The sequence below is a fragment of the Lepeophtheirus salmonis genome, chromosome 3 (assembly GCF_016086655.4).
Source record: "Lepeophtheirus salmonis chromosome 3, UVic_Lsal_1.4, whole genome shotgun sequence".
NCBI classification, from domain to species: Eukaryota; Metazoa; Arthropoda; class Copepoda; order Siphonostomatoida; family Caligidae; genus Lepeophtheirus; species Lepeophtheirus salmonis.
In genome coordinates this window covers 38,693,498-38,765,586 of record NC_052133.2, presented here as the reverse complement: position 1 = coordinate 38,765,586, position 72,089 = coordinate 38,693,498, and the positions used below count along the sequence as shown (strand labels likewise).

Sequence of the window (72,089 nt, the reverse complement as noted above, 5' to 3'; positions counted from 1 at the left end):
ATTGTTATGTGGTGAGTTAATACAAGATTAATCTTGCATAGAAATGAGATAAGAAGAAATGACAAATTTATTGATTAACATAATAGTTACAGTATATAGTCCAACATTTCATAGGCATATTTCGACCAAATAGAAGACTTCTAATTGAAACTTCTGGGATAAGTTGAGGTAATCAAGAATGTTTACTATACTTATGATTTACCAAAAAATTCAGAGCTATTCATAAAAAATTTCAGAAATTAAATTTCAAATATTTTATTTTTAGAATTTTTTTCAAATATTACATTTTCTAGTAAGAATAAAAAAATCCCTAATTTGGGGTGGGGTGAGGGCACCAATTCCTCCAGCCACCCCCTCTGCGGACGCCCCTGGTTACCAAAAATGTTAGGCAATTTATTTAACAGAAGTACTTTATGGCCAATTTGATTTACGAGTACTTCTCTAACACTCATACCTAGAATGTTACTCGTAATCCAAAAGTATTACTGTAATCTGTTTTTGATTGAATGTTTTTGCTCTTTTGTATAATATAATTTGAGTGAGGGCCTATTCCATTATATATTATAGTCAAGTCAACATAGATTTTGTTGTTAGTATATTTATATAATAATAAGAAACGTTTTCAAATTTCGTTATTTCTGACAATTAAATAAATAAAATATGTAGTTCAATTTGGAAAATACAACTTCCATTGTCTGATAAATGGGGAACAGATATAATCATTTAGGTAAAGGTAGAAATACCTTATTAAATGCATCGGACATTGAGCTCAAATTAAGCAATAGGATATTACATTTTGATTAGAATCTACATAAAGATTTTCTATCCCAAGAATTTTTTCATCTCATTTTTACCTAGATTCGGATATTCCTCATTATTAAAGGAAGAGAAAGTGTGAAGCAACCCAACATAGCTTAATAATATTTCTATGATTAAGATTTAAAGTTCACAGCCATCTATTGTCATCGTACTGCGTTGTAGGTGCAGGTTAGCTCATGGTATAAATTGTTTACATAACTATTTATACTGTATCGACTCGACACAAATGGTGAGTAGTGTTGGGTCAGTCCTACCACTGAATTTATAATCATTCTTTTCTCTTCCCATGTACTTACCTTTCTTGTATCACGCAACTTTTCCTCCAAAAAGAAACAGAAAAAAAGGCCAGAAATAGTAGTTAGCCAAATAAGTCAATCACATCCATTGCTATTTATCTCTTAACCCATGACAGGTGACAGGTTAATTAATTTACTACTACATTATAAATCATTAATTAATTTCTGCTTATCTGTAGGCTGGAGTACTTTGCTTACTAATAGGTTAAATAAAAAGTTCTGCGAGTTTTTTTGCTTTATTTTGTCAAAAAATGAACATAGTTAGGATTATCTGATTAAGATTGTTCCAAGAAGTTTTCCGGCTTATATTCAGTTCCTGGGCAATGTAATTAGTGCTCATATGCCGGTCCAAATAAACAATTTCCATTATTTTATCGACATCTTCGACGTTACCAAAACGGAATCATTGGAAACAACGCTTTGCTGTTGCATTCAATACTGTATTGGGTCCATAAACAGCACAACTTTTCGGCCGCCTACTCCGCATTTTCCCCTTAGTCGTAAAGGTACCTCCATAACTCCGTGTTCCCCCATTCATTCTTTATTTCTAATCCGTCCAATCTTTTTCTTCCATTCATAGGCCATAGAACGATAAGTCGGTCTTTCGGTTCTATCCATGATTGAAGAAAATAATGAATGATATCTAGATCATAAAATACTTGAGTAATATAGGGTTAGATCAGGGGTAATCAAACTTTTTTTAATGCGGTCCTGATTACTGAAAGAATGAAGAGTGCGGGCCGCATAATCATTTTGTTCAATACTTGCAAGTCAGAAAGAAAGCTCTGTGAAAAAAGATGAAAAACCAAGTTTAGCATTTCATGTTATTCATAGGTGAGTACTGTGCAATGAACAAAAGTCAAAAACAACCAATATGTTTATTTAGTAAAAAGTTATCAATGAAACGATGTTAGCAAAAATATTATCTTTGAAAGGCATCTATGATTGCTGGAAGTTCATCTCCCAATTTCAGATATCGAATAGGCTGATTAGTTTTTCTCTATATTGTAAAGACTATGGACGAATATATAACGATATCAGACACGCTTTTGTTTACTGTCCAGTTCTGAAAATTATAAAATATTTTATATAAATTAATTCCATGTATACTGTAGATTTTGAGGCAATATATTGGGAAGCATTTGTGCTATTTGGTATTCCGTCTAACATGAAGCAAAGATCAAATGAGGAAAAACCAATGTGCGGCTATCATTAACTCTAAAGCGTTCATTACTCAACAGTTGACAGAAGAAAGGATGATTGATGAAGAAGTCTAAAGACTATCTTAATATTGGCTGTAGATAGATGAAGCGTTATTAGATGTCTGGGCAGGGCTTATAAAAAAAGATTAAAAGAGTCTAAAAACATTATATTATTCTATTTCTTGTATTATATGTAATGAAGTGATGTGTGCAAAGAAAAGATAAATACATTTTATCACAAAGTTTCGTGTTTCATACGTTTTATCAATCAAATTCAAATAAATTCGGCGGGCCAGATGAACTAACGTCGTAGCGTTAACGTTTGTATCTGTCGTAGTCCCTGGGTATGACAGATACAAAGTTATTTCAAGACCTTATTATGAATCAATGTCTTTGTCATGAATGATCGTCGCTATGAGGAAACTTCAACAGTTGAAATGACGTAACACTAAAAGGCCATAAAAATTGGTTCTAGGACAAAAAAAAAAAATCAAGATTGGACGGATAGGACTACAGTCTTTATAGTTTTTTTCTAGGACGATCCAACCCTAAGGGTGAGTCAATTTTCAAATTCGAAAAAACATTATTCGACTTCATATTTTATTGTGTTGTCTTTATTTAGATCACGGAACCACACAAATGTTTTGAGTTTAATTAAGCTGTCCTTAAGGGATTTACTAAATTTATAATGAGGTTTCTTAATCTCTGAGGAAACAGACTAGACATATATCACGTTTTTGTACGGAAAAAAACATATAAAGAAAAATCTAACATTATCATGATTATTTTAATTTATTAAAACTCAATTCAATCCTCTACGACTTGGTTCCGTTCGACTCATGTTGACATAAATCTAATGTAATTTTTTTTCAGTGGTTAATTTTTGTACAACTCTTGGCTCTTATGGGTGTACTGAATGCCGATTGGTTGAACTCCAACGAGCTCTTGCTAAGTTCCAAACCTTTGTACTTTTGTTGAAGAATTATAATTATTGCACAGATATGAATAATTGGTTAACTACTTCCCACTGATTTTGGATCTTCTTATTTCTCTTTATGGTAGGGACGGGAGAATAAGTAAAATCTACGGACGAACCACTGCTCGGAATTGACGGCTTTACCTTTAACTTATAGTTAATATAAATGAAAGAGGTGTTTATTAAATTTTATTTAAAAGAAACAGAAAATAAATTTCCAATCTTTTTATAAAAGAAAATACCTTGGAATTTTTTTTTTTCGGAAAATACTTTTGTGTGGGTTCCTATATTTTATATTAAAGTGTGAGACTTTGGCCCAGCCGATTTTATTGTGTCTAAGAGAAAATGCAGGGACCTTTTTTTTGTCGAGTTTACATTAGTGTTTGTTTGTTTTTTGAATATTTTTGGTTAATATATAGAAAAGACAATTATTCTCCCAATAACTTTTTCGAAGAAAATACAAATCCAAAAAAATATCAATTTCATTTTTTTAAAAGGAAATATCAACAAGGTACACGGTGTCCCTATTTATTACAATCAAGCACGGAGTCTAAAGAAAGTGTCTCCAATTCCCATTTCCCATAAAAAAAAACCACTGAATTCAGGATATAGTACACATTCATAATTGATTTTCTAATTGGTGATTTTACAGGATTATGAAAATACTTGCATAGGATTTTGAACATCTATATTAATAACGGAAAGTGTGTCTGTATGTATATTAGTCTACGAAACGTAAAATAATTATTGAGTGTAGATACTTGATCTAAGAAATAACAATACAATTGAGCATGTGTGTCATATTTAAAAAAAAAAGTTATTATAGAGTTGTTTAAAAGTGATATGTAAAAATAAATAAAATCTCTCTGAATTCTTTTTCTACAGGTGTTATTATTATACTTTCATTCTTGAGTGTTCTCATGAAAAACGGAGATTTACACAGAGGATTTGTTGAAAGCTATCTTCCCTATTATTAAAACAAACTTTGTTGGTTCTTCGACGTCTAATAACTCCGTACAATGCCGGGTAATTCTGCTACAACTATTCCATATTTTTGTCCTATAGTAATCAACATGAAGTATAAAATATTATTTCTATATATAATGGAATTAATATTTCATTATAAAGGATGCAGTATACACACTGTGATGGTCCTACCATATCGAATCAAAGGTGTATACTCTACAATGTGTAGTCTCAATCAAGATCACATTTAATTTGGAAAATATTTCTAGAATATTTGACTAACTAAAAAATAAAGCAAATATTAAATTTACATGAAGGCGACACATAATTCTACTTGATAATGCATATGGTAAATGCATCACCAAAAATATTCAATTCTCAGTCAATGGATCTAGTTTCTGCTATTATGCTATCATATTTGAATTTCTAAAAAAAAAAAAAAGGACATGGATTGATAATTCCCAGATAAGTGGAGTTGTTTAAATATTGAAATAAGTACAATTTTAGACAAAAAATTAATAAATTGTACATCTATTCAATTTTTCAAATGGGGGAAAAATAAAAGAGGCTTGAGTATTTATGATTGCCCCAGGCTCATGCTCACGCCAAAACCAAATCTTGTGGTTTTTTGATAGGAATTTTTTTATTAGTGTTTTAAATTACATGGTCTTTTCTAAATTACATATAAAAACTGGATGTTACATGAATTTATAAAAAGTAGATATGGGACACTTCCAAAAAAAAAAAAAAACCCCAGTACCGATTTCGATTCTTTAATATTTTAAATAATAGTTAAAAAAAATCATTCAGTTATCACGGGCGTCCACAGGATTATATATATATTTTTTTTTTTTTTAGATTTTAAATAAAAATATTGAAAAATTAATTTCTATGGAAAAAAATTTAAAATATTTAATAAAAAAAATCAAATATTTAATTGTTTTGAGAAAAATTAAAAAAAAAAAAAAGAGTTATATATAGAAAATTATTTTTTTGGAAAAAAAATGGAAAAATTAAATTAAATGTCACATATTAAATTTTCTAGTAAAAAGAAAATTTTCTTTTATATGTCTTTATTTTTATTTTTGTATGACTAAATATTTATAAATAAAGAAATTTACAATGGAGAAAATAACAAAATCTTTAATCTTTTTTTTTTGGGGGGGGGGGCATTTTTTTTCATAACTTAAAAAAGTAATAAACAGTTAAATACCAGTAATAAATAAAAATCGGAATCGCAAATTAAACAAGATGTTCCCGATTCTATTTCCAGAAAAAAACACCCGATTCTCCGATCCAATTAATCGTCCCATTACTAATAAAAAGTACCCGTACGGTTGGTCACTCTATCTGCTATTTATTATATAATCACTGTTACTTCTTGACAGAAATATCTTTGTAATATCTTGTATCTGTGATATTTTGGCTACACTTTCTATGACGTAAATTCTCAATGTATTATATACTTCCGGTATACATTTTTTTGCAATGATACTTCATTAATTTCTGAGATATTCCCAATTTCAGAGAATTCATCATCAAAGTTTCAAAGAATGCTTATTAAGCATTCTTTGAAACTTTATCTACACCCAAAGTGTGAATATGAATAAAGAAGAACGGAAGGAAATGAAGATGTTTTATTTTGTATAGAACATATCTTACTTTGATATTAATTTGGAAATGATCTATCCCAATTATTAGACTTAGAAATTTTGAGCAAATTTTTTGACCAAAATGAGCAAAAAAAGAACGCTAAAATTTTGAAAAATGAGCACCGAAAAATCAAAATTGAGATGTCTGTATTTAAAGCCAAATACAGTTTTTAAGAATAATTTTAAGTAATATTATATTATATCGACAAAACAAGATTTTAGAAGGCGTTTTTTTCAGTTAATTTTTACATTACATCCATATTGGTGGTTTTAAATATTCTTAAAGGCCCCTCAACCTCTACATTACTAGTTGGAGCAAATTTAACATTACCAAGATCTTAAAGAGTCTTGTTGGACGAAGGAATCTCATCGTCATCACCACCGGTTAGCCGCTCAACCTTTTTACCTAAATTGAAGATCAGGACTTCTGTGAATAAAAGAAGGTGTTTTACTATGAAGTATTCAATCTTTTTTGTCTGGAAATTGCTTTTATCTAGTTTTCGGCTTCAGAAAGAGTATTCAGAGAATCATAAATGAGTATTCCTTCTGTTTCAAGATTTGTAATAGTTTCCAGTATAAATGAAAAAATAGTTATGATTAGAGACAAATGGCTTCCAAGGGCTGGATCTTCAAGAAATTGCCGGCAATTTTCAATTGAAGGGTGTCTTTTTGATTCAATTTCAATACCATTTTCTTAATTGCTTCAAAATAGGTTTTATAGTACATAGCAGCTTTGACTTATTACCCCTAACGGTGTCCAGTACTACCCTTATAACTATTTTGCCTCAAGACATTTTATCCATAAGCAAAATATGTAATGTTTAATTCTATGAAACTAATCAAAGAGTTGTTTTCTGTTGAAATAATAATTAAATTAAGCTCTTGCATCGTATTATGTTTGTTCTTCAAGCCATGAGACGGTTCTAACATGAATATTCCATCATTTCTAATGATAATTAATTGTTAACAGAGAAATGACCTGCACTTTTTTATGCGAATTCTTGTCATGGTTTTTTTTCTCTCTTATTATTCTAACTTTATTACCTATTTTGTCTCTGGTTCGAATTCATTAGATAGCGAGATTTCGATAGTATATATTCGTTCAAGTTTCTGGGAATAATTCTATAATTATTCCAACAGAAAAAAACGAGTTAAAGTTTTTTTAATTGTAATAAACATAACCTATTTTGATTGAGAAATTTATAGGGAATATCAACTTAATCAAAAATAAACAATAACAACGTATACACCTGATTTTTTTGTATATGACAGCAAAATAGTTTTAAGACAAAATAGTTGAAGGATGAATGTCTTGAGGCAAAAGGATATAGAGAGATTCAAGTTAAATTGTACAACATCCAATCAGAGTTAGGGAAAATTTGGTGCAATAGTATTTCTTCTTTGTTGCAAGATTCAAGGGGAATTATTCAACAGTAACTTCTTGCCAAATTTACCCTTCCTCTCATTAGTTGTTGTCAGAATCTGGCTCTCTCACATATCCGATCATGTAATTATAAGCCTGATTGTTTTCCCTCTTAATGAAGAAGGTTTTTTGCTATTAAATTTCCCTTAAAAATTATCAGTAAAGTTGTTGTGTAATCTAACTAGAATTCAAATTTTCTTTATTTATTTCATACCAAACTAGAAAAATGAGCAATTTTTTCTTCGTTCCACCTATTTTATTTCTGTGATCGAGTCAGACCTCTATTGTTGATGGTGGAGTGTATATTTACCAATAGGTTTAACATAACTCTAAAGGCGTCAGATTGGCTCATTGCTCTTACAATGTGAAGAAATAATGATTTTAAAGTCGAGGGAATAGTTACAGAGACACTCACAATTATTTATGCTTGTAGAACAAAAGGGACTCATGTTCCTGCATGTAAAACAAAAAAATCCCATGATATATTGGACTTTTAAACCAGACAAAGTTTTGTATTTTAGTTTATAAAGGGGACTGTTAGCCCATCTTTTATATAAATTTGGAATCATTGATGCTTTTTTAAATAACTTGTTTTTTATTGATTGGGTTTTATAATTTAAATTATTGATCTTTAGTGGAAATTTGTATATTTGAAAGGACAATAATAACAAAAAAAAAAAAATCACAAATCCTAAATCTAATTATCACTCTAAAAATTATATTATTTTCTCTTATTACTGTTTTAGATTATGAATATAAATATTCAATTTGTTTACCGATGCATGTAGAACCATATGTAGCAATCACTTTGACAAATAAAGTTAAACATTGGTAAAATATTCATGAATATGAACCTTGGGGTGACTAAATACCCCTGGTAAGTACTTGAGCTCTTTCTATAAATGGAGGAAATTGAGGTAATTTATTTACAAATTCAATCTTGTTGACCATCATACACTATTTAGTTCATGGAATCCAAGTAGAAAAATAACTTAACGTTTTTTCAATGTAAAATATCATAAACTGTATAAGTCTATTTTAATTAAATACAAATAGAGAAAAAAAGAGAAAGCTTGATGGTGGATTATAGTTTTCTATAAACAATATCACCATATAATAAAATTTCTACGTATACACATATTTCTTAATATCTGCGTGACCAATCTCCTTTAGAAGGAATGAATATATAATTAAATATTGAAATAACTTAATATAATATTGTTTTCAAAGAAAGTATTTCCCAACTCAGTGCATGTATTTTTCAGTGGAGTATTGATAGGAAATACAAAGTCGAAGGACTACACCACTATAAGATTTCAATAGCATAATTATTACCTAACCAAGTTTGGAAATTGAGTGAAAAATCATATTTTAGGTTTATTTTTGACAATATTAATGGAAAAAAAATATACGATTTACAGGAAAACATCTTTGTTCCTTTTTTAACAATCATTTATTTTTTAATTTTTCATAAGGATATTTTTTACACCATGATAAAAGTTAAAACGAAGCGGCGAAGATACTTTAGGGCATATAACTTCATATAGGAAGGAACAATATACAAAGTATGTACGCAAGATTTTGGCCTTTTTCGACCTCTCTTCCCCCTCTTTGCATTTGGTATTAAAAACCCCTCTTTTTATAAAGTAAATATTGTACCTTGTATTCGCTATTTCAAAACAATCTATCTTTTTTTTTTAACTTGAGTACGTCCAAAAAAAAATTCAATTTCTTCTTTTGTAGGGATTTTTTTTTCTTGGGGGGGGAGCTCTTTTTTAGAAAATATAAAAAGCAAGTAAATTTTAGATGGCCCAAGCCTGAATTTTAATAAATGACATATTTTTAGCGAAGAAAACATGAATTTTTCTTTCCTCGTTTCAACATTGAAATTTTTCCTCACAATGCGATAACTTTTTGTTGGTAACGACAATCTATTCTCGATTTGGGGGAGGAGCGCTCAAGCCCCTTCGGGCGCATCTGCCATGGGATATACTGACAAGGGGTTTAACTGCCAAAATAAATAAACAAATACATTAGCCGCCATAACAAAAATTGCCACCCAAACTAAATCAATCATATTTTTTTTTTAAATATTTTGAAGGTTTTTCTAGGATTGAGATTTATAATGTGGTGGATATTAATCCCTAAAAAAATAGAAAACAACTTTAATATGAATTATGTAATTAAATAATATTTTTCTTATCTATCATGTAACAAGAATTATTTACAATGTACCATTCAATTTAGCTATTTTCCTTTGATTAGTAGAACAATCAAAGTTGGTTTTTTTTGCCGAACATGATCATTTTTTTCCGTAACACAATTTTTCGTGAATATAGATAACCTTTTCCCAGCAATGATGTTTGCTTTTTACGGAAAAAATGGTCAAATTGGCATTAATTTACGTAATATTTATATTGTTAAATCTTCCACAGTCCATCTGTAGAGTTCAAAGGATATTATTTTATCAAATCCTTCATAAAAATTGCTGTCAAATACAACAACTATATTATATAACATTTATGATGTTGAATAGAAGCTTCCTCTTTACATATTTTAAGCAATTCAGCCTTTGTTTCATTAACCTCAAAGGCAAATAAGTATATACTTCTATACTGAAATGTTTCAGCTGAAATTCGAAATTGTTCTTCTGATAGAGATTTAATATCATCAGCTTTTTGTCTGGAACAAATCCTTTTTTTAATCGACGTCTTTGTACGACCTTAGATTTCTTAGTTCTTCTTTCGATTGTCTTTTGTTCTTAACGTTTAGACCCCTTCGGTGTGGGCGAGAATTATTATATAATATATGGTATACATATTTTTTGAATTGAAAAAAAAAAAAAAAAAAAAATGTTATAAACTTCAAATGACATACCAACTTATATGAGTGAAAAAAATTTCTAGATGAGAAGCCTATCTATTATTTTTGTAAATAATTGCCAAATCAAAGTTCACAACGAAAATTGCAACAAACTTTTTTGCACTCGTTTTTCAAAAAAAGTAGAAAAATCTTAATTGAAATTTCTAAAGAGGAACAGAAACCTACCAAGATTTTTTTCGTACATGCAAAAAACAAAAAGGTAATGAGAATAATGTTGTCGAAAAAATGAGACTCGATAACAACTTCATTTATTGCAAATATTGGAAAAATTATCTAATAAAATGTTATGGAAATTGAAAATATTTCATTTTAATTTTAGAGTTTAAAATTATATCTACAAAATGCATCATTCTGTGGCATTTCTTCTTAAAAAATTGAAAATTGACGTTCGGGGAAAAAAATAAAGAAAACTTATTCAGAAAAAGACATCAATTCATCAAAGAACATCAATTTTTATATGTCAAATTTATATACAAACGAATTGCTAGACAAATTCCTACAAACTTTATTTTGAATTTTGGTCAACTTTAAAAAATGTGAACACTCTAATACATAGTGATTAAGAATATATAAATATATATTCACAAAATATGCATCTCCAAGGATTTTTCTTACATTTTGTATTTATTTAAGTGATCCCATTTAAAAAAATTAAAATTATATACTCATCGTGAATGGATCGCTTTATTGTTTCAATCCTGATATCTCATTCCAAAGGAAGGGGTTCACTCTACTCCCTTATGAGGTCTAGTAGTTTTCTTCAGATGAATATTCTTCCCGTCGTCCCTCGTGGAATCGGGTATCCGGACATCTCTTGAGATGGATGATAATGTTAGAAGTATCTTCCTTCGATATCCTCGATCTTCCTTTTAAGAGGCATGACGTCATGAAATTAGAAATTTTTTTGATGTTGATGCTGATTATTTGCTAGTACACCCACCATAAAAAATGGAATCAATACAAAGTGGAATAAAAAGCCTTGGAGATATTTTTTTTAATTATACATTGAATATTTTTTCTATAATATAATATATGATATTCTTCATTACTATGTATGTACTAGTTTGAATTTGATAGATTTTAGAATATGGTTAATTTTAGGAAAAATGCTATACAAAAATCCCCATTCTAATTTGTATGCACTAAAAGCTTCCCTAATTAGTGAATGTGTCAACATTATCAAAGAAGTGGTTTCTGCATACTGTTGTTCCTTGCATAACAGATTCAAGGATATAAAAGTAATTATTTTTGTCACATGATATGATATTCAGTAGATTTTGTTCAAAATTTTAGGTTAATAATTATAGAAATAAAAAAAATATGCGATTATTCGTTTTACAGTATTATATTGCACTATAATAAAAATATCAATATTTTTTGCAATATATTTTCAAGGCTCTTAATAAATATCTCATATATATTATTTGGCTTAATAAACCATCGATTTTTAAAGAAAAAATCCAAAGACTGACAGTTAAGGACCAGGTTCAAGGACAAACAGTCCTAAGGACCAATATAACTGCTCCTAAGACTAGAAGGGGCCGACATAACACTAGTGGTATATCAATGTTTGACATACAATTGTGTGATGCATATTGAAATCTGAACACTTACTAATTAAATAATTAATGAAGGTTGAGTGACTGAAATTAATTCATACTTATATACGATATATTAAAGTATGAACATTTATTTTAAAAACAAATCAAACCTGAGCTCTGCAGCTTATGTACAAGTGGATAAAATGACACTTGAACATGATCCCATAATTTCCATTTGTGCACTCCAAGCATTTGGGCGTGCCCAGGACCACAGTCTACGCCGTTAGCAAGTCCGAAACGTTGGAGAGTAAGAAGGGATCTGTCAAAAAAAGAAAACTGGACCCGGACGAGCTAAAGAAAACCACCCAGTCCAATCCTCTCAAGTCCATAAGGGGCCATACAAGATATCTTAATGGACCACTCATTATATAGCGATAATTTTTTTTTTTTTCGTAGCCAAATAAATTTGAAGAAAAATTGATCACATGATCGTCGTTTTGTTTAAAAAAAAAGAAAATAATTAACGCTTAAAATGAGATGCTCAACGGATTTTTTTTGTGTCAAAAGAATGGATAAACTGAAAAAGTTTGACGCCTCCAAGGCCTTATCTAACTGAATGAATCAATATATCATTAGAAAATATTGCCGAAGGATATGAAGAGTAAATATCCTGAAGACATCACGGCTTAAGATGCAAAAAGTTGTTTTTTTAATTTCATGTGAATGAACATTAAAGACGGTTAGAAATATTGCATTCGATGTGAAAGATTAAGTGATCACTTTCTTATTTATAATGCAATAAAAAAGCCGTTTGTAACTCATCCATTTTCATGCCAAAGACCTGATAATATGCACAAGACTTCTTATTATATAAATTGCCACACTTTTTGCAAAAAGTGTTTTTCTTGTAAAACAATGCCATTAGATTAATCAGCGACAAAAAAGAAGGTTTTTGAAATATTTCATTTATTTAAGTTTTCATAATAAAATTTGAATAGTTTTGATAATATTTGGATTAATTCATCTCCGTATCATTCAATGAATGGACGGGAATGAAAAAATAACAGGTATCTTGAATGAAATTCTCTTCAGGTGGGTGATGTTTATCCCATTATTAGTAAAAATTAGTGTTGGGTCAGAGTCAAAATCTTCAAGTTCGGTGGAGTTTTTGAGTTCTTCGTCTAGTCGAGTTCGTGGTAGGACAATAAATCAATTTTTGAAATCGATGGAGTTGAGTTTTTGAGAATTTCCACATATGTGGCCCGTCAACAAAAAAACAACCTAGAATGATCTTTCTCAAAATTGACTGTTTGACGAATTATCGCCAATTTCTATCTACATATTAACCTTTAAGTGTCACAAATTGCATTTAAAGTAGCCAAAATAGATCATTTAATTAAAATAATGATAAATTGACAAATTATATCATTGAAAGGGGTGATATTGGGGCCGAATTAAGTCTCATAAATCAAATGAACGTTCTATACTATATCTAAAACTCTGTTGAAAATTAACTTATACCACTAATTTGAATACAAAATATATTATTGACTAGAATATTCCTATGAAATATTGGGCAGTATGGATATATGTAGTAAAAAAAAATATTTTGACTTCATCTTTTTCCTGTTTTCTGTTCAAGATTGTTTTTATGTTGACACAACACATATGCTATACAGTATCTCCTTTGTATTATAATATCAACTCTTCTTTTAATAAGAAACTAGTAGCGTCTTTAGAATTTGTTTACTGTCCTATTAAGTGCAGGGGCTTCCAAAGGGTTTGGGCTGGAGGGCCTCTAGCCCCCATTCCCCAAATGATGGAATTTTCGCTTTTTAAATTAAATATTTGAAATTTAAAGATAAAAAAATCAAAATCCACAGCTATTTACAACAAATTTCAAAAATTAAATTGTCGGGGAAAAAGTTCAAATCCACAGCTACTCACAAAAAAATAAAGATTTGGAAAAAAAATTCAAAAATTAATTGCTATTCTCAAAAAATCAGACTTTTTGGAACAAAGTTTTTTTAAAAATCCACAGCTGTAAAAAAAATTTACAAAAATCCATAGCTATACTCAAAAAATAAATTTTTTTGGAAAATAAATTCAAAAATTAAATTTTAAGTATAAAGTTTTTGGGAAAAAAATTTCAAAAATCCATAGCTATTCAAAAAAGTTAAATAATTTTTGAAAAAATTTAATATTTGAAAATTTAATAACAGAATTTTTTACCAAAAAATTTTAAAATTTCCAAAACCAAACCCCACCCCCCCTAAAATATAAGCCCTGCGAATGTCCTATAGTAATAATAGAAATTTGTCTAATCGTCATTAGTCGAATGCTTAAAGTTTAGATTATTCGAGTTTAAGGAAAGTTGAGTTGTCTAAAAGAATATAGAGTTTGAGTAATATTTGAACTCAGCCCTAGTAAATATTATGTATCTTTAGAAAGAAAATTATTATCAAACGAGTTTCTTTTTCTTTAAAAAAAAAACAAAAAAACAATAACTTGTTTTCATTCTATAATTTCTGTCCAGGGCTCATATAATTATCTAATGAATTCCATAATTGTTTATCCAATCAATTACAATATTTAAAGATTTGTTAATTATATCTATCAAATAATAATTATTGATTCGTAGCTAAGGATGGACCTCATTGATCTTATTTGCTTTAAAAATTAAGAGCATAATACTTTAAAATGTACAAATAATGAGTGTCCCTTACAATCTTCCTTTTCCATTTTAATTAAAAAGTCAAAAAGTTGAACGTAGATTTATAAATTAGTGAATAGTAAAATTTGAAATTGTGTATGTTAAACAACGATGTATTTCTCAAGTTTGATAAATGATGTCATATAAAGCAGCCAACTACTTTAAGTTCTAGGTGACAAAGGCTATCCCAAAGATCTACAAGATCCTTTAACAGTCCTGTAAGTTTAATTTGGCATTCGTATAAATATTTTTCTAGCATGAATGGGCAAAAATATGAACATTTGATTGAAAGAACTTTGGCTTCCACAGTGACTCGACGTTAACCCATTGGACATCTCTATATGCTCCCAAATATTGTCCAGAAGCTGACAAATTGACCATAGTAATCTTAAAGACCTGGAGTCATCTGTCAAAAAAAGGATGGAGAAAATTGTCAAGGACTATATTTATAAAGTTTCTATGACTTCTAACCTCACCTGGAGGTAATTATTGAGACCAAATGAACCAACTGATGTTTATGATTAAGGCTACTTTGCGTATGGCAAATATATTTCAATAAAAACTACATCAAGCTGAATTAGAGATAAAAATTAATACATGATATGCCACTCCTTTTGATATTGACGTTGTGTTAGGGATTATTTGTATAAAAATGTCGAAATCTTGGGATTTTATAACTGCAACAATATAATTGATTACTTTTATGTCATTATATTAATTATATCTTCAAACTTTGTTTATCTAAAGCGTTTAGAGTTTATTACTCGCCTCTGGTCGTTTTCAACTCCTTCTCGTTTCGACTCATTTTAATTGCAGCTTAACAATATATTAGAATTGGAACATGTTCGCAATAGCCGTATCCTATAGCCTTATAACGATACTAAAATAGGGGAATGCTCATCAACAATACAAAGATGAGATTAAAGCACATAAAGAAAATGGATTTTAAACACTTATCAGCAGATATTATTGAAGTTGAACAAGAATATGAAATAAAACTGAATCAAGGCGAGTGTCAAATTGTATTGATGCTCTGTAAACTGCTGTTATTTTATTGTCATTCTTGGGATTTTTCGGGGGAGTTTAAAGCGGTGTCTGCAGGTTGTTTTTTTTTTGGGGGGCTTGGTTTTTTGAATTTTTTTGGAAAAAATTTCAATAATCCACAGCTATTCTCAAAAAATTTCAAAAATCCAGAGCTGTTCACAAAAAATTAAATTTTTTGGAAAAAAATGTCTAAAATTAAATTCCAAATATAAAATATTTTTGGAAAAAAATTTCAAATATATAATTTTTCGGAGAAAAATTTCAAAAAATTAAATTTCAAATATTAAATTTTTTTGGAGAAATATTTCCAAAAATCCATATTTACTCACACACAATTACATTTTATGGAAAAAAATGTCTAAAATTAAATTCCAAATATAAAATATTTCGGAGAAAAATTTCAAAAATAGGTATTCCTAAAAAAATTAAATTTTTGGGAAAAAATTGGGAAAATCCACAGCTGTTTGCAAAAATTAAATTTTTGGAAAAAAAATTGGAAAATCCTCAGTTGTTTGCAAAAATTAATTTTTTGAAAAAAATTGGGAAAATCCACAGCTGTTTGCAAAAAATGAAATTTATTGGAAAAAAAATTCTAATATTAAATTTCAAATATTATTTTTATTTATATTAAATTTACTAGTAAGAATAAAAAAATTCCTTAATTTGGAGAAATGGGGGCTACAGACCCTCCAGTCCTCCCCCTGTGGACACCCATAGTCAAAGGATATTATTAAATTATTATGAGTGGTATCTCTGGTTAGAAGACTTTTTAAACGTTCCATACCCTTTCATTTTACTAATGTCATATTTTACTATTGTGTCTACTGCATAATATTCAATCTCAGCAAACACCACACTGTAATAGGTAAACTGATCCCACCTTGTCCTGCCTCACATGTGTGTATTTATTTTCAATATAATATTATTAGAAGGATTGCATAGTACTACGCATATAAAGTATTTTTAAGAAGAACAAACCTGAAATTATTTTGACTCATATGATTGAGTCATTTTCTTTACAGAACCACATCTCTACTTGGATCCCTTTTTTTTGTCTTATTTTTAAATATTAATAACTATTTATTTACACCTATCCTTGACATTCTTTGCTGGACATACACAGCACCTATGTATTTCCAATTGTTCCTTAAGAAATCATATATTTTTGTAAGAGGCCTTTTTTCTTAAGTAATTTTGGAATTTAATCCCATTAAGTACGTTTGACTAAAGGATTGGACATATATATATATATACAATATTAGTGTTGGACTCCAGTATTACTCGAACTAAAAAAACAAAAAAAAAAACTCGAAATCTCTAGTCGAGTTTTTTCTTAAAGTTACTCGACTCCCTCCCCACGAAATGTTATTTGAAACATTCGATTTTTTTTGTTCACATTGATTTTCTTATTAATAAGAAAATCAACTATGGCTGAGCTTTGTCAAAAAATCATTTCGAAGAATTTGACAGGAAATAACTTAATGGATGTCTTGCCCCGGTTGGGGATATCCTACAGTGGGGCAGCCGTCTACAGGGACATGCACATCTACAACGATCCTGGAGGTTATGCCAAACGTACTGCACAAGTAGGACAACCCAAATCCATTCGTTTTGAATGGTTTGTGCAAAATGTCCAACTAAATGGAGGAGAACCCAAGAATTTTGGTTCGGAAACGGGGTAGAAGGAGTGGATCTGGATCCAAGATGGGCTTCCTCTCGCACATGTAAAACTTTCCAAAGTTACACGAAGAGCAAGTTGGGGCCAACAGATTCTGGTCAAATAACTTCTGGCCGCCATTGAGCCCAAACCTGAACTATTTTGTATGGATTCATGAGGAGCAGAAGACCTGTGATATCCAACACCCAAATCTGGAGTCTCTAAAAACAACTGTTGACCTCCAATGTAACAACATGTCTTCCAACAGCCTGTATTCCACCTGCAAGTTGTTACGTTATCGTCTTAAGTCCTGCATCAGTGATAATGGTGGAATTTTTGGAAAATAAATAGATGATAATTGTCTTACATTTCACTATGTACATTATTTGATTGATAATATAATTGACTTCCTTATTGGGGGTAGTCAAATTAACTAAACTTATATAGATTTTATCAATTCAATGAAAACATATTTGACTTGATGTTTTTACTCAAACTGGATTTGACTCAATGCTCAAAAACTCGAATTCCATATTTATAAATCGAATCCAACACTAATCAACATTAAAATAATAATTTTCAGTAGGGGATTTCATTCCTTGATTTATTTCAGAAGCTACATATTATTTACGTCAATGCCTACTTCAATATAATATATACATATGTATGTAAAGTTAGAAAGTCAAGGCCTACTGGTTTTGCTCTTTTTTTTCTTCTATTTATTTTTGCTTCCAAGGACACTTATTTTAAAGACCTTCAACAAAAACGAAATGAAATGAAGAAAAAATCATTTCGATTTTAATTCTGAATTTTCGTAAATATTCATTAATTATTTAAAAAAATTGTCAATTGGATATTCATTTTTGTAAAAAATGACTTAACTCCCATTTTCTATGAGTAGAAATGAGAAAATAACTACTCATTGCAAATAATAAATATATAGATATTTTTGCAATTAATTTAGTTGGTCCAACTGCTGTTGACTTTCGATCATTATCAGACTATTAATACATATTGAGATATTTCTTTACAAAGGCGGTTATAAATTGACAATATTAAAGAATTTGAACATATGTTCTAAGCACTGCATGGATAAAAAGAGGAGGAGGGATTACTGTTGCAATAATAATAATAGAAATAAATATAAATGCAAAAAAATATATAATATTTGACTAACAGGGCTAAAAATAAATTAAATTGTCTACAAATTTGTATTTTTTAATTTCATTTATTGTATTTTTTCTACATATAATAACATTTATATATATATATTCATTTTGAATCAAAATGTGTTCTTGGTTCTCTCCTTGAAGAACGAAGCACATTAAGTCCAGTATATACTTCAAAATACTACGTGGTAGTATGTAAGTATTATACCTACTTATATCAATATAAGAAGGTTTGACAAGAAGTTGCGAGATTCACCATATCATTAATTGTTCCGTATTCTTTTTTTTGTTCTATCCATAACAAAACGGGTAGACGGGACTTTAATCAAAAACAGTCAAACAATTAATTGTGTAAATTATGTTATTGCAATTTGCATCCTAATATATTTACAAACATATATATTGTCCTTTTCTAATTTAAAAAGATGACATCTCTCAACGTTTCAACAGAAAGGGACAAAGAGTACTGCTTTATCTATATTTCATTGGAGTTGCTGAATTCTGACAGATTTTTCTTCATTTACTCCAAATAATCATTATTCATCATTGGTTTTAGGCTATTTGGCGATGTACATTGTACAAACAAAAGGCGGCAAAAACGATAAGTAAATCTATCTGAAATTGTGTATAATTTTAAATGTTTTAATCGCTTTGTTTAGATTCGATTTCATTCGTTTTGTTGACTTGTGAGTTACTTCGTTTGGTACTGATAGCCATTTCCGTAGTTTTGATACCTATCGAAGATATAAGCAAAATAGACAATGATTAATTATGAATATATAAGTATAAAATATGTATCTTATTCACACCAAAATCTTTTTTTATTATCATTAATTAGTGAAAGCAAGTAGTTATTTTAGGGGAGATTAAAATTTGCTTGGATTTTAATCAATAAAATATGTAAAATGTAAGTTGGATAAATAGTGTACATTGTATAATTTTGCCCACACGTCATACTTTTTCTTTCAATCTCGAAATTAGAAACAGCGACAGCGTATAGTTGAAATTCAATTATCGCAACCATAGAGAAATAAATCTCTATGATCTCAACCTCTTCATAATAGGTAAATAATTTCGCTAACCAAAGGATGGATCTCGACTCTATCGACCACAATTGCTCGAATAAGTTTCCATGTAGAATTTGACAATTATTTGAGTTTGTATTTTATATTTGTATATAAGTATGATTAAAGTAATTTTCTGTTTGAGGAGTTAATGGATTTGATGACATAGAATTTCCTCTCCATAATACCTATTACGATCATCCTGTCATTATACTGCAATGATTCATCGTAGATACAAGAAAAGTCGCAGTGCTATACTGAATGAGATCTAATCTTCACCTGTCTCATCCCTCAGCCCACGGATCGACTCCGAGTCCCCCTTCCCACCCCCTCGAAATACTTAATAAGAGACAAATTCACAACCTCCTCCACATCATCAGACCTTTTATTTAATTCCATTATCTTCCAAAGTGTTAATTGTCTGAATATCTTCAAAAAGTGGAGATCCCTCTTCTCCTAATGCAATAATATATTCTTCACTTTTCGAAGTTATTTCCTTATTATTAAAAGGTTGCAATAATTGAATTTCAACTATCCGCTGTCGCTGTCTCCAATTTCTAGAAAGAAAGAGAAAGTATAACCTGCAGCAAACTTATACAATGTACCCACTAATTCATCTACTGAACTTAATTACTTAATTTAATGTATCTGAAATGGTGTACCTTCACGTGGGAAATAACAGATTGCGTTTGAGACACACAGAGCTTTGACCTTTTCAATGAAAAAGTAAATATATGTTTAATTTGAAAGTTGAGGAAGATACAATTAATAACCTATCGTCCGTGTTGCATCTATGAAAACATACTCGTACATACAAATGAAATTTGTTTTTATTTATTTATTTTGTGGAGTTCTACTTGACCTTGGCAGGAATTAATCTTAAAATAATAATACAATTTTGATCATTATAATAATAAGTATTTATATTCATAGAATTAAGTCAGTTTTTTTTTTCATGGACGGAAATAACAAAAGATGTCTTTTATAGTAAAAAAGAAGACCTCAAAGCCTTGCCTTACGAATCTAATAAATATTTATTTAAATGATGGTTAACTTTTATTCTACTTATACCCTTAGTTTAGGTTGACCAACCGTTCCCTTTCCCCCATTACATGTTCTCTTTTTACATCCTGTCTTGTGCCTTTTTTATCCATTCATGAAATGCCCGGCTTTATGTGGGATAATAGGGATATCCTCAGGGAATTTTTGTCTTGAAGAAGGAAACGTTAATGCTTTGTTAAGAAATTTTTTAATGTGAATATAGGCGGATACTAATTTTGAAAGGATTTCTTTTACTAAAAAATAGGTCATTTAATCAAATTCAGGCCCTGGGGTGAAAATTAAACTTTCAAATTGTTTCCAAAAAACTAATCCCTCCTCCCCACAAATAATATAAGCCTGCAAACGCTCCTGGATAAATAGCACCACTGCTTGCTTTTTGAAATATACAAAGATTTTGTGTATTTTCCTCCCAATTGTTTGCATTAATTTTCATAAGTTGACTCTTGTAGGATTTAAAGCAGCTGACTCTACGTGTATTATGAACTCCAATAAGGTACTACATAAGATTTGAATTTTATATTAATTAATATTAATGAGGGACCTTCGTTTAGAATTCGTGTAATTTCATTTTCTGTCATTGATAAGATTAATTATCAATTCAATGTACATATGTTCGTATAATAATTAATAACTATTCTTTAAATAATTATTAACAGTTGGCAACGAGAAAAATACAGAAGACTAGCTACTCTAAGTTTTTCAAATTTTCTTTTCCCTTATGACACTTGAGGTTGAGAATCAATAAAAAAACTAGTCTTGCACATTTTAAAAATCGATGAAAGGAAAAAACAAAATGAGGAAAGATAAAATCATTTTTTTCTTTTAAAATCAAGACCCAAATTGTATATATTTTCTAAAATAGAAAAATCCTATAATTATTACTTAAATGGGCGACAGTACCTAGCATTGCTCGGAGTTATATATTAAACTAAGCCTTTGTTACCCACATTGAGTGAATTAGAAAAATTTCAATTTAATTTTAGCATGTATTTAAAAATTATAATTATTTTAAAGAAAGTTAAAGAAAATATTTGTACAAAAGGAATTCTTTTTAAACAATATTATTAGCACTTCCCCCTCGCATTGTGATAAATAAACACACTTTACTATCGACTCTTTAGCGTCCTTGATTTTTTTTTTTTAATATTTGCTGTTGTTGCTTTGGTTTTTGGACAAAAATGAGTCTTCCACAAAAAAAAAAAAAAATATAAACAGACTTTGCTCTATTAATATTATATTTATGAGTGTATAAATATTACATTTTTCCACTCAAAACTGACATTAAGTAGTGTCCTCTTTATTGAAAATCAAAGTATGATTACTGATTCTTCGTGAATGATTTATCTCTCGACATAATAAACAAAATGAAAGTTTTATTTCCGTCAATCAGGGGTGCCAGAATTCACTATATGCGGGGAAGGGCAGTTAGTTATATATAAATGACTTCACATATTGGTAATTCCATAATCACGACAATTTTTTATTGTTTCTATGAAAAAAAAGAACTGGTAGAGCAATGCCCCTCCAGGGGCGGTTTTAGGGGGGAATTTGACCCAGATCTGCGCTTAATTATAAAAAATTGGGCGAACAGAGGGTTGAATCATTTTAAATAAAGAAATATAAATTCTCAATGAAAGATAATTAAAATATTATGATAAATAAAAAAGGATCATATATTGAACAGTCACATTTATCTTTGGACAAAGCCTCACTCATATCAATACAGGCTCTTATCCCTGTTAAATAAAGAGAAAGCATTGTTTTTCCTCAATCGAATATTCAGGACTCTCATGTTTTGAAACTATTTTGGTGTGAGATTTTTGATCTTTCTACGTGACGTCATTCAACCGGGATCTCATGCATTATTATTAGAACAAGATTAAGTCATAAAAAAATTGTAGGGGAAACGCAGCAGATTTATTAAGTCTCTTTTTCTTTCTGGTGACGTCATTAGGCGCATTTGTTTCAGTAAATGTAAAACGTAAGAAATGTTGTAATTTAAACTTGTTTTTTTTTCTATTGATTTTTTATTAATTAATGCTATATTTTGGTTTTTCCATGATTCCCTATCGTTATATTCCTGTATTTGGGGTCTCAATGACGTCATCTGTTATGCTAGTAAATTTCCGATGAGGCCTGAAAATCGTTGTTGACTAACTTTGTTATTATAACATTGTTTTCATGTTTAAAAAAAAGTTATGACAAATGAATAATAACGTACGTAAACAAAAATATTTTATTGACTGCAGATAAAACAGTAAACGATATTTGTGGCTTGTTTTGAGGCCTTTGTAGCAGTGGTTTCTATTTGAAACGTGGTAGTCCTCAATTAACCATTTCTGCTATCATGATTAATAACAAAGTACAAATGCATAAGGAATGGCGTGAAATTATATGGAAATACTTTAGTTTTGATTGGATACTTTCAAAATATGTCGTCAAAAAATATTACTAAATCACGAAATGAATTTTTGAAATACAATTTAAACATCGTTATCTTTTTGTATCTCGTAATCTTTTCACAGATAATAGAAAGAAAATAGACTAAAAATTCTATTGTTTCGGCATATAACGGTGCCATATTGGTACCAGGATATTGATGTATTTAAAAGTATCCATAGTAAATTGGTATTACAGTAGGTACCATCAGTGTCATTATGTTATAAAAATATTGGTCTGCCAATGACAAAATTGTCATTTATAAAAACACAAAAATGAGAATGATCTTTCCTTAAAAAGCCACGCCCGCAGGATTTTTGTTTGGGGATATACTATTTATAAATTTTATTATATCCAAAAACTTACTTATATTATATAAATACAACTAATCTACATTCAAAACACTGATTTCTTAGAGAAAAAGTATCTTTCATTTACATTGATAGTGTTTGTCACTATTCTTAACTGAGGCTTAATTACAGTATTTATCATTGGATATTTATAGTTGCAAGATAGCCTAGGTATGTGGATTGATGATGACGTCACTGAATCATATCATACGTTATTTAGCAGGCGTACTTAAGATTTAGGATGGGACGGGACGTCAATATCTTTTGGAAAGATAAAAACCCATCTATTACATATTATGTACTTACTGTCCCAAAATTTTGACATCCCGTCCTAAATCCTAAAGGAAATGTCCGACAGAACAATCTTTGATAAGAGAAGTTATCATAAATATCAGCCATTGACGTCTTTATCAATCAATCTTGTACAGTTTTTATAATATATATATTCATTTAGCCTAAATTAAGAATAATTCCTAACTATTCTCGTGCATAAAAGAAACTCAGAATTTTACAAAACTAACTCAACTGGGAGTTCTAAATTTTGGAAATTTTTCAAGGACCAATAACCGGGACAGTAGGAATAGTAGAAAGGGGCCGATTTTAAGTCCCGTATTAAGGTCCAATATAACCCTAATTTATCATATTTCATATATGTTTAGTAATCATATTTAGACACGGTAGGTGGCACCCCTGATCGGAAGAGGGACCAGAGGGAGTGAGGAAGTTAATACATGGTGATCTATAATAACTAAGTGCGTTTACTTTAATTTCATATACTAAGTCTCGTAAAGGCCCGAGTACCACATATATATATATAATGTATATGTATAACTGACATGAAATCATGCGATAACAACGCCATCAAGTGAAACTTCTTCCCTTTAAAAATGATCTATGTTATGTTTATACGACGTACGTACATAAAGAAGAGTTTGCTTCAAAAAACAAAGGAAATTATTTTAAATCACTTTTACAAAGAGTTATTTTAAAATAAATGAAATCTCATTTCAAGTCACGCTTCCATAGTTATATAGAATACGGTCATACTTTCATATAAATACTAGTGATGAAAATGAACCCTTCCATTACATTTCCAGATTCTATGGGTTTCTGTGCTCTTAGAGTTTCCGGCTCTTAATGAAGCATCAGCTAAATTTGAGCAGTTCCGATCCTGTTCCTAGATTGGCCTTTAAATCCAATTCTATCTTACTCTATTTTCTTTAAAAAAGATAGTACATATGTAAGAAAGGGTTGATGGCAGGCCCGTCTCCGTTGATGAAAACGATAGTAGGACCGGCCTTAGCTATTGCAAGGCCGTAAGCAAAACCGATTGCACGAAGCAAAAATCCCAATCTGTAAAAGAAGCCACGCTTAGTTTTGATTTGAGTGAGGCCTGTAGCAATATTTTAAATGTCTTTTTTTAATCAAGTGCCAGGGCCGAATGGAGGTGTCGGACATATTGCAACTCCTAAGGCCGACCCTACAGGATATGATTACATCAATCCCAACGAAGGAGATCACGCAATATATGAATGATGACGCTTCATCCTTTTTGGTTAGTTAATCATTCATAAATTTACCTGCACACTTATAAATATGTGTATATTTCTAAGAATATAAGAAAACACCTACGCACCTAATAGTAGAAGAAACAGTTCAATGATTGTATCATTACAATATTATGTATACTTCATGTTCTTGATGAAACACAGGGAATGATGAATATGTATATCCATTTAATGTGTATTAAGTATAAATTGATTTCTTAAAGAGTAATTGTTAATTCTATTCAATAGAAATATGGATACAAGTAAGCCCGATGATCGGATTTTTCTTTTTATTTGGGGGTCTTTCGAAATTTTATACAAGTTTTCAGACTCTTTTTTAGATACTTTTAAGACACATTTATATTAATTCACGAAATGACCGGTTTTTATGGACAAACGGTTAAGGATCGGATTAGAACAAAAATATATTTATAACTGATTTTTAAATAAAGATTCAAAATATATTGTCCGAATAAAAAACAATATTTGATCCTTCATTTAAAAAAATATATATATATAACACCCCTTAAAACTGAAACCGATCAGATTTCACGTGTAACTCAAAATATGGAACATTTTCAAAGAGAGACGTGTCCGATTTTAAGTCTCATATAAACGATCTATACTACTTTTGTAGTAGTATCTGGTACATTATTGAAAAACAATCTTGAACAGAAATCAAGAATATGAGAAAATCCATTTTTTTTACTTATTATATCCACACAGCTCCCTATTTCTTATAATATTTGAGTCGTCAATTATAAGCTTCATATTTAAATTTGTGGGATGAGTTCAGATAATTAATAAATAGAGCAATACTTTGAGCCTTTTATTTGATTTAGGGTACATATTGGCCTCGGCATGACCACTTTGAAATCCATCAAATCTATCTATTTTTCATTATTTTATTGTGACGATTCAACTTTCACTACTTCAAGTGTAATTTGGAGGACACCCAAATGGTTAATAAGAATAATTAGTTGACATAAATTGACAAATATTTCTAGAAAGAATACAAATACAATCCACCGTCCATTTTGAATAATATAGATCTTGCTTTTGTGTTGAGAGGCCACACATGTTAAACGAATTTGTTGATTATATTTAACGAAAGGTTATAAATATAAGTAAACATTTCCTATAATAATATAATAATCCTTTTGCATAAATACGACATCTAACGACATAATTAAGTACTTTAGAGTTATTCCTCCATTTTGTTTACTGACAATAAAAGAAAATATTTTTTATTTATTTGAGTTTTTATAAAAACTTTCACTCTTTTTCAATCACTCGGACAGTCATACTATACAAAGAGCGTTGAGCATATATATATATATTTTTTTTTATTATTGGGGGGGGGGGAAGAGGCTTGATTTGGGGATTTTTTTTCAAAAATCTATTGCTATTCACAAAAAATTAATTTTTTATGAAAGATATTTCAAATATTAATTTTTTTGGATAACAGTTACAAATATTAAATTTTTTGGAAAGCAACTTCAAAAATTAAATTTTTCAAATAAAAAAACAATTTCTTAAAAAATTTTAAAAATGAAATTTCAAATATTGAATTTTTTGGAAAAAAATTTCTAAAACCCATAGCTATTGAGAGAAAATTATTTTTTTTTTTTGCAAAACAGTTCAAATGTTAAATTTTTTGGATAATAATTTCAAATATTAAATTTTTGTAACAACAATTTCAAAAATACGTGAATATTTAGAGAAAATTAACATTTTTTTGGAAAAAATTACAAAAAAAAAAAAAAAAAAAAATTATTAACAAATTTCTAAAATTAAATTTTTTTGGAAAAAAAATTCTAAAACCCATAGTTATTGAGAGAAAATTAATTTTTTTTGTAAAAAAATTTCAAAAATCCATAACTATTCCCAAAAATATAATTTTTGGGAAAAACAATTCAAATATTAAATTTTTTGCTTTGCTGAATAATTTGACTAAATGACGAAAACGAATTCAAATATAAAGTAAAAATTCGTTAATTTTTAGAGGGAAGGGGGTTCATCCCCTCCAGCCCAAACTCTGCAGACGCCCTTGTATACTTAAAAAACAAAAAAAAAAGTAAAAAAATGAAACAAGTCATAATTTTTCAAGCTTCAATAAAGCCACACATTCTTAAAACTCAATAATAGTACTACTTCTAATAAAAATGATTCAAAGATCCGTCTTCATTTAACCACATGAAAATACATATTTGTACAACAAGGAAGCGGCTTTTTCCTCTATCTTCAAGGTCATTCATATATTTTGAGGAGAAAATTGTGTGTACAACGTACACAATTAATAACAATTGTTTGTGACTTCTTGAATAACCTTAAATATCTGACATTAAGAATAAAAGGACTTGGCTTATAGCACTAAACATAATAATTAATTACACTATGATATACCTGGCAATATAATACCATACATAATGTATTTTAAAACAGGGGTGTACTTAAGGTGTTGTTTGGAGGGGCTGGCTGACATCCCCTCAAAAAAAAAAAAAATGGACGGTACATAGGACGGGGCCGATTTTATTTCGCATATAAAGGACCGATACAACGGTAACATGAATCAAGCATGTCGTTTGTTTAGATTATAAAAGGTTTAAGAGCACAATGTTTAACCTTATAACGTTCTTCGTATCATACAATTGAAATATATAATCAATTTCTTCTTTTTTTTTTTTAAAGTTATGACCACCTTTCAGAGTTCGAAAAAGTGATAAAAATACGGGTTTTTTTAAAATTGCTAATCTAATTTTAGTGGTCTTATATATAAGAAAACATACTTTTACTAATATAAGTAAAAACAGTCAATCAATTACTTTGAAAAAAAAAGTTTTTAAAATTAGAAAGGAAAAATCTAACCCCGTGTTAAATTTTATGTTGATGTAGACGCCTCCTAGCGGAAAAAAGTATTATTGTATTTAACTAAATTTAGAAAGATAAAAAAGATCACGTTATCACCGTTGTGCAACTGGCTTTGTAGCTTTTGATGTCTACAAAAAATAATATCGGAAGTGTGCAATATTGAGAAAATATTTTGTTGCTCCTTGATATATGATGTATCTAATAGTGTTGGGAATCGGTCCGTGACCGTTTTTTTTTGTTGGGATTTTTCTTTTGATAAAAATCATTATAACAGTCACAGTCCGGTCTAAGTATTTCCAGATCGAAACTCAACACTAGTATATTTCTACATACTTTAGGCCTCTACCCTATCAATGTAAGTATGTACGTATAAGGAGTTTTTTTTTTTTAGGAAGAAAAAGTTTTGCAATGACAAACATTACAATTGTTATGAATACAGGCCTCTTGAGAGGTGGATTTTTTATGTACTCAAACTCGAACCTGTTTACAAATAGTTTGAAATTCCTTCCGATCCAACACTTTTTTTAAATAGCAAGACGGATGTTGGGAAATATCTTCCTACAAATTAATAGGCAAAGTAAAAAGTTCGAAGTGTTTTTTCAATGTATTTTGACCATAAAATTAACTTAGTTAGGATTATTATTAGGATGGTTCCAAACGGTTTTCTGGCTAATTTTCAGTTCGTAAGCAATAGTTAAGTGCTCATATGCCGGTTCAACTCGACGATTTCCATTATTTTATTTAAATTTTCGACGTTTATATTACCAGATTGGAGTTGTTGGAACCCCCACTTTGCTATTACCTTCGGTACTGTATTGGATCCATAAACATCACTTTTTTTTGTCATTTAATTAGCCCTTTCACCTTGGTCGTAGTGATACTGAAAAATTGATCGACTTTACTCTTTTTTTACTTCCATTTTGGAACGTAGTAACACACAACTGGTTTCACCAAACACAAAACTGTCAATGACATTTTTTAAGTGTACACTTAACCTTTCAGCTTACTTGAAGCTTTATATATAATGAATTAATCGTGAGATATAGCTCACTAAAGACAACCAGCGAAAAACGCTTCGAACTTTTTAATTCAACTAATATAACAAAATAGACACAGCCGGTGCATTACTTAAAAAATAATTGCTCCGACTGTTATTAGCGGACATTGGGGTAAGGTCTGGGTATTATTCGTTATCTGGAAAATACCCGCATATAACTCACAAAAATTGCAGATTACTGAAGCAGTTTATATTTTCTTTGGCGTCATCGTATGTCTTGAAATCTATTCAAATGTGATTAAGATGGTTCTAGGATACTTTGCACACTGACCACTTTGTCGAAGGAACACATTGCCGAAAAAAATAATAAATTTATTTGATGATGATTCATGCTTTAATATTGTTAAATATATTTTTCTAGTTTTAAAAGATATTTAATTATTTGTCATAAATTGATTTCATCAAGTGTTCAATATAAATTATGGGAGCTACCTAAACTAAAACAATAATATAATGTGTATTTTTTTCTCAGTTGTCGATGTTTTGGAGTTATTGGGCGAATATAATTTTGTATTACTTTTTGCAAGGACTCGTACTCCTTTCTCGTACAATGACATAACCATCTCGTGAATTAATTAATGAACACTTAACCATTGCATTTCGTTGCAAATACCTAAACATCTTATCCGTTAAAATTGGAATAACATGCGCGGAAATAATAATTACAGTATGAATCATCAAACAATATCATTTCCCGCGCTCTCAAAAATGACCTATTCATATTGATGACAACATAATCCGTCATTGTTATTATTTTTTAAAAATTGTGACCCCTTGGCCTCTCTGTTTCAGCATCTATATTCATTAATCATCAGTAGAGATGGTTTTTTTTTTTTTTGTAAGAATACAAGGAGTAGGCGGGAGCTAGACATATAATGTCCTTAAATTAATATTTTTGTAAATATCAGCACCCTGTTTTATTATTTTGGAAGAAGAAAATGAATTACTGCTATTCCGAGGAGATCCTTCTACATTCAAAATAGCATTCGTGTAGGGAAAATATCACAATTATATTTAAATTCATATATATTTATTTAATTGTGCATTTTTAAATCAATTTACACCAAAGATAGGCGATAATTCTCCTTTTTGAGAGCGATACTAACATCCCTATTACTCATTAAATTATGAACAAAAAAGAAGAAAGAGCACACACAACAAGTGTTTTTCCTTTTCTAATCGCTTTGCTTAGTTTTTTCTTTACACACATCCCTTCTTTACTCATGAGTAACATAATTGCATTAGGGCATTAAGTAGTACTTTTGAATTTCTCTGTAGTTAAGTCCATATAGTTACAAATTCCTTTTAGATATAAATATAATAGGATCTACCTTAGTTCAAAGTTAAATCACCTGTCTCTTCTCAGTTAAATAAATAAATAATTCTACGAAACCTATCTCTAGACGAGGGATTACTTAGTGGATTTCTGTCAATACATCTACGACTCACATGTACGACTAAATAACAGAAAGCAAATTATAGGCCATGCTATATTTATAAATATTTATTATAAGGGTTCACCGTTTACAAATATTTACCATCGGCATTAGTAGCCCATTTAAAATGAATATTAGTAAAAAGTAAAAGAAATTAATGTGAATACCTAAATAGCAGGGGCATCTGCAGGGGCGGTTGGAGGGGGGATGTAACCCCCCTCAAAATTAAGGAATTTTATCCTTTTTACTAGAAAATTTAATCGTTTATATTTTTTGTATAAAAAATTCAATATTTCAAATTCAATTTCATTTTGCTAATTTTTTTTCCCAAAAATTAAATTTTTCAATTTTTTTCCAAAAAATATAATTCCATTTTTGTTTACAAAAAAAATATTTTTTGTAAACAATTGTTGATTTTTGAAATTTTCTTACAAAAATTTAATTTTTTTGTGAGTAGTTGAGAATTTTTAATAAACATTTGTTGGCATTTGGATTTTTGAATTTTTCTTCGGAATTTTTTACTTTTAGTGTTTAGTTGTAGATTTTTGAAATTTAAAAATTTGAAATTTTTTTCCAAAAATTTAATTTAATTTTTTTGCACAAAATTCTCCCCCCTAATATAATCCTGTGGACGCCCTTAAATAGGTAACCTCAAGTATTCCTAAAAAACATGCAAATTTGACTTGAAAGATTTCACGTTGCAAGATAAAAATATAGTAATTTGAAAGGAAAGAAAAAAATAGTTACAAATGAGTCAATTTTGCTAATGAATTATGAGTTTGTTAGAATTGGATAAAGTACACATAGTATTATGGCAACGTCATTCCCATACACAATTGTACAGATATTTTAATTGTTAATTCTTATAAATTTTCACTTCACTTGTTATCAACTAAATAAATAAAAAATCAACTTTTTTTTTAGAAAGTAACATTGAAAGAGGCCCTTGACACCCCTACAAAGGGCCTCCTCACCTCACTACATTTGTACATACTAGAGGCCAGGATTAATGAAATATAGATGACGCAATATAAATGATTTACAACCGTATATACGAATACCCCTTTCTTCAATAACGATAATAAAAAAGGGCCCTTAAGTATAAATTTCTAAAAAAAAAAATTTCAATGGTCACAGAGTTCAATGATTTTTGAGAATAATATATGAAGTACATTCATTTATGTAACAGTATCCCTTATGTAATTTATTACAACCTGTTACAGGAAAAAAGAAAAAAAAAAGAAAATATTATTATATATCATACTTATATGTACTAGGTTTTTTTAAATGTTTAAAGTGAAAGTATTTATTTACTTTTTGCGTAGTTATTCCTACAAAAGGCTTTTGTCCATCTTTATATAAAAATAAGTGTAATTCAGCGGGTAAAATCTTACATCAAGCTTATTATTATTGACAACTAGTGCCTATATAATAATATATTTTCACTGTTGTTGTCAAGTTTATTTATAATGCGATACCCGTAATGAAAAAAGAATGAAAATTAACTGGAAGGCCTCACGCTTTTCTTGGGAAATATTTTAATTTTATTAGTCGTAGTAATAAAACGCACAATTAAATTGCATTAATAATAAGTAGATACAAGTAATCTCTATTCAATTGCTCTTTCAGTAAAGAGAGTGTAAAACATCAACGATCAAGATATACGAGTATAATCTACCACATCATTGATATTGATTATTCCAAAAAATAAGTTATAAAATATGTACTTACAGACTCCCAATATCCAATGCTCACGATCCCTGTTCTTGAGTCAAATAGAATCCCATTCCCCTGCGGTTCATCTTTATTCCAATGTCCTAAATAAGCATCTCCATTATGATATTGCATTAGTCCATAGCCATTCCTCCTTAGTTTATAGTCTAATTCTCCATGATATGATCCTCTCAACCCCTCCTTCCATACTCGATCATCACATAGATGGAAAAATGTTTGACTTGCCTCTGGAATGAGTGGAGAGTCACCGAATAATTTATTCACTTCTTCTGAGAGGAAGGAGTCGAGTATAGGCGGAGTACTGTAGAGGGATGTCCTGCCATTACTAAGAATGGTAGACCGGTCATCCTCGTCCGGTGATTCTGAATAAGAGTCATGAAGAAGGTAATGGCTTGAACTAATGGACACTGAGGAAATCATCACGATTTAGAATAAAGAAACTATGAATTTAAGTGTAGTACACATGCACTCCAGGACTTCCCGGGTGTAAATGATGAAGAAGAAATGTGTTGAATTATGTATAGTTATATCTGTATATCACGGGAGCAGGACCATCATCATGTAACATGTACGCAAAAGAAATAAGGAACAAGCATGATTTTGATTTAAAGCCAGCCCGTTGGAAAATTCTTTTTACGCATAGAGCAAAGGATTTTCTAATCCCCTTTTTATTCAGTGTCTGTAATAAATACCACACTTTGCTTCCTTTTCAAATAAATTTACTCGTTAGTTCTTGAGGAAAAGCAGGATATAGGAATGGCATATCCTGATCCCTCGCAATTTATTTTCTTTTCTCTTGTATAGGGACATGCTAGATGCTGTTTATCAATCACGGGTGGATCATGGCGTTGGTGATATCATTCATACCAAGAAGGAATTACACTAAATAATTAAATATAAATATTAAAATGTCTGTACAACAGGAAATTGAGACATAATTTGATGATAAAGTAGTACATGCTCCAATTTTCTTTATAACTATTGGATCCACTATGAAATACCACATGTTTTTACCTTTATTGTTTCTTGCAACCATCTTCCAAAAATAAACATAAAAAGAGATCCAAATCATTTTGTACTTGGTCAATTTTTTTTCAACTATAGAATTATTATTTAATAACTGTTATGAACTGTTAATAGCTGAACAAGAGCTAATCATAAGCTGCAAATGCTAGAGAGTTATAGAAGGAACGGAGGGGGAGGGAGATGCCCTCGCTAAAACAAATATCCCTTCTTCTACCCTTTAGTGTAATTTAAACAATGAATTTGGAGACTGACTCTATAAAAACTTTTTTTTAGTGTTCCTTTAATTGGTCAGATGGAGTTTCATTGATGAAGTATAAGAAAACATTTTAAAATTTCTCCATCTAACCTAGGAATCTTGTGTGAAATTCATATATATAGGGAGTATACTTATTTTTCTAGGAATGACCGGGGCGTGAACCTACGGACATTGAGCTCATGAAAATAATTTCTGCCGAGCTCATGGTCCATTGACCAACGTCCATTCCATTATTGACATTTCGTCTATCATTTAACAACATATTTTATGTAAAAATAAAAAAAGAATAGTGATGGAAAAAGTCCTGTGCAAGTTAACGAGCGAATTTTGCTACCTTTTGAGGGGGGTTCAGGGTAAAAAAAGCAGAAGGTAGACGATTTTTTAGATGTGTCCAGAGTATCTGAAATCAAAACAACCCCACTATGCATACTTAACAATAGAATGACATTATATGCGTATGTTTTTGCTTTAAACTCAATAATTCATAGTTCCTCAGCCCATTCCTCATTAATAATTATACAAAGGCAGGGTGGAATTTCCTGTGCAAAGGTTATCTATTTTTTAAATCTTTCATTTGATTGATATAAATTCATTTTTAGACTATATATTTACATATTGGGTTAAAATTGTATTTTAATCAACTGTGTTTTCAGAAAAAAAATCGTGGGAGAAACCCCCAAACCAAAATAATCAGAATCAATCACTGACCATCCTCCATGGTTTGATTTTACAACTCGACCACTGTACGCAACCAATCACCATTCCGAACACTTATAATAAAGGAAAAAGCTTCAATGACTACTTTCTTTCTATTTTAGGAGGCTCATTTGAGGGATACAGGAAAAATTATTGATATTTGTGGGCAACAAATATCCCTTTGTCAACACAAATGCAAGCTAGAATTATTTTTATTAAAATTGACCGTGGATTACTTTTGTATTCTTTGACGAATTATCGCCCATTTCTATCTACAAATTATCCTTATTAACCTCTAAGTGTGTCACAAATTGCATTTAAAGTAGCCAAAATAGATCATCTCATTAAAATAATGATAAATTGACAAATATAATATTTGAAAGGGTTCATATTGGGACCGAATTAAGTCTCATAAATCAAATGAAGGTTCTATACTAAAGCTGAATTTCTGTTGAAAATTAACTTATACCAGAAATTTAAATACAAAATATATTATTGACTCAAATATTCCTATGAAATATTGGGCAGTGTGAATATATGTAGTAAAAAAAAATTATTTTGATTTTCTCTTTTTCCTGATTTTTGTTCAAGATTGTTTTTATGTTGATGCACCACAAATGCAGTCTAAATATATGAAGCATATATTGATATTGATGTCCAATGTACATAAAAGAATCATTGTCATGGCCCATTACTCGTAGAGGCGTCCGCAGGGTAGTGGGCTGGAGGAGCAGTAGGAATTTTTGCTTTTTTTGTGTCAGGATCAAAAAAATTGAGGCGAAAATAGTGTTAAAAATATTTTTTTGAAATATTTCTTTTCTTAAAAAAAAAGTTCATTCAGTCAAATTATGCAGCAGAGTATTTATATTTGAAAAAAAATATTTTTTGTGAATATTTTAGTTTATTGAAAAAAAGTCGAAAAAATTTAATATTTGAATTTTTTATAAAAAAAATTATTTTAAGTAAATAGCTGTGGATTTTAGATTTTTTTTGTGAACAGTTCTTGATTTTTCAATTTATGGGAATTGGCTATGGGTTTTGAAATTTTTGTTGGGAAAATTTAATATTTGAAACCTTTTTCCAAAAATATTTACTTTAAGTAAATATCTGTGGATTTTCGAATTTTTTTCCCAAAAAATTTAATATTTGAAATTTTTTTTCACAAACATTTAATTTTTTTGTGAATAACTATGAATTTTTGAATTTTTTTTTCAAAAAATTTTAAATATTAGATTGAATTCAAATCAAACAAACCTCAAAAACCAAGCCCCCAACATTAAAACATAAAAATAACAAATGATGGACAATGTTCAGTGTAATGTCGTCACTCTAAGTATATTTTTAATTATATATATATACCACAAAACAAAACCAGTGACTTTGAATATGATACAAGAGAAAAAATATTTTTAACGAGTATCAGACGTTCTTGACGAATTAAATTAAAACTTCTTTTGTGCTATAATCTACATACAATTTACAAAAAAGTAAAAGTTGAATCATTTGCAGGTGCTTTAACGTTTAACGACAAACTTTGAGTGCATGTGCACTGTGCAAGCAGCACGTTGTTTGTTGTTTTGGGGATAGCCAAAAGTGTTTGGCATCAGTTAAAAAAGGGCATGATCAATTAAGTATTTAATCCATAATCGTGGAAGAAGCAGAGTGCCCGCGCTAGATGAGGCAGTTTTAAGATTGAAAAATTTATTAAGCCTGGGCAGGTCTTTTTTTTTTTGGAGAATCAAGATGGCACTGGAAAAGCATGGAGGTGATTATGACTCTGCTCCTTGCCACACTGCAAAGAAAACATTGACTTCGTTCTTAGAATTTTTATCATCTTTGTTGGACCCGGTGATTAGCCTCCAAGCTCACTGGACCTCAACCTATGAGCTTCTTTGTGTGGGGTCCAGTTGAGCAACACATCAACAGATCCTCAGTCAATACAAAATTCGAGCTGATGTCCAGGATCTGGGAGGAATTTCGGAGCCTGCAAGACTTGCTCCCATTTCTGAGGTCGAGTCAAGGCCGTTATTGAAGCCAAATTTCATTATAATTAATAATTTTTTATTTATTCAGCTTTTATTTGTCATTGTTTTTAGACTCGGATGATTAGATTAGGAAAAAATCTATTAAAAAAAATCGCCTTGTTGTTAATGAAAGGTTACACCCTGTACACTGTACAGGGTGTGATCTTGGAAATTGAGCCAAAAATGGGCTCTGTTCAACTAAAATTCCAAAGTCATCTTTTACTACAGAATCAAAGCTAAAACCAATTGGCAAACGACAACCATTTGATCAGTTATAGTCCGCTAGGAGGCGCTGAGGGTATCATGAATTACTACATCCCTTCCTTGAATTAACAATGTGAACTATTCGAAAATAAAACAAAATTTTATAGGTTATGACATAAATTTATCAAGTTACGTCATCTGGTGTACTTTAAAAGTTAGATGTCATAAGGGAAAAAGTTTTTTTATAGTAAGATAAATTTGGGCAAAAGATCATCACGTGGGTGTTGTTTTGTTTGAAAAAAAAAAAAATGATCGAATGAGCTACTCAAGGGAAATTTTCCAGAAAAAACGGATACACCGTATAAGTATGAACAGGTCAAGCCTGCATTTAAATACACTAGTAGGTAGGTCCAAAGCTATAACCCCAAGTAGCGAAAAGAGGGCCTCGTACTACAAGGTAGTAGTCGATGCGAGACTTTTTTTTTGTTTGCTAGGAGCTTTGACTATTATTCCATAACTAACTACGTAGCCTCCATGAATTCGCCTTTTTAAGAATTATAATGGTAAATAGTAAGAAGGGAAGAAAAGTTTCATACGTCCTAAGAGAAAATGATAAGAATTGAAAAGGTGACGTCATCTGTAAGTAATGAAAAAATGAAGGGAAAAGATATATTACTAACCCAAATAAGATATATATTATATGTTTATTGAGTATTGCACATTAAGGCGGATTGTTTTCCAACTTTTTTCGAATTTAGATTGCGGCTAGTTCGAAAAAGTTGGGATATGGCGAGAAAATAAACTATTTAGATTTTCATTGCTGTACAATGGCAAAAGTTATTTTGACATAGTCAATAATAATTAAAACAGCGTATTAATCTTTGTGTATAAATATCTTCGAATATAAACATATATAAGTTTTTACACGAGTCATCTAATTCTCCTATTTTTTTTTGAAATAAAATAGTTAAACACTTTTTGATAGGTTAAAAATGTCTATCAAAATTATTTAATGCAAAATAACTACAAATGTCTATCAAAACTGTTTTATGCAAAATGACTAAAGTACACGTAAAACTCCATTATATTTTGCAAATATTCCTTGGCCAACAGGTTGTGCAGGTGGACAGCTGGTCCCCATGGGGATCAACACCCATTGCCAGTACTTCCTGGAGCATTAAGGACCCTTCTAATATCATATAGTAGACTCCGGTCCATGATTTGGGCCAGTGAACTGTTGGTCCTAGAGGGGGGGGAGGCATTACCCACCTCCACCGCTTCTTTGAGCATTAAGGACTTTTTCTAATATACATATCGTCCACGAGTTGTGCAAGTGAAATGCTGGTCTAAAACCTTTGTCAAAACCCACAGCCATTGCTTCTCTGAACATCAAGGACCCCTTTAAAAATCCTATAATACACTCTGGCCCAAGGGTTGTGGAAATGAAGTTCAGGTCCAAACAGTAGGTCATTACCTACTTCCACCACTTCTCTGAACACCAAGGACCCCGTATAATATCCTATAATGCACTCTGGCCAAAGGGTTGTGCAAGTGGACTGCTTGCATTTCATATCATCCAATAGTTTAATTGTCGGAATATGATCTAAATTTCAATGAATGTGCACACAAGGAAATTACTTACGATCAAATTGTTTGCAATGAAGTTTATTTTACAATGAAATTACTCACGATCATTAGACATGACGATGTAAATAAACGTAAAATGACAACTCAATTGGAAATTTTATAGATTGCCCGGGCATTTTGCACATAGTCCGCTCTAACAGATATTTTTCAGATTGCCCAGGCATTTTAAACATTGCCCTTGACATAACCATCAAGTTGAAGTAATTGAATATTGAGTAAAGTCGAGTTCGAGTCCGAGTAAAGGCATGAAACAAATAAAAATATTTTTTCATATAATCATCCAAAATTTTGAAGTAAAAATCTATAATCATGTTTAAATAGAACAATTTTATTATGGATCCTACTACAAAGAAAAAGCCAGAAGAAATAGCAAAGCAAACCAGTTTAACTGGCTAAACTTTCTTTGAGTCATATTTTAAAGATAATTGCATCATGAAATGAAAATACTAATTCGCTCATAGATCATTTTAGAATTTCCCTTAGTTTCCCTTATCAAAATTTGACTGTATTTTTAAATATACTGTTTGACAGGGTGATCAGTGTCAACACCTTAAAACAGTACAGTGTGTTAAGATCAAATTGGCACATTTTTTCAAAAATCTTTATATTGTTTGAATGGCCACATGTTTTGGCGGATTTACTTGAAAATTAATTTGAATTGTACAAAAAAAGAGCTCATTTGAAAGTCAGAGTCTCCATCATCAAACGCAGCTTGGATCCAGGCCCGGAAGGAGGAGCAGGTGTTGACGAGGTAGTTTCTGGGTATGTAGGTTGAATGTCTTCTTTTTGAAGGCAATCAAAAAGTCCTTGATGGGATGATCTATTCGATTTGTTATTTAACTCCCAATGAAGTCATAGCAGTGCCTACTCAGCCACTCCAGCGACCTGTTTGAAACATGAGAAGGTGCTGAGTCTTTTTGCCAGAACCAAGCTGATCTCAGGCGATTTGCTGCATCCAAGGTAGCACAATTTTCATATTGATGTGTAGAAAAATCATCGTCACGCCCCAACGTCGTTCCTCCCCTGTAAATTCAGACTTCTTTATAGATGGAGCAGCTGTTGCTATGAAGCCCAAAACTTGACTAAAATTTGTTGATACAACAACGTTTCTACTTTGCAAAAATAGAGAGACCATGAGACAGCAGCACCATAAGAAAATCGTCGGTGAACGCAAGCACCGATTTGATCTTAACACCCTATTTATTCAATAAATAAATATATAAGCAATAGAAATGTCCATAGTAGTTACTGCATTCAGAAATCAAATCAAAAACATTGTATACTTCTATAATAAATAACATTTTTGATTTGATTTCTGAAATTCTTCACTTTATTTTTAAAATCCTCTGTTTGAATACGATACCTATTTGTCATTAAACAGTTTTAAAATTATTACTGTTGGATGCAACCCGATCTCGAAAAAAAAAAATCAAATTTTCTAGAGTCGATAACTATATACAGATGTTCATTTATTTAATGACCACATGATTAATTTTTGCCCAAATTTAGTTGCTTCAGAAAAAAAAGTAATTACTTACAAAATATTCATTTTGAAGTATCAGAAATGACGTTACTAAATCCTTTTCTTTGTTTGGTACGCATTTTTTAAAAAGAATTAACCCTATGAATTCATCGAGGTAACGTAGTTAGTGATAGATTCTTTCATCCTTTCCTCAGCGCCCTCTAGCGGTCAAAAAGTATTCTTGTAACCTACTAATTTTGAACAAAAATTGATCATTTGATTTTAGCTTTGGTTTTTGGGTAAAATATGTGTTTGGATAATAGTAAAAAAGAGTGAAAAATTTAACAACTAAATGATTTAACTTGTTTCCGTTCAGGCATACAAGCGTTCATAAATAAGGGGAACGTTGCTCATTTTGAACACAATCTTCATGCCTGATTAATAGTTTAAAAAAAAGAAGATTACAAGGTGACGTGTGGCATAAATCTATTATTAATTATAATTGGTCTTTTACGCTGAATATTCTACTAGGTGGCAAGTCAAGCGTATTTTAGTTTCAATTTGAATTTAATAGACTTTGCAATTAATTAATTAATTTCATGGAGTTATAATTAGACCTACTTCAAATGAGCGTTAAGAAACCATAAAATGTATGGTTCCCTCTCTCTGTTTCTGCATATATATATAAATATTTAAGTATAACCGGGGTATTTGGGATACATTTGACATACTTATAACTAGTTATTGTTGTTGTATGGCTTGGAAGTATTAGCACACAACTCCCATCATTTGAATGCTACAACCCATTTTTTAAGTTTCAATATCGTCGGACACTTTTATTATTATCCAAATAAATTGAGTAATAACTTTTTTAATACTAATTTTACATATCTATACATATAAGTCAATATATAGAAAGAAGTATTACTTTTCAAAAATTCTGCATTTTGAAGCAATACATCTCTCCATCCTTTTCTAAAATTTTGGCACACTAGTGTTACAGTCAAATCTGACATTTTGACCCTGTCTTCTTCCAAGGAGATATTCAGGCTAGTGTTATTTTGGTGGCAATGGCTTTTTCTACATGGTGCTCCACATATAATTTTTTTATTATTTTTAAGTAGGATTGAGTGATCTCTGACGTGTGGGATGGAGTCCCATATAGAGTACATACCAATTCCTAGCCCCATAGGAGCCTTTGAAAATTAGGAAAACATTGTGGGCCAAAATACTTTTGTATTGGATATCATTTATTTTTCCATCACTTGCAATTAATCCTTTAATAGTGGCTGACTATTGACCAAGGATACTTTGACTTTGCCACACATCTGACGTCACACTCTTGAAATTGAAAGTATAGCCCAAAATAACTATTTTAAACAAAAATTAGCAGAAAATAATATATTCAGACATACTGTTCGTATACTTTGAACTCACCTGGGAAGAAAATAACTTTCAGGCATATATCATGATAATCAACCAATTGGTCAACCAAATAAGGAGACTTGCGTGAAAGCAAAGTTGTTCCCAAACTTTTCTTTGGCCCATTTAGCACTTTCTTATCCAGAAGTTCGATGTAAGCATCTGCATTAAGTCGATCCTTTTCTCCACAAAAATAGAAGGACGTACTTCGCCTGTCCTGCCACTTGATTTTTTGTTCTGAAGACATATCTCACTGGAGCTGAGACATTGTCTGGATGTTAGGTTGTAAAGAGTGGCTGCTTTGCTTATTCACAGTGACATCAACGGTGATTTTTTATAACATCAAAAAAGAGCTAACTTTGCCCCAATTTTTGTAGGCCTCAGAAAATTTAGAATCTTCTTTGAACCTTCCAATCGTCTCAGCTGTCTCTGTTCAGAGATGAGATGTCATGTTGCCCTCCTCCGTGATTTTGGACCCATGTCATTCCAGATTGAAAATAATACAATGTGAACCACTAGATAAGATCAACCTTGAATAGCCTAGTACTAGTTAGCTCCAAAAATGAAGTGACGGAGCATCAACCCAAATAATTTGATCCTTGGGATTACTGCTACTTGGCATGTTATCAGGGAGTCACGGCATCAGAAAGGTTGGGAACCGCTGTTTCGAGTATTCTTGCATTGAGGATTGACATTTTTGTTGGGAAATCCACAAAAGCTCTAGAAACCTCTTCCTGATAAACTATGACATCTGCTTGTTCCAAGTTCTGGAGTCCAATTGAGGCTGTGATCGAAACATCATTATTTTAATTGAATCTTGTTGAAAGAAATGTATTTTCCGAGCCTGCAAATTTTTTTTCGAATCAAATACACTTTCTAGTTATAAAAACGTTTTTTATCCTTCAAAAATGGTCAAATTTCTATTCCATGTAGGAATGCAATAACTTCTATTTAAGGAAACTGAAAAGTTGTTTATATATAGCTAATTAATTGAAACTAAACAAAGAAACTGACTAACCAAAAATTCATGTGTATCCATGAATTAAGGCAATTTAAATGGATTAACTTTTTGTTAAATAACTGATCATAATTCAATTATTTACAAGACAGTGAATGCAGTAATTAAAGTCATAAATATAAATATTTGATTAGATAATGGTCACATTGAATTTTTAATTCTTCATATCAGTTTTGTGTCTCTTAATAATATTTGCAATTAATAAGGAATTGTATATTAAGTAAGGCATCAAATTGCAAGGATATTTGTGTTTTTAAGGCGTGATATTTGATACAAGATTTCTTTCAAAAGGGATGATTAAGTCCCACATTTTTGACGTTCTGCGCAAAAAAAAAAGTATAAGCTATACTTTGTTGTGAGTTATTTTTCTTCTTTTAATCTGAACAGTGTTCTCAACAACATTGATGGTTTGAATTTGAAGTAGCTCTTGTTAAGCTGTGAGCCATTCCCAAGAATTACACTAGTAAACATTTTTGCCCTAGGATTGAAATTGTGTTTTTCTGATTGTTTTGTCCTAAAAAAATTGAAAGGACATTTAAACCCTCAAAATTATGTTTTGTTGCTTACAGAAAGTAACATTTTATATACAGATAGCGGGGATCAAATTTTCGCCTACTTTAAACCTTGATAACCTGAAGACGACATTATCAAATAAAAAACCGGTTACCAAATAGGAAAGCTATTCTCGTCAGCTGACGATACGTAGTTCCGTTAGCATCATGCCGTCATCATATGAGGAGATAAAGAGCTATAAGTGGAACGAGGAGCTTTCGAGGTCCGCCGTAGTCATGGCATTGGTTAATAATGGAGGTGAAATCTCCAATTCAACGATTGCTTCAACCTTAGGAGTGAACTTACGGACTGTTCAGCGTATCTGTAAGAAGCTAGAGGACACCTAGGATGTTGATGCCACCATAAAGAGGGCACCCAAGGAGGAGTGCGCCAACAAGAAGGTCAGGGACACCGACTTTGTCGACAAGGTGAAGAAGATGGTTGAGGATGACCCTACCAGGTCCATGAAGGCCATGGCGAGGGATCTGGGCTGCCATGAGAAAACAATAAGGTACTGTGTATCTGAGGATTTAAGGTGCAGGAGCTACAAGATGCAGGTGGGCCAGATCTTGACCCAGAAGGCAAAGTACAACAGGCTGATGAAGTCAACAAAATTGCTCAACAAGATCAAGCACCCAAAGCAGCCAGGCATACTGTGGTTTTTCTCTGATGAAAATAATTTCTGTCAAGATCAGATGGTCAACATGCAGAACAACAGGACGATAGCCACCTGCACCAGCCATGTGAGGAAGGTAATGAAGACCAAGTTCCCTGCAATGGTCAGCAGTGAAGGTCATGTTATGCCTCCCCACATGTTTGAAACGGGTCTAAAGGTCAATACAGAGGTCTACCTGGATGTTATGGAGAAGGTGGTTCTGCCTTGGATCCAACGGGTGGCCGGAGACAGGCCCTGGGTGTGGCAACAGGACTCAGCACCCTGCCATGTGTCCAAAATCTCCATGCAGTGGTTAACCGAGAACTGTTATGACGTCGTAACCAAGGATTTGTGGCCTCCTAACTCTCCCGACCTTAATCCTTTGGACTATTTTGCCTGGGGCTATGTCGAGATACATACCAACTGACATCCCCATAGCACCAAGGCCAGCCTGATGGACTCCATCAAGGAGGTATTCGGCAACATGGACAATGGGATGGTCAGAAGAGCCTGCGGCCGGTGCAGAGGCCGTATTGAGGCCGTCATTGATGCCAACGGTGATATATCGAATGAATGGCTACTCTATAACTATATGCTCGTCATAGTTTTGATTTTCAATAAAAAAGTTAAAAAATGTATATTTTGTGTTGTTTTTTGTAGAAAAATATTTTGGCGACAATTTGATCCCCGCTCCCTGTACTATGAATAAATCTTGATAGCTTAATAAATATGTACAGAAAAATATTTTTCCTGCCAGCAAATCTTAAATAACTTTTGAAATATTAACTATTTTAAGTTGCTCTTTTTTATATTATGAAGTTACAACCAACTATGATTTTTACCATTGTTATCAACAATGAGGTATTTTTTGACTTTCAAGGATATTGTCCTTTTTTTTGTACTTGCAAAGCAATTCCCCTTGACTGAGAAACAAATACAGAAATAAGTATCTTTGGTTAAAATTGATGTTCCCTTGGATTTTTAAATCAAAATATGTAATGTGTGTTACTAAAAAACACATTAAATGGTTGTTTTCTGTTAAAAAAATGGGGGAATCATGCCCCAAAATTTCAATGCATACACCAACAAAAGCCTAATATGAGGCAAGAACATAATTCCATCATTATTCCAACAAAAAACAAATATTTAATGCATTTTATAAATTAAAATATGTAATATTTTAATTTATAAAATTCATTGGGAACATCAATTTCTACCAAAAATATATAAATCTTATTTTTTTATATATATTAAGGCGAAATATACTTAAGGCAAAATAGTTTAAGATAAAATTAACCGGTGCCATCTATTTTTTGATGGAATTCCAAATTAGTACTACACTGTTTGGCAACGTTGGATCCTTCATTCAAATTATTTTAGGTACTTCCGAGTACAATTCAATATTTTAAGGATTGAGGAAGAAAACTCTACAAAAGTAAGGAAATGATGAAGAATTACATTATTTATACTCAAATGGTCTAACTATGAGAAAAAACTTGTCATAAGTTATGATGTTTCCAAATACTATTTTATCTACATAGATTTTGTCTAAAGGGCACAAGGGAAAGAGTGGACACTCAGTTGTAGAACAGCATGTTGTTTCCTCATCTTTGCTGACTGGCTTAAAATTGTCAGCTGTCTTTTGTAATGGTCTTGAAGGCAATTTATTTACTACATTGTGGGCTTAATTTAATTACTTATCAAAATTAGTCAATATTTATTCAATGCAATTTATTTTTCATAATCAATGGAACTGAAGCTATCAATGAAGATGACAGACCAAGAGAACAAGCAACTGCCCAGCCAAGTACGGAAACAGTTGATCAGGATCCAAAGACATAATTTAAAAACAACAAAAAGTTTCGCTCGTTGAAGATATTCAATTCATGACTTAAAGGCAAATAAGTCTGTGTCAATTCAACCTGTGAGAACCCATAAGGAGGCGTTCTATGGCCGGTCGTTTGGAATATGATAATGTATAACTTACTAAATAAATTTAAAAAAAAGAGCAATCAAGGTCGTTGGCTACGCAGACGACATCCTCCTTTTAATTAGTGGAAAATATCCCCCCCACACACATCAAAATCATGCTCTATAGTCTTTTTGAAAGCTTATAAACTTAAATAAAAATACTTTCCACAATTAGAAGTGGATGGCAATGTGATGCCATATCATGCCATTCATATTTGAAGTACCTATGTGTGACTTTTGATCAAGGACTCCCCTGGAGAGAGCATTTGAAAAAAAAAGCCTCCAATTGTTCTCAAATATGGAATATGGCCAAGGCAATCATAGGACAAAAATGGGGAGTGACCTCAGACAAGGTTCTCCGGTTGTATGAAGCTATGATCAGACCTACATCTCCTATGTGTATCTAGTATGGGGGTACGCAATCACTACAAAGAAAAGTCTAAGGAAAGTATTAAGCACCATTCAAAGAAAATCACTCTCGGGAATACATCATACATTTCGATCGACATCAACCACAGGAATGGTGGCAGTTTGGATATTGCACCTCTGGACATATACATTAAGGAACAGGCAACGTAATCAAGATGGAGAACAAATCATTTCTTACGTGATACATATGATAGAATTTTTAATCTTCCCAAACGTCGTGGGCAGTGCCGTATGTCAGGAATATTTTTCGGTCCGCTTTACAAGGGTGAACGGTTGATTTTCAGTGGTGAACGTGGGATATTTAAACAGGGCAAATGCTACAGCATAGATTAAATCTTGCAAGAATATCGTCCAATGGACTGTCTGACCATTATTTTCTTCAGGCAAACATTGGGAAAAATAAAATGAAAAGGAAAAACTCTAGACGGAAAGTCAATGCCGACCTATTCATAAAGGAAGGAGTATAATGGAGTATAAAATGCACGGTGCAAGAATGAGAGAAATTTTTTGAACTATACAATTAAGTCAAACAATTTAAACCTCCTTAAATATTTTTTAATTAATAACGGTTGAAGATAATGAACGAGATTATAATATACCATGAAACGGTTACATCGACAGAAAATAAATTATGTTCACAAGTCTTGATGTTCTTAACTCGCATGTATACGTGGTGATGTGTTTGAAAAAATGAAGAAAAAAATGCATGTGTTCTTTATCATGATTAGAAGAAGAAGTTTTTCCTCTCTTTTCTTGACGCAAAGGTGTCAATCAAACTGTCCATGTCTTCATGGAGCACCTTGTCCACCATCACCCTGTCCATGTTCAAGAGGGTGAGGGAGGAGAGCCTCTCCTGGTCCATGGTGGTCCTCATGTGGTTCTTGAGTCTTCTGAAACAGGAGCTGATGGGCATTGAGGCCAGGATAACGATCACCTTGTATAGCTCCGGCATCAGGCGGAACACTCCCGAATTAACTCCGCAGCAATTTGTGACGAAACCATGTCTTCTGTGTCAATATCTGCCTAGAGAAACATAAATTTTAAACATATAATGCAAAGTGAAACATTATAATATTAACCTTGAATTGCTGGAAGATTGCATGGTCTGACTGGAGCTGCTCGAGTTTAAGTCTGTAGTGCATGGCGACACGCTCAATGACACAGGTATCCACTTCACTGACATTGACGATTGCAATGAGATCCATTGTGATGTTTGTATCGTCGGTGGCAAATCTGCTCTCAAGCTCTAATACAATCTTATTCATTGCAACATCGAAATGTGTTTCACGGAAGTAGGATTCAGTTGTTCCTTTCCACTTTATTCTCCTTGGAATCTTCGCCTCCTTGAATTCCAAATCAATTGAGTCCTCCTGGTCAAATACTGATTTCATCTCAGACGACTTCAACTCAGCAAGTTTCCAGATTGATTCAAAGATTTTCTCATTCTTAAGATCTTCAAGAGTCCTAATCACTAGGTTGACGTGTTTCCGGGCCTTTGTTAGGTCAACCTTTCTGCCTTGAAGTTCATCTGACAAGCTAGATGTGTGTCTGAGGAGTGTCTTCAACAGGTCAATGCCGAAAACAAATTTGTGACTAAAGATGCTGTTGAGCAGAGAAGTTGCTATTGAACTCGACAATGTATTTTTATCTTTTCTCATTATTATGAGGGTCTTCATGATTCTGACCATCCCTAGAGATACAGCGTGTACAGCATCGTAGCGGAGACTCCAGCGGGTAGCAGACTGGTTCTTCAGGGTCATCACCTTGGCATGCTCCTCATCTTTGCTTGTTATCTTCACCGACTTGTAGATTGCTGACCTCTTTGGTGACCCTTCAATGAAGTTGTATAAAATTTGTACTGTCCCCATTGTATTTCTCAACAGGGTTATATCTGAGAGAAGATCCTTGACTACAAGATTGAGGACATGGGCGTAGCAGTGGATGTAGACACACAGTGGGGCTGCTTCCTTCCACCTGGAGGCAAGACCCTTCTTGTTGCCGGATATGTTGGAGGCACCGTCCGCGGCCAGGGAGACAGTGCGGGTGGGGTTAAGGCCGAGATCCTTGAAAGCCTCGTGAAGCTTCTCAAACAAATATTTGCCGTCAGTCTGGGTAACTTTTACAAAATTGAGGAAGCTCTCTTTCTTGATGCCTTCACTCGTCAGATATCCCAGTGACAGACTGAACTGCTCCGTGTTTGGCATATCTGATGTCTCATCAACAATCACAGAGAACCAGTAGTCATCATCGCCGGCACAAGTCTTGACATCGTCAATTATATTTTCCGACACCTTGGATGCTATAATCTCTATCAGCTCATTTTGGATGTCAGGTGAAGTCCATTAGGCAAAACCTGCCCCAGCTGAACCAAATTTTTTGACTTTGGCCTCCTGTTTATCTTTGAGAATATGATTGTCGTGTGAACGCAGGGACAAAAGGTCCAAGAAGTTTCCTCGATTGTTTTCATTAGATTCCGTCAACTTTTCTTGTTTCGGAATCGCCCCTAAAAGACAATCCTTGCTTTGCGAGGAACCCAACAGTTTGGAAAAGATACCTCAAATAAGCTCGCCACTTTACGTCTTCCTCAGTATGTTGAGACTGAACATGGCCGAGAACCGAGGTATTCTTTCTCTTTGATGTGTGGAAATTGATCCACTTTTCCATCGACAGTTTGTGTTTTTTGTTGTTAGAATGAACTTTCAACGAGGAACTGTTTTTCCATGTTTTGAACTCAAATTTCCCAAGGTTGGAAATGGAAAATTTGGAACAGGCGAAACACTTGGTTGACTTTTCAACCTCGTCATATTCTAGCCACGGGAACTTACGGAACCAATCATATTGAAAGTCTCTGGAGTATTTGTCATCTATCTGAGGACTGTATGTTTGTAACTTGGGCTGTAGAGGATGATTTCTCTCGACTTTAGGCACAGTTTCCCGCTCAGTCTCCACTCTGGTTCTGGTTACAAATATGTAATTTTGTAATAATGACTCCGTACTATTATGAGTTGGCTATAAGTTACATAAATATAATAGATTTTAATAATTAATTATGACTTAATTCATCTATATTTACATACCTATATGATTGGTGGACGGTTGAGTAAGGTTGTTTTTTTTTTTGGTCCGCTGAAGCGGACAAAGTGCAATACTGACGTACGGCCCTGGTCGTGGGCATCGGTTCCATAGTGATAAAATACTTATACAAGTCGGAATGGATCAACAAGGGATTACATACAAAGTAAATAAAAAATAAACGAAATAAACAAAATTGCAATTTTCACCGATTTCTTTTTTAGCCCATAACTTTTTTGATTTTGAATAAATTTAGAAAACGTAGTAATTCATATTCGTAGTTGCATTCGAAACACCAATCACTTATTAATAAATAACTCAACCCCCTATTTGGTCTCCTTGAGCTACAAAAATGGATTTTGGGTATAGCATAAACCCCCCTTATATGACTTCCCCAAAAATTGAAAACCCCGTCTTAGCCTGTCCCATCTCCAAAGAGAGACCCATGCAAAATGTCAGCCTCCTCGGTTCAATAGTGTGGGAACGTATAAAAGACATTTACACGCACACAATCTCTCTTTTATTGTTGTATACAAATTAATTAAATTGAGCTTATAATATGAAATGATCAAATGTGTTATTTCCCAGGAATTTCTCGTAGGTATTAAACCCGGAGAAATTCCGGGATAATAGGATCTCCTGATCCCCAAACAGAAATACCATAGTGTACATTTATATTCTCCGAATCTCATGATTTTTTCGAAATTAAGTGTATTAAGAGATTAGAAGTGTCTGTAAATATCAAGGACAATTTTAGATTGAACGTAATCATTAGTCATCCCTTATCAGCTTAAAGATATTTATAGTACAAACGTTTTTGAAATATTTAGTTATTTAGATGTATTTATCTTCCCTACTATTAATTAAAAACGTAATTAGTTGTAAAAATTATACATGGAAATGAAGGCCAAACTAATCATTAATTAAATATTGGAAGTAAATACACATGTAGTCCGTCAACACTATGGATGTACTATTTAATTGACAACTAATCGGTCATCAGTAGAATGTCCCTTATTCATTGATAATTGTCGAATGCTGCTAATCAGTATTTATAACTCTACTGATTACATAAATACTAAAATACCTGCATGAGTAAATACAAAACTCATGCATTCATTAATTTAGTTTATGAGAGAGTGGGGCAGTACATTTATAATAACTAGTGATGCAAATCGGGTGTGTTTTTAAGCTCGTCCATTTTCTTTTGGAATTTGTAATCTGAAAAGGGAATTTTCTTTTCCTCAGCTGTTGTTATTATTATTTAACACCTGAGTAGTCTACTTCATCTACTAAATAGATTCAATTATATTCAAAACCTGATGGAACATTCGTGTGTACTCGTAAAAGACAGAGAGTAACATTGACTATTTGTTGGAGAGTTATAAGTGTAAGTCCTTGTTGGACTGGGAGTAGAATTGATGATCCATATTGGAGTAACTCTTGCCTATGACCTTGTTCATTTCGTTCTCCTCCTCTTCCCATGTAACAGCTGATTGTAGCTGATACAATAAAACGTCATGACAGCTAAGCCGCTCCCATTCAAAACATTTTTCAAAATGTCAGGTTACCATTTTTGGGTTTTTTTTTTTTTTTTATATGATCAAAATATAGAGATTTACATCTTGAGTTATAACAAACGTACAAAGATACTTCTAAAAAATGTGCAAGTTATTGCTACGAAAGAATGTGCCATGACATGGATCCTCCTTTTTTCGACAGCTAGAAAGTAACTAACTAAGAGTTTGTGCCAGACAGGAAGTAATTATGCTATCTTGTTTCCTGCTAGGTACAAGAAAATTTGTAGTGCTTTACATAAAGTAATGTGATCTACTCCGGCCTCTTCCCTCAGTCGACGGATCGAATCTGATTTCCCCTTCCCCCAAATGCTCGATTAGGATCAAACAACATAGGAGTTTACACAGATTCTTAATTATATACAACAAGATTTGGAAAACTTTTCAATGAAAGTGACTTATTAAGGGCATTGTCACTGTAGTGCCGTATTCAGAAAAGTGCATAATTAAAATGATATTAATAGGATATGCACAAATTAAAAAGATTTATAATGGATGCCCCAATGAAATATGAACACTTTCTAATTCAATAATTAATGAGAGTTAGGCGATTGAAACTAATTCATATTTCGATATATTAAGGCATAAGCAATTGGTTACAAAACAAAACAAATCTGAGCTCTCTAGCTTAAGTGCAAGTCGAGAAAATGACATTTGACCACAATTTCGATTCGTGCATTCCCTCTAGTTGGGCGTCTCCGAGAACACCGTCTACGCCTTTCGGAAGTCCAAAACGTTAGAGGAAGAAGGGATCTGTCAAAAAAGGGAAACTTGACCCGGATGAGTTAAAATAAACAGCCCAGCCCAATCCTCTCAAGTCCATGAGGGGCCATGGAAGAGATCTCGTGGTTTTACACCTAACTGTCCAGAGAGCTATCATAGAAGTGTGTGGAAATAGCCTTGTGAGGTTGGAGAGGCCCCTTTTGATACCAGCAATGAAAGAAACCCATCTCCTTCGTTGGTAGACTCTTTTGAATGAGTCTTTCAAGATCTTTTGAACTCTTTTTTGACACTTTTGGACCACTTCAGCCCTCATACCAACCAATTAATAAACTGTATTTTGTTGAAGTTTAAAATTTAGAGTGAATGGAGCACTCGGTGTTATTTGCAAGGTGACGTGACAGTAGGTAGCTTGTCATTTAAACTAATTGTTTAAAGAATATGGTGCATCACGGCTCGCTTTTTGAAATAAACAAAGATGTTCTTTATTTTACATCAGCTGCTTTCATATGCATATTGATTCTTATTTTACGTATTATGAACTCTAAAAATGTACTTCATAGGATGTTGATTTTTAGATTAATTTATATTTATCAAGAGCCTTTGTTTAGAATTTGTGTGATTTCATACTCAGTCGTTGGTACAATTATCAACTCGATGTATATAAACAATTAAAAACTATTATCTAAACAGGTAACAGTTGACAACAAGAAAAATACAGAAGAATAGCTACCAAATGCTTTTTTAAATTTGTCTTTTCCCTTTTGATGGTCGAGGTTGAGATCGGATAAAAAACTCTATTCGTGAATACTGAGAAAAATTCTACCAGTGCCCTCTATGTGAGTAACATATGTAGACTTATATTTGTTATTAAAAGATAATATATTATCATTTAAGATTTTTTAATTTTGCCACAAGACGGCGACACTGTCTGCCGCTTTGTTTACAAACTATTGTAAGTACCATTGAAATATTTAATGTGTAAAAACCAATATTTTTTATGTATTTAGGAGAAAAGATTATTGATCATTCACATAGGTATCCCAAAATCATCAATAACCCATCTAATATTTTTTTGTTAACTGTTAATTTTCTATCTTTTTTAACTCTTATTAGTGTATTGAACGTTGATTGGTTGAACTCAAAACCTATCGTTAAGCTATGAAGAGGTCCCTACTGTAAATGAAAAAATACAATCTCACAATTGGGCTAATTCTACGATGTAACAGAATTTTTGCCGATGATCTAAAGTCCAGATTTATTATTGTTATCTATACTGTAGGACACAAAAAGTGACCATTAAAAAATAATAATAATAAATGTGGCTTTTAGACCATAGGTTTACCCTTTAAAGTCTTTTAAAAACTATGCTTGTAGAGTACATATATTTACGATACAGAGCCATATTTCGACGTGAAGTAAAATGAAAGTTAATAAGAATTGATAAAGAACATTCCAATGTTTGGAAAATAAATTATTGTTTAAGTTATTTATTTCTGTCAAGCGTCATTTTTTTAGAAATGAGGTTTTGAGGTGAAAAAATGATATTTATTTTTAAAGAGAATTTTTTTAGGTGTAATCTTAGAAAAAATCACTTGAGTTTTAAACAGTCTCAGATCAAGTCTCAAAACTAATAATACCATATGTTTTGTTCGGTTCTAATGCACTTACCCCCTCGACCACTACCCCCGAGAACCCCCCTCCTCTGTCTTTTTATCGCCGAGCGAGTACCCCAACAACCAAACATTCAATCTTTTAACAACCATACAAAATTATTTATTATTTAACTTATTGATGTAACCATTTGTGATGTTGGACTTCTTTTGACAGTATAACATGTCATTATAAGTAATTTAAACTTTATAAGCTTAGCTGGGATCTGAAAAGCCGTTAATTCAATTCATGCTATTATCAATATTTTTCTTTTCAAAAATCATTTATTCTTCCTGCTTTAATCTATGGAAAAACTCATCTAGTGTAGGGTATCCTGAAAGCTACTCAAAGATTAAAATAAAGCTAACACATTATCCCATTTTTGTAATAAATATGGAGTAAAGAGGCAGTGAAGATTTGATTAGACCCCTAAACCTCGACCGTTGATGACTTAGTTAAGTAGAAATGCTAACTACTTATCTTTGCATAGCCCCTAATAGAAAGGTTATCCTTCAAGACTCAAGGATTCAAATCTCTTTATATATTTGCCTGAGTCTCTCTAACGAAAGGGGTCTCTCATACCTTCACACGAATAATTTGGCCTTTACAAGAAAATATATATATTGAACATTTTTGCGTCTCTTAATTAGTAATAACTTGGTGATTCGAACTCAAAAGTAGCATTTCCCAACAACCAAAACCTTTTTTTATGACTTTGGCCCTACATCCTTTACGAACTAACTGTTATGTCGGTCCTTACTTAACACTGAGGACTATAGTCCTGTATATCTGTCCTAAAACATATAAAGGTCGTTCCTTGATGCCGTCACCCAACGTTACTTAATCTTTTTTTATCAGTTCTAGAACTTGGAGTCCTAAGGACAGACGGTCTTAAAGACCGGTCCCAAGACTGGGCTTGAGTGGATCAAAGCTGTCTTTGTGTTGTATTATATTATGTTGATGACGAAGAAAGTTAAATTGAGTTAATCCACTCTTATTGGCAAATTGTATAATACATAATAAGCTGACTTAGATGTTATATCCAATGACAGTCTAGGAATATTGATGTAGTATAATCAGGTTTTATCTGCATATATAATCGCATGATGTTTCTTTTGATCACATTATTTTTTTAAATTAATATGACGCATTTAGATACAAGATATTGTATACATAATCCAAGATAACTCAATCCACATGGATTGCAAAATCAACAGAGCACATTGATTGGACGTCATTAGGGATGTCTTTTGGGCATTATTTAAATTTGGGTATATAAATTAGCTTTTAAATCTTATAGCTTTGATAGTAAGCTCAAATCGAGTCCCCCTGAGTTGGATTTTCTATAATATCCGTCAATTCGAATAGATTTAATCTGAAGTTTTAATATATCTGGATATCTCTTTAAAAATTAGATATGAATGTTATGCATCTATGTTAGTATTTTGAAACTTTCCATTACAAGTATGCCTGAATTTAAATTCAAAACTCCAGACAATTTTCTCAAGTATGAAAAGCTTGGCATGCAAAAACATCTATCATGTACAATTCTTCTCAGAGCATCTGTAAGATTATATTTAGGTAGGGCAGGGAGCTTTTTTCTTAATAACTTATTTTTGGAAAAAAATATCAAATATTATTATTTAATAATTTCTATAGAAAAAAATTTAAAAAATCCATAGAAATTCTCAAAAAAATTCAAAAATCTACTGTTGTTCACGAAACATTTTTTTTTTTGAAAAAAATTTCAAATATTTAAATATTAACACAATCCAATATTTTAAAATCCATATCAATCCACAAAAAAATCTGAAAATTAAAATTTGTGTGAATGTTTGTTGAAAAGTTTAACTAAATTTTAAATATTAAATTTTCTAGTTCAAAGGAAAAATTCCTTTTTTTTTTTTTTAGGGCTACAGTCCCTACAGCCTCCATCTGCAGCAGACGCACTTGCTTCTGTATATGCTATAATATACCCTAACCCACAGTAAGTGAACCGCAGGGCCCCGAGGCAAGTTAAATTTATCCGCCACCCCTTCCTTGAGCATCAAAGAACCCTTCAAGTATCTCAAGATACACCCCAGTCCTCAGGTTGTACAGGTGAAGTGCAACTTGCAAAAAATATTAGCAGCTCAAAAATACCTATGAACGTTTGCGTTAGCTTGAAATAACTATTCTTTTTACCTTGTAGCCAAACTTGAATCAGTAGTTCTGGAAACTGGACTTGTTTTGAGTAGTATTTCTTGAATACCCTCAAATATAGATGGAACTGCATCTCTCTTTAAGATACGGTTCGTTTAAATTTATATTCTTTGTATCTAAAATGTTTGCTACATACTCGTAAATTTGTATTCTGTTACTATTTTTTCCAATAAGTATAATAATATAAAAACTTTTAGTCTTGATACATTTTTTCCAAAGTTAACATAAATATAATTGAAAGTGTAATTAATAAATAGTAATCGCTTAGAAACCATATTATTAAATGATATTTTGGTATAGCCTTGATTAAAAAATGAATGAGAGTTTCATTTTTCATAGGTTGCCTTTGACAAAAACTATTGTCTTCCTTTGGATTGCAAGAGTAACCTAATCTAAACTTTGGAGAACAACATGTAGCATGCATGTTTGTCAATTAATTATGAATACGAATTCCGATCCAAGTATAATTAAATACACAATTTTAATCAATTTCAGAGTTAATTCTTCTTTTCTATTATTAGTTAGACTATGGTAATATTTTCCCACCCACTACAGTAGTCAGCAAATATCAGTATTAAGTCCCTTTTTTATATGTCCAAGGGCATAGATTACTTAAAATATGGATAGTCACAAGCCATGCAACAACCTAGTACTTTTAAAATAAATTACGAAATAGTTTGGGTACCGTACTTGTTGATCTTGATGTATGTGTTGACCTTAGAGGCGGCGATGAGAGTTAGCTACCTCGCCAGAATCGGGAATTTTCATGAGATGTCATCATCTTTCAACAGCCTATGGGTTTATGTAATTTATAAGTAACATTGATGACTAAAATTACATGGTAAGAAACTGCAATACCAACGATCATAATTTTGCATTTGAAGGGGATGCTATAATTTAGTTGTCCCAACCAGCATTAGACAATGCTTCCGAAAATATTATAAAGGAAATAAAAGAAAAAAGAGATGCTCCGGAAATTTACAAACGATATTTATAGTATTGGGGAGCATTAATTGGATTGATTTTCCTTTATTACGGGATTTATCTACTACTGATTCAGTGATAAAATCAGTCTCTTTAAAATGCAGACAATAAAGTCTTAAATTCACTGTTGTTGTCTAGTCAATCGTATCTCTTGGCATGGTCCTTAGCCATTTGGCCAGATTTTGGGAGTCTCTTATTGGAAATCTGTGAAAGCTCACCTCATTATTCTCTAAAATGGATAAATAGCTCTACTTGCATCAAGGGCAGAACACTTGTATACTACGATGAATAATTAATTGAGATATAACTCAACAAATTAATTAACTATTATGAACCATGTTCTCCTTTGTTCTACGTTTTCCTTCTTTATAATTAATAAAATAAAGGAAGAATGTAAAGGAACACACTTCCAGTTGTTTCAGTATTCCTTGACACTACCCATTCCCCATATATTAATTTTGGGCGCTTCTAGGAAAATTTGAACATTTTTGCCTTGAACTTGTTCTCTTTGTAACGCTTTGGCCTGTGAAGTTTTCGCCTTGTAACCTTTTTGCCTTGTGACATTATCGCCTTCTCACTTATTTCCTTGTAATATTAAGACCTGCAATTACAGTTTCGCCTTGATACTTTTTTGTCTTGGATAATAATAATGGTAATGATACTTCTTCTTAGTTATATAGGTTTGTAAGTGGAATTTTTACCGTTGTATTCTAACAATAGAGGTATCACTCGATCACATAAATAAAATAGGTTGAACAAAGATTCTACTGCTTCATTACAGAAAAAACATCCACGTTCCGTTTTATTTGATTTGCTACTGTATATCGAAGATGTCACCAGCTTGTACCAAACTCACTTCTGTGACCATGTTGTAAAGGGGTTTAAGTGTACTATTACTGGATTGATTGCTTTTTCTTCCATATTAAGTTTCTTCCAGTATTTTGCCACCAACTAGCTTGGTTGTGATTTTTTTTTTTTGGTTATGATTTTTTCCTTTCCTCTGAACCAATTCCTACAAAGAAGGGAATTGGTGGGAATTGTAGGAAATTAGAAGTATGAGTCATGGCAGTGACCCCTCATTGAAGAATCCAGTTTGCAATCCTTCTTTAAAAAAATTTCAGTTCGCCCGTTGAAGTTAGGGTTGTATCTATGTTCCTTTCTATTCCCAAGACGCAACTTTCATAATGGTTAAATATGTAAAGTATTTAAAGTTCAAATATCTACTGATTATACTCTAAATTAATAATATTAAGAAAAAAGGAGAAGTGATCAACTAGATCAAATCAAACTTCAACAGTACTCCCCCCTTAGACGAAAGAAAAATAAAATGAAAAATTTCCATTTTTTTTATCGTCAAGTACAAAAAAAAGGCCTGCAAGTAAAGTTCCTGAAACACACTTGAGATAAGGTTTCACTTTAAAATTTAACAATTTAGGTTCAGTGAGTCTTTGATCGTCAATGACATCTTTAAGAAAATTGTCACGTAATCTGGTGTTGTTTCAGATAGGGCTCTTGACCAAAATGGTATTTTTTGCCAGTGCCCATTCACTTTCTGTTCCAGAACGGCTTCCATTTCAGACGCATCTGTTGTAAGGGCTAAAGAAAACAAGTTGTCCCGGAATGACAGTTGAGTACTTGAGGATAAACTGTGTTTTATACCTTGAAAAGCTCTTCAGCATTCATCATTCCCTATAAGTATAATTTTTAGTTGTACGTGTTAATTGTGCTCTCAAATATCCCTGTTGTTCCTTTGGAGCATTCCTTACTAGTACCTCTTTAATCAAACTTACACGTAAATCCTTTTGGTATTCCTCATCCAGAAGTCGTTCAACCTCATCTTTGACCTTTATGCTCAAGAGCCCGGAAGTATCAACCATCATATCGACTATTCTTCTTATCCTTTTGGAAGATTATAGCCCATATGGGACTAATATGGATTTTTTTGCTCCAGCATAAGTGAGATTCTCCTCACTAATAGTAATAATATGGAAACCCTCATAGGGAAATGCTAACGCCATTTGATGTATTTAGCTTTGGTATGACAAATCCCCCTCAAAGCAAAAGCAAATTCAATTATCCGGAACCAGTTCTCAACATCCGGAGAACTTAACCTAAGAAGGCGGAGTTCCGTAACAGCCATTGCTAAATTTGCCTCTTCCGTTTTAATCGACTATGCTTGTTTTTTGGGGAGACACAGGTAGTAAAGTTTGCTTTCGGGGCATTTTTCGAATCATGTAGGGGTCACCAATGTAAAATATTATAAGTTCATATGTCTACTGATTATATTCTAGATTAATAATAATAATAATATTTAGAAAAAAAGGAGAAGTGATCAACTTGATCAAATCAAACTTCAACGAATATTTCCTACCTCCATTTTTATTTATTATCTCTATAATGAACATGTTCCCCACCTCTTCTCAGTCAACCAATATTTATAGATATGTACATTATGCCTCCATGTATCAATAAAGTCTTTAGGCATAAAAAACAAGTAATTGAGTCCACTTTATTTCCAATTGAGCTTTATTCTGAAGGATCATTAAATTAAGAAATTATAAATGCCAGACTTAATCACTCAAGAAAATCATCAATAATGTACACGCTTGCAGATCAGATTCACCATCTTCTGATAAGCAGTGACCCCTTAATATCTCACCTTCGAAAATAATATAATAAGATTTGAGTACTCGAATGTCCTCGATGTACAAAAAAACAAATGAAATAACTCATCTCAAACCTATTAATAAGTTGCATCAATTCCATTTATAAGGCTGAGTTCGTGCTATTCAGTCTCTACGGACATTTTGCATCAAGTACACTTCAATCAGCTCTATTACTGACAGTCGGAAGGACCAAACGTCTTAAGGACCGATCCCAAGGACTGAAATGACCATTCCTTAGACTGGACTGGACCGAATAAATAAGAGCTGACACAACATTACATGGTAATGAATAAAAGATTCATTATGTTATCTAAACTCTTGAAAAAACGTCAATGATTATAAAAGCTCTATCAGGGCATTATTCCACTAATATTTAAATTGAAACTGTATTTTTTTGTCACCTGCTAACTTGTCCTATCCAGGACATTTCACTTGTTTCAATTTTTATTTATCTTAATAATACAATGTTTAGGATTTTACATATATTTAGCATATTGTGAGTATAAATGACTCAGAATAACTTTACCTGACAATGTAAACAAAAGTAAAATGACAACATAACAGTATTCTCAAGAACAACGTTGATTGTTTGAATTTGAAGCAGCTGTGAACAGTTCCCAAGTGTAACACCAGTTAAAAAAATTTGCCCTCAGATTGAAGTTGTGTTTTTTTGATTGTTTTGACATCAAAAACATGCGAAGGACATTTTAACGCCCAAAATTATGTTGTTGCCGCTTACAGAGGATAACATCTCATTTACTGTAAATACACCTGAATAGCTTAATAAAATATTTTTTCAGCCAACATAGCTGAAATAACTTTTGAATATTGACTAGTTTATGGTGGTCTTTTTTTATATTATGAAATTTCATGTCTTTACTTTATTACGAACTATGATTTTTACCATTGTGATCAAGAATGGGGTATTTTTTGACTTCCAAGGATATGTTACATTTTTTTTTTTTTGTACTTGCAAATCAATTCCCCTTGACTGGGAAACAAATACATAAATAAGTATTTTTTGGTTAAATTGATGTTTCTTTGGAATTTTTCAATCAGAATATGTAATGTGTATCACTATAAAACACATTAAATGGTTGTTTTCTGCTAAAAAAAATGATGGAATCATGCCCCAAAATTTCAAAATGCATACACCAACAAAAGCCTAATATGAGATATGAGGGAAACCCATAATTCCATTATTATTCCAACAGAACACAAACATTTAATACATTCTATAAATCAAAATACGTAATATTTTGTTTTAGAATATTCCTTGGGAACATCAATTTCTATCAAAAATAATCAATAAAAATGTATAAAGCTCATTATATTAAGCTTATATATTAAGGCGAAATATTCTTTAGTCAAAATAGTTTAAGGTAAAATTACCGGGCACAATCTATTTTTTCATGGGACTCCAAATTTGTACTATACTGTATGTCAAAGTTTGATCCTTTAATATTATAAGGATTCAGGGTGGAAACTCTACAAAAAATAAGGAAATGATGAAGAATTACATTATTTATACTCCAATTGGTCTAACTATGAGAAAAAACTCATCAAAGGTTCCCAGTTTCCACATACTATTTTATTTAGGAAGGGGATATCGGCATTCATGAGTAGATAATCAGAATTAATCGGTCTATAAAATTGAAAAATACATGGGGTGTGATTGAGTTTGTGGATGTGGTCTATTATTGTTTTACTTATTCAATTATATTTGACGCATCATTCATAATTAATTATGCTTCAAAATTCAATTCTTGGAACAACCGTCGACTCAAATCCACATTTATTGTTGTTATTTAAGTCGTAGAACACAAAACTGAGCAATAAAACCTTCAAACAATCACGTTTTTATTGTATAATTTCGATTCAGAGCCATATTTCGACGTGAAATAACTAAATACATGAAAATAAAAGCTCAAATTAGTTGGTTAAAGTTGAATGATTTATGATGGTATTATTTATAATCATTACAATTCCTATAATATGTGTTTAATCATACAAAAATCAAGTAAACTGACATAATTTATTTGATAGCTAATATTTTTTTTAACTGCTTTAATTACAACTTAAAAATATTTTCAATCGAAAAGAGTTGGATTTTGATTGATTTTTTCAGTTTAATCTTCTTATGGAACATTTAATAGATATAAAGGTAGGTTGCGTGAAAAATGCTCCGAAGTTATATATAAATATAGAATGGGTACTTGCTAGACCGCAAACCTCTGCCTATAGCTATTTTCCGTAAAAATTAACATAAAATGTTTAATTGTTGCAACCGTTAAAAATATCAAATTTGAATGAGAAAATTAGATAAGACACTATGGATATCAAGAAGATTTATTTGAATCAACTACGTATTTAAACAATGTAAAATTCTCCAATTCGAAAGACTATGAATATTGGATTACATTTTTATCAAACCAGTTGAATTTTATGTTTCGTCGATTTAAAAGACATGTTAATTGTTAAAGTAATTAGCTATAACCCTAGTTTTTAATAAATTATAGAACTTAATCATAATGTGATACTACTTTGTCTCATTATTCGTTATACGCCATAATTATTCATTTATCTTAATGTATTATTTGGAATCATTTAGATTTGTCCCTTTATAAAAATCATGTTGAGAAACTTTTTGAACTATAGCTCAATTGTTCCTTGATCTGGCGAGACGAGCCTACAGTACTTGTTTTATTAATAGAGTTGTAAGGATTTTTGGGCATGTAAAAAGAGAAACCATAAATTAAGATGGTAACTCCAACAATTTGAAGAATGTTTGAGAGAAAATGAGCTTATTTGTCATGAAGTTTCATTGAATTAGCCATGAGATGAGGGAAATCAACACAAGGCACAATCCGTATCAATTACTCTGTTTTCGATCCTCAAATCAACTATGAGTCTAACAAGGACTTACACTTATAACTCTTCAGCCTTACACTCTCTCATTCATGATCAAACACACTCGTGGTTACTCTTTCTTTCCTCAAGAATGAAAAAATAATGAGAGTAACCATAGAAAATAAAAAACACTGTTCAAATTGCGAACATTCTTAAGATACCACAGATGACGTCACTTTATAATTTCTCTCATGACGTCAGTAAGTTTTTTTACCTTCGCAGAATTTTCCTTGTTAGTTCATCGAGGTGTTGTAGTTAGTTATAGATTTTCAAATCTACTCGACACTCCTCGCGAACAAAAAATAGTCATTTAGCCAAATATTGATGACGTGTTCTTCGTTTTGCCACTTTTGTGAATCAAATCATATAAAATAATGCAATGAAACCTTTAATATTCTTCTCATATATTGGTTAATGTACATATATGTATTACTTCTCATCACGAATTTTTATAATATTTTTTGGAATGAATCCTCAATAGATTATATTTATATAGATACAATGAATTTTACAAAGATTACAAAAGCTTATATCCTTTTGTTTTTGGATCAAAAATACCCGTTGTGTTGAGAGGAAACTCAATTCCTCTCACACTTGTCATGGAATGACATCCCCTCCGTGCACTTCTCAATCTGTGTCCAAGACCCAATTTATCAACAGTGGGATAAAATGTTGGAGAACAATTATCCATATCAATTGGTTTAACACAAACACTTTCTCCGGCAAAGTACTTTTCTGAGTAGATGGTCCATTCATCACATCCTGTAACAATGAGGGACTTTCCAAATACACTTTTCACTGGATAGGGGATATCATTCGTGTAATATTGCTCTTCGCCGCTAAATCCTTCTTGAGCGTAAAAGTTGATACTTGAGTCAGTGTAATGCTGCCCAACACCAGAGCTTCTAAGAGACGAAGCTTTATTAGTAAACTCTCCGAGATTTTTCTCAAGATAAGAGTCACCATAGGTAAAGAAACTCATTCCTTCATCGTCTGTGTTGTAATTTATATTCTCGTAGAGAATCCAGATCCCATTTACTTTTGTGGAGTCCACCTTGTTGTCGAAATCAATTGCGGCAAGATCTTTTTGATAACCATAGCAATGATAGACATGGAGTTGATCGTATAGTGCAATTGAGTTAAGCTCTGCAGAAGTGAGGGAGGCCAATGTAGCTAGGGTCAATAGTGTGCCGATTTGAATCATTATGATTTCTTAAATGAGACTACAAATAGATTTCTTTTTATATATATAGTAAGAGATAAGTTTGTCATCTTGCTCTTATCTATTTATAAATAAATTTTTGTGAATTCATTCACTATTTGACATGATTATAACTGTTTGCCTTTTAGCAACTGTTGGCATCCTTTCGTGAATGTGGAAATAAGAGTTGTTTCTTTTCTCAGGAAATTGTTTTTGAGTGGATCTCGGGAAATATTTTTAAAATATCGGGATTCCGTAAGCAAATCATTAGTAAGCGACGCTCAAAATTCTTGAGCAAGACCCGGAGGGCCCTCCTTGCTTTAGAGAACGAGTGGGAGCGCGATCAACATTTTAGAAGAGCTATAAAATCGCTCGAATTATTGTTCATTTATTTAAGTCTGTATTACTTTTTCCGTTACTACTTCTTATGAGATAGAATCGAAAATTTAGACCCATACAGAATAATTTTAAAGATTGCAAGAATAGACTGTTGAAGTTATGTCCCAAGATAAGGTAGAATATTTCTTGCAGACTGTATCTGTGACTCTTGTTGTTTCCTTCGACGAGTTTGCCTCTCACATAGCTGCCACTCTAAGAATACCTAGATATCGGTTATCTTAGAGACACCGCCAGCTCTTTCCTGTGTCTACATTCCGTTGGAAGATAAATCTTTAATTTTTATAAGCGAATTTTCCCAACTTAAACACAATTTTCTTATATTTTTATATAGTAAATTGACATAGGATCTCTAAATCTCACGCAAGCATAAGTCCAAAAACTTGATAAACCTTTGTTCAAGCCCAAGTTAATTATTAGGCTTAACTACTTATAAGTAAACAAAACTTCCTAAATACATATCCCAAAAGACAGTGGTTCCCAAACTTTTCACAATAAAAAAATATTGAGACTTATTTTAATTAAACTATTCATTTGAATTGTTATAAGCTATTTCAAATAATGTATGGTTGTCACAAATCGTACAGCACACTTGAACTTGCAATTTATTGAATTTAATTCAAGATTGGAATATATGATACACCTGAATTAAGATCCTTATTAATATCAGCTGCCTGTTATATGATTTTGGGAGAAAATGAACTACTGCTATAAAGAGGAGAACCTACTACCTTTAAAAAATCATTAGTATATGGAAAATATTATGTACTTAGTTACATTTCAGTTTATATATTTATTTTATTATGCATTTTATATTAATGTACACCAAAAATAGGCGAGAATTCTTCTTTTAGAGGAAGATGTTAACAACCCCACGACTAAATAAGTAATGAACAAAAAAGAAGAAAAACCGCGCGCATCAATCGTTTTTCCGTTTAACCCTTATCGCTATTTATAGTCTTTTCTTTACACGGACCCCATCTCATCAGTGCCAATAGGGTATTTAAAAAACGCATAATAAATAATTGAAATAGTACGGTATAAAAAATATAATTTTTGGTGGTGCTGGGAGATTTATAATTGTGAAATACACAGGCCAACAAAGTCTAAAAGTGGAATTGTTATGTATAATTAAATAAACTTATATTATACAATAATTAAATGCATTATTTCTCGGGAATTGCCCGTAGAGCCAAAACCCGGAGAAATTACGTAAATCCAACACGTGGCAGTCTTCAATAGGGAGTACTATCACTAGTTGTCTGGAATATAATCATGAACACTCTCTTAACGAAATTTCGAAATGGTACTGTCAAAGTTGTAGCCTATGAATATGATATTTTTCTATTAATTAGGAGAAAACACCCTCCCATCCTGGTCACAGCAATACGGGGAGCAATTAACACTGTTCTACATTAGGAAAAACGAACAGTCTCACCTTTAACCCAGCTAAGTCGAGCGCTATAGTCTTTACAAAAGCCTACAAACTCAGATCTAAATAATTTCCTCGATCAGAAATTGTTGGAAAAGCAATGGAATATGCCACACGGGAAGAGTATCTTGGTGTGCTGCCAGATCGAGAACTCACTTGGACAGAACACTTGAAAAAACAAAAAAAACTGCCAGATTTACTTGTATATGAAACACGGCCTAAGCAATCATATGACAAAAGTGGAGGTTAACTACAGATAAAGCTCTTTGGTCCTATGATTCCATGATCAGACCTATCATCTATGGGTTTCTTATGTAAGGGCATGCCATTACCTTAAAAATGAAAAAAAATGCAGTAAAAATACAAAATAATATTGAAAGAAATGCATTCCTTGGAATGACCCACACTCACAATCAACCCCGACAGCAGGGATGGAGACTGTGTTGGGCATAACTTCCCTTGATATATACATTAGAGGTAGTCGTGTTTGGATCGAAAACAGCCTTGTTGAAGATACAGACACAACCTTCTATACCGATGGATCCAAAGATAAAGACGGTAACACAGTTGCTGGATGGGCTATCACTCAAGGTGATGCATTAATTTACCACTCAGTGATGTCATTCAATAATGAGGTATCGGTGTTGCAAGCAGAGGTTTTGCAATCGCAAAATCACTGGAGGCTCTCATCCAGCAAGAAAAACCATTAAAAAATGTGATAAGTCGATCAGATTCTCAGTCAGCAATTGTTTCTATCCTTAACCCGCTTACTACCAGCGAGGAAATCAGAAAGTGTAAATAAATTTTGAACAAAGTAAAGAGTGAGAAAATATGAATCTTGATTGGTGCTAAGGCAATTCTGATATTACAGGGAAAGAATTTACAGAATACCCTGCAAAGAATGGAACTGAGAGTAAAAACCCTTAGTGTGTAGGAGTGCCACCAAGCTACGCAAAGAATAAAATAAATGGTTTCTTCTATGAAGTATGGAACATATACATCTCATGCTAAAAGAACCAAATTGAAATGCTATCAAAATTGAACGTGAAAGCATGATAATAATGGTTCAAGCTTGCACTAGTCTCGAGCCTTTTTTGGCTCAAATTAGCAAATGAAAGAGCACAAGTGCAATGTGTCTTTCCATGAGCCACAAAGTGCAGACCACATAATCATTAGATGCCCCGCTCTCTCATATGAGTGCGGGACATCTAACAATGCGAAAAGAAGACGAAGAACTTCTTATTTTAAAATTTATGAAAAAGATTATTGAAAATAACTTTAACATCAAATAGGTTTAAGGAACTCCTGTAGTAGCACATATACCCCTTTGTGTGGTCGTGTTCTATGTTTGTAGTGTAAAATTATTGTCCATGTATATTATGGGGGTATCACGGGAGCCCAAAATTGAGCTATCACGCATTCTGACCCCTCAAAAGTTGCGAATGGTAAATAGAAACCCGTTTTACTCAAAAAAAAAAAAAAAAAACCAGGAGAAAAAAATTAACCCCCCCCCTTTTTGTCCGGAAAGGTTTCTGTATGAAGTAGAAAAAAAAAGTTATGAAATAAACTTTTTTTTTCTTATTTCTAAAAAAAGCTTTATGTGCTTTAAAAATTGATATTGGACGATATGTAATTTTTTGCTAAAGTTTAATCCCTTACTTCTAAAGCTAGATAAACGTTACGTATCCCCGAATTTAGTGTGAAAATAGACGAAAAAGATAAAAATTACTTATGAAAAGGAGAAAATTTTTCCAATATCTTTTTTATTATTATTCTATATTAGTTAGTATATAATAATGTGGGTAATTATCCTTTATCTTTGCTTAATGATATCATGACATGGATATTTCTCTAATTTCAAAGGCGCATTGTTTGCTTTCATTAGTTCTTTATCTGACCAATATTGTAAGATTAGAGTAACTGATATTACTATCTTAGATCACTCAATCATATTCATGAAATGATTTGATTCATAGTTTATTTTATTATTGTTGCGTCTTGACGAGGGAGAGACACAAACTTATTTATAAGGTGGAGAGATCCAGGATGACCGAGAGAAATGAGGAGAAGAATTCACGTGGAGGAATAATGTAACACTAGATCATGTGTATTCTAACTATACTCTAATATATTTACAAAAGACGATACTATTTATAACACGTAAAACACAGTACTTATAATACATAGACGAATTTACAAGAAGATAAAAACATGTAAGGAGATATTAAATACATAACAATTATGAATTATTTTTTTAACTTTTCCTACAATAGGCCTGAAATTGACGTACTTCTTGATAACAAAAATGATAAAAAAGGATGAGGGTTAAAGGGCTTGGGGGTTATAGGGCTCGGGAGTTAAGTCATAGGGGGTAAAATGATTCGTCCAGAGGAGTAGGTGTCCAAATGTTTCCTTTCCCCTTTGACGGTCAAGGTTATGAATCGATAAAAAAGATTGATGGATTAAAACTGTCTTTGTGTTGCATAAAGTAAGTACATATTATATTATGTTGATGATGAAGAAAGTTAAATTGTGTTAATCCACTCTTATTGGCAAATTATATAATACATAATAAGCTGACTTAGATGTTATATCTAATAACAATCTAGGCATATTGATGTAGTATAATCAGGTTTTATCTGCATATATAATAGCATGATGTTTCTTTCGATCACATTATTTTTTTAAATTAATATGACGTATTTAAATACTAGATATTGTAAACATAATCCAAGATAACTCAATCCACATGGATTGCAAAATCAACGGAGCACATTGTATGGACGTCATTAGGGATGTATTTTGGGCATTATTTAAATTTGGGTAGACACAAGTAATTGAACTTCTGACTCTGGTAGACCCAGATAGATTAATACCCACAATTAATTTGTAGATATATACAATGTTGTTTGTAAGTGGATATGTCTGTACAAGTAACAACTTGTATAAGAAAATTGTACAAGTTGCAATTTCTTTGTCTTAAAGTGCACTATTTACAATTAACTACCAACGATTAATTGATACTATCATTTCATTTTGATCTATTAACACTACACGGTTATTATGTATTTATGACTAATATAACTGTGGGCATTTGAACTTTATAATTTGCATCAGAATATTTATATTTTAGACATTTATATTATAATAGTCAGAACCCTTAATATATTGATCATCCTTGGAATATTCTATTATTGTCTTATTTTTATGTCAAAAACTATAAATCGTTCATTTAAAAAGATTCATCTAGTTATTTTGGTTACGAGAATTTTTTTAATATACAAGTTACAACTGGACAAAAATGGCAACTTTTACATAACATACACATGTGTGCGCGTCTAAAACTGAACACTCTGAAATTTAAAAAAATATTTAAATAATTCTGTAATTTTTAAAGTGGTCGACGAATTAATTTATTTAACATGAAAAATGAGAGTCTTAGACACATGTCTATTCAATATGGCCGCCCATGTTATCCTGGACCGGAACTTGCTGCATGACTTGGCGATGAAGCTCTGGTCGAGGTTGACTCAGGCATTCTTGAGGGCAGCCTTCAGCTGGTCCTTGGACTTGTATTAGACTCCCGACAGCATCCCCTTTAAACGCCCAAACACTGCGAAGTCAAGCAGCGAGCAATCAGGCGAGTGAAGCGGCCAAGAATTCCGATCGAAGAAAGCTGACGTCTCGATCATACTCTTGGGTAAAGTTGCTAGTGTGGCAGCTGACACCGTCCTGCTGCAACCACCACCTCTCCCTGTAAGTAGCCCTGGCCCAAGGGAACACTTTTTCCTTCAAATATTGGCAGTACGTCTCGGAGTTAAACCTCTCGGGGTTCTCCAAGAAGATAAGATCACATTTCTGACCGTCAGACGCAACAACAGCTAGGACATGGAGGTCGGCGAAGTGCCGTTCCTTACCCACATGCACCATGTCATAATCCCGAGCACGGATAAACTTTGCCAGATAAAATCCGGTGTCGTTGGCCACCATCTCGCCTAGGCTGAAGGGCGACTCATCTCTGAACAAAACGACGACATCGGCTGGCTTTTTCTTAAGCATGTGGAGAAGAATATTCGACCTGCGAGGCGTTTTTCCTTATCTACAGGCTTGAGGGCTTGACGAGGGGTTCTCTTGTAGACCTTAAGGCCAAGATCTTTCTTAACTAGCCGGTCCATGGTCCTTCTGCTGACGTTGAACTCCCTGGGGAGGCCACTGACGGTGACCTTGCCTCTCTTGTCCTCGACATACTTTTTCACGGCAGCAATAATTTCGTCCGACCTTCGAGGCCTTGACTTAGATCTTGCGGTCACCTCAGGAGTCCCTTTGGCTACCACGCTGTAAACGGTGGTGCGGCTGCAGTTCAAAACCTTGGCAATTTCAGTTGGAGTTATTCCCCGTGCGGAAAGTTCCAAAATTGCGACTCGACGTTTCTCCATATTATCGGCTGTTGTTTCACTGTTGCTATTTAGATTTTGCTAGAGTCTTGTTTATAACTAGTCAAGGCCCTTGCTTCGAAGTATAAACCGGTTTCAATTCAATAAAATCACGAACATGTGCATGGCGTAAAATTTAAAGGAGTGTTGAGTTTTAGACACGCACACCTCTATATACAATTTTCATTACAAAGAACTCTCAGAAGTATATAATAACGCACTCATGTACCACTAAGTTACTGATGACCGATGAGCATAGGTAAGGTCTTTAAAACATGTACTACAAAGGGGGGTGGAGTTGTCTAGTTGGCAATCTGAACATGCCTTTTAAATTTTCAAAGCTGTTGTGACCATTATTTTATTCTTGAAAACAGAACATCTAAGTATAAAATAATAACTAGTGCGTGTGCTCATAAAAGACGGGGAGTGACAATGTGGGTTTGCTCGGGACCTAAAAGTGTAAGTTCTTGTTGGACTTACGAGTAGAATTGAGGATCGATATAGCTTATATGTCCTTGTTATATACGGAATGGTAGTGTTTATTTCCTTTCTTTCAAGGCTGCATGTAGCTGATCTAATTGAATGACATGACAGCTTAGCTGCTCTCTTCCCCAATATTTTTTCAAATTAAAATGATTTCCACGTTTATTTTCAGTTTTTTTTTGTTCTTGTTTTGTTTTTACATACCGGCAGGACAAATTTTATGCAACAATGACCATAGGCACCTCAAAAAGGAGTGTTTCAGAAAAAGTAATCAAATTAATGATTTAAAATATGTATATGTTTTTGCATCACGAAACCTCTTATCGATCAGCTGCTCGGGCAACTTAATACGTGGGGAGAAAACAGATTAGAAAACCCCCTCTTTTATATCATACCTATTTTCTTACTTTTTCATGATAATATGCGTATATATATTTTACATTGATGTTCCGGGTACGGGTATTGCTCGGAACTATTCCTTGACGTCACTCTTTTTAAGTTATATTTTTGTCATTGCTTGATACGTAAATGTATATTTCTCATGAAAACAAAAATGATTAAATCATTCTTAAGACGAAAAAAAAAAAAAGAATTGAAAAAATTAAATTTTTGAGGGGGAACAAAGATAACCGCAAAGGAAAAATAGATTCATTGTTTGATACATGCTCACAATGATTGTTTCTTCACTGCGAATAAATCTTTGTCAATATGGTATTTATGTATGACATTGTAATTGCCTACTTTTTATATTACGGCACTTTTGAATAGTCCGCTCTGTCATCCATTAATAATTGTTATATGTAATCATTCAATTGAAATAGGATTACACTTATTCCTGAATATTTCAAAAATATGTACTATTAAAAGAGTTATGCAATATTTTCAATCAATAAATAATAATAATTTAACAAAGATTCAGCCATCAGTCAATGTATTTCAACATCAGGTGGGAGAAATTTACTGAATAAGCTTGGATCTTACCAATAACATTAAATCATTTTATGGATATGAATTCCATCAAATAACGCTATCAAAACACGTTAATAAAAACGAAGAAGGCAAATGAGGCATTTATTTTCAGCAAGGAGGGGTAAGATTATGTGATTTGGAGGTGCAATTATACCACATATACAATTTTAAATTTATAGTTAGGAATATTTAAATATCATTATCATTCCAGGAGCTCTATTGTTTGTTGCCGCTGAACGATCTTGAACTTCAACTAAGAAGCATTCCCTACTGTCTCTATCGACACTTCCAAAGACCCCATGACCTTCCATGTACCTCCCTCTGTGGTAGTTAAATTAATCAATTTCTAAAATCCTATCAGGGCCCCCAATTTTAACAGGATTATCGAAGAAATATTGAGAACAAATGTCTCTGTGAAAATTATACCTGTCGATTACTGTTTTAACGGAAGTACCAGTTTGTCTCGCGGTTTCAGAGACGGAGGGATTTGGAAGCTCAAAGAAACTACCCTTCCGAATAGAAAATCTCTTTTCCGTCAAGGGATGGACACCGAGAAAACTCACTCCCCACCCTTTTAGGGGGGTTTATTTTTGAAAAATGTTTATATATTTATTAAATACTCAATGTTTTTAATTTACTTTAGAATGCTTCGTTTCTTTTTGTAAGTATGCCCTTCTACACAATGACACCTTCCATCTACTTTCGTGACCTTTCCAGGTGCTAATTAACCGAATAACTCGAAAAAGACGAGATCCTTCTCCTCTTCCTTTGTCAATGTATACTTCGCGTCCCTACGCTTGACGTACTGAATGTATTTCATATTTATTGCAAGGTTGGGATAATTGAATTAATATACAATTAACTAAGATGGTTGTCTTCTGCAACGTTCAACTCCATTTCGAGAATCATCCAAATTTTTGTTAAGTTTCTAGAGCTTTACATTGGAAAAGTGATTTATTATCACTTTTCCATTACCTCTCAAATGGATTATCGAAGTAAATAAGTATTATCCACGATCCTTTAAGCAAGGTTAATAGAAATACAAGTTAAGAACATCATGTAATCGGGCTTGCTAGAATTTTAAATAAGATGTATTGTACCGACTGCTAGGCAACACAGGTAGATTTTGACGAAATACGCCACCACTCTTAGACTATGACGTCACTATTGCTAGAATTTTCAATTTAATGTATCGTACCGACATCTGGGCAAGAAAAACAGATTTTGACACAAATGCAACCACTCATCTAAAATGAATTCAATATTAAAAGAGTGGTGGAAGTTAAACATCAGCCATACACGCGTTATGATATAACCTTGTATTTCTTTTAACCTTGAGTATAAGGATATATTTATTCCATTAGAGGAAATTACAGGCTCGACAGCGATCCATGACTGCAGTGATGGTTGGTTCCTAATATAGTAATTTTTTGTGTCGTCCTTATCTATTAATTTGGAAGGTATAAAATGATTACATGTCTTTCTGCAATATGTATAAGACTCAAGTGAAAGAGTAGCCATCCAGTAGAGTAAGCGCATGTATTTACTTTTTCTTTGCTGATTAGCTTAAAATTGTCAGCTGCCATAAAGCATATTTAAAAGGCCTTGAAGGTAATTTAACGTGTTCTAAAACAATTCATTTATACGCCAAGCACTTCAACTCAGTTTGTTATGGATGAAAACGATGAGACAATCTAAAAGGAAAAAGATGTTTTGAAGAATGGCCCACTTTTGTCAGACATAATGTTTATTCAACATAATTTGAATCCAATCCAGGTAACCATTAAAGCATTGAAAGATATTGCCGCTACACCCAAGTGTAAATATCGTTGAAAATCTATGCCAAGATATTCATCTTGAACCTTTCAAAACTAGATGTCCGGAGGAAAAAGAGAAACATAAGGGATAAATTGAGAGAATAGGCAACTGAAACAATCAATTACGATACCGAGTTTTTAAATACAAAAACACTCCTATTGCTAACTTTTATTATGAAAGGGATTTTCGTTGGTATGTAAGACATAAATATTCACGTCAAGAATATGATAATCAAAGGAAACATAGATTTACTATGAAGATATTGGATTGATCCCATCAGTTCTAAATGTAGTAATTTTAATAAATAATT

The 72,089-nt window shown here is 32.0% G+C and overlaps 2 protein-coding genes across 3 annotated transcripts; both read right to left on the bottom strand.

The window, feature by feature from the left end:
- Nucleotides 1-18,644: 18,644 nt before the first annotated feature.
- On the bottom strand, nucleotides 18,645-32,543 carry LOC121115060 (uncharacterized). 2 transcript variants are annotated; one of them, XM_071887385.1, is made up of 3 exons: nucleotides 31,899-32,511; nucleotides 20,068-20,116; nucleotides 18,645-19,075 (listed from the first exon to the last, which is right to left on the bottom strand). In XM_071887385.1, exons 1-3 carry the CDS (start codon nucleotides 32,319-32,321, stop codon nucleotides 18,984-18,986), a joined length of 564 nt encoding a protein of 187 aa, XP_071743486.1. In that variant the 5' UTR covers nucleotides 32,322-32,511; the 3' UTR covers nucleotides 18,645-18,983. The 2 variants fall into 2 exon arrangements, 1 of the variants encoding a protein (XP_071743486.1); XR_011779422.1 differs by lacking the exon at nucleotides 20,068-20,116 and having other exon boundaries at nucleotides 31,899-32,543.
- A 13,671-nt stretch (nucleotides 32,544-46,214) lies between these two features.
- LOC139904970 (zinc finger MYM-type protein 1-like) lies at nucleotides 46,215-48,087 on the bottom strand. The gene is made up of 2 exons (XM_071887227.1): nucleotides 46,343-48,087; nucleotides 46,215-46,286 (listed from the first exon to the last, which is right to left on the bottom strand). Exons 1-2 carry the CDS (start codon nucleotides 47,465-47,467, stop codon nucleotides 46,215-46,217), a joined length of 1,197 nt encoding a protein of 398 aa, XP_071743328.1. The 5' UTR covers nucleotides 47,468-48,087.
- Nucleotides 48,088-72,089: the final 24,002 nt, after the last annotated feature.

Bases quoted from the DNA above. Each gene is read 5' to 3' on its own strand.
- LOC121115060 (XM_071887385.1), bottom strand. From the start codon at position 32,321: ATGATTTCCTCAGTGTCCATTAGTTCAAGCCATTACCTTCTTCATGAC. The intron at 20,117-31,898 runs GTAAGTACATAT...TTCATTGAAAAG, and splicing joins GCATTGGATATTGGGAGTCT to GTCAAAGCTCTGTGTGTCTC. The intron at 19,076-20,067 runs GTACACCATTTC...TATCTTCGATAG, and splicing joins CTGTTATTTCCCACGTGAAG to GTATCAAAACTACGGAAATG.
- LOC139904970 (XM_071887227.1), bottom strand. From the start codon at position 47,467: ATGCCAAACACGGAGCAGTTCAGTCTGTCACTGGGATATCTGACGAGT. The intron at 46,287-46,342 runs GTTAATATTATA...ATGTTTCTCTAG, and splicing joins CAATCTTCCAGCAATTCAAG to GCAGATATTGACACAGAAGA.